The 72,089-nt window shown below is 44.3% G+C and overlaps 2 protein-coding genes across 4 annotated transcripts; one reads left to right on the top strand and one right to left on the bottom strand.

Moving 5' to 3' along the window:
* Positions 1–16,035: 16,035 nt before the first annotated feature.
* LOC121538299 (probable pleckstrin homology domain-containing family N member 1) lies at positions 16,036–39,750 on the top strand. Of its 3 annotated transcripts, none has more exons than XM_041846175.2 (16): positions 16,036–16,222; positions 18,246–18,336; positions 18,742–18,903; positions 20,189–20,269; positions 22,346–22,436; positions 26,213–26,349; positions 28,337–28,483; positions 30,908–30,988; positions 31,855–31,930; positions 32,821–32,966; positions 33,056–33,229; positions 35,190–35,426; positions 36,062–36,235; positions 36,790–37,026; positions 37,655–37,715; positions 38,713–39,750. In XM_041846175.2, exons 1-16 carry the CDS (start codon positions 16,149–16,151, stop codon positions 38,898–38,900), a joined length of 2,157 nt encoding a protein of 718 aa, XP_041702109.2. In that variant the 5' UTR covers positions 16,036–16,148; the 3' UTR covers positions 38,901–39,750. The 3 variants fall into 3 exon arrangements, with proteins under 3 accessions (XP_041702109.2, XP_041702110.2, XP_041702108.2); XM_041846176.2 differs by having other exon boundaries at positions 28,334–28,483; positions 36,793–37,026; XM_041846174.2 differs by having other exon boundaries at positions 28,334–28,483.
* A 3,303-nt stretch (positions 39,751–43,053) lies between these two features.
* On the bottom strand, positions 43,054–56,753 carry perm1 (PPARGC1 and ESRR induced regulator, muscle 1). Its single transcript, XM_041846177.2, has 4 exons — positions 56,674–56,753; positions 52,036–56,169; positions 49,003–49,119; positions 43,054–43,311 (listed from the first exon to the last, which is right to left on the bottom strand). The coding sequence occupies exons 2-4, from the start codon at positions 56,132–56,134 to the stop codon at positions 43,205–43,207; spliced, it is 4,323 nt and encodes a 1,440-aa protein (XP_041702111.1). The 5' UTR covers positions 56,135–56,169; positions 56,674–56,753; the 3' UTR covers positions 43,054–43,204.
* Between the last annotated feature and the right edge of the window lie 15,336 nt (positions 56,754–72,089).

Below are 72,089 nucleotides of genomic sequence, written 5' to 3'. Positions count from 1 at the left end.
TGCAACTGGATCCTGGACTTCCTGATGGGCCGCCCCCAGATGGTGAAGGTAGGCAACAACACTCTGACCCTCAACACGAGGGCCTCTCAGGGGTGTATGCTTAGTCCACTCCTGTACTCCCTGTTCACCCACTACAGCATGGCTGCACACAACTCCAACACCATCATTAAGTTTGCTGAGGACACGACGGTGGTTGGCCTGATCACCGACGACGATAAGACAGCATATAGGGAGGAAGTCAGTGACCTGGCAGTATGGTGCCAGGACAACAACCTCTCCCTCAACGTCAGCAAGACAAAGGAGCTGATCATGGACTACAGGAAATGGCGGGCCGAGCATGCCCCCCATCCACATCGACAGGGTTGTAGTGGAGCGGGTCGAGAGCTTCAAGTTCCTCGTTGTCTACATCACTAAGGAATTATCATGGTCCACACACACCAAAACAGTCGTGAAGAAGGTACGACAACGCGTCTTCCCCCTCAAGAGACTGAAATATTTGGCATGGGCCCTCAGATCCTCCAAAGGTTCTAAAGCTGCACCATTGAGAGTATCTTGACTGGCTGAATCACAGCTTGGTATGGCAACTTCTTGGCATCCAAACGCAAGGCCCTACAGAGGGTAGTGCGTACGGCACAGTACATCACTTGGGCCGAGCTCGCTACCATCCAGGACCTCTATACCAGGCGGTGTCAGAGGAAGGCCCTAAAAATGTTCAAACACTCCAAGTCATAGACTGTTCTCTCTGCTACCTCACGGCAGGGGTACCGATGCACCAAGTCTGGAACCAACAGGACCCTGAACAGCTTATACCCCCAAGCCATAAGACTGCTAAATAGTTAGTCCGGGTATCTATTGGTTAACTATTTAACTATCTGCATTGACACTTTTTGACTCATCACTACACTGCTACTACTGTTTACTATCTATCCTGTTGCCTAGTCACTTTATCCCTACCTATATGTACATATATACCTCAATTACCTCGTACCCCTGCACATTGACTCAGTACTTGTACCCCGTGTATATAGCCAAGTTATCATTACTCACTGTGTATTTATTCCTTGTGTAGTTATAGTTGAAGTCGGAAGTTTACATACACCTTAGCCAAATATATTTAAACTCAGTTTTTCACAATTCCTGACATTTAATCCTAGTAAAAATTCCCTGTCTTAAGTCAGTTAGGATCACCACTTTATTTTAAGAATGTGAAATGTCAGAATAATAGTAGAGAGAATGATTTATTTAAGCTTTTATTTCTTTCATTACATTCCCAGTGGGTCAGAAGTGTACATACACTCAATTAGTATTTGGTAGCATTGCCTTTAAATTGTTTTACTTGGGTCAAATGTTTCGGGTAGCTTTCCACAAGCTTCCCACAATAAGTTTGGTGAATTTTGGCCCATTCCTCCTGATAGAGCTGGTGTAACTGTGTCAGGTTTGTAGGCCTCCTTGCTCGCACACGCTTTTTCAGTTCTGCCCACACATTTTCAATAGGATTGAGGTCAGGGCTTTGTGATGGCCACTCCAATACCTTGATTTTGTTGTCCTTAAACCATTTTGCCACAACTTTGGAAGTATGCTTGGGGTCATTTGTCACGGATTCTGCCGAGGCTGCTCCCCCTCCTGGTACGAGCAGGCGTCGGCGGTCGCCGTCCCCGGAGTACTAGCTGCCACCGATCTATGTTTCTGTGTGTGATTGCCTTTGTCTGTCTGTCACACCTGTGTCCTATTGTGTTTCATCACCTGTCCTATAAGTTCCGTCTTTTTTCTTGGTAGGATTGTGTGTTGTTGTTCGCCTGTCTTTGTGCTGCGTGTTTTGCTTCTTGTTGGTTTTTCTTGTGTTTTACGCTTGTTGCGTAAATGCTCGCCTCTTATTGTTGGAGGTCGTTTGTTTACCGTTTCCTTTTGGAATTGTTGAGTAAACTCTGTTGGACTGAGCCTCGGTGTCCTGCGCCTGACTTCCACCACACATACACCTCACCTCATGACAGAACAACACACCATCTCCATGGAGTCAGCAGGAACAGCGGCGATACCCGATTCCCTGGAGGACCGGATTAATTACCAGGACGCCATGATCCGGCTTTCGGGAGTCGCCATGGGCCGAGGTGTCCAACAGACTGCGCCCGGTTGATGAATCGGGAGGTGCCCACGCCTTCTCACACCATCCCAGCACCAACGGCCAGTCCTCCTCTCTCCAGCACCGGAACCCAGTGGCATTCGGCTCTCGCTCCCGAGGGCATATGGCGGTTCTGCAGCCGGGTGTCAGGGCTTTCTCCTACAGGTAGAACTTTACCTTGCCACCATACACCCGGCGCCCTCGGGATACGGGCGTCTCCGCCCTCATCTCCTGTCTCTCCGGAAAGCGTTGGAGTGGGCCACGCCGAATGGAGGAATAGACGCCGCCACCATCACCTACGCGGAGTTTTCCCGCCGCTTCAGGACTGTCTTCGATCATCCACCTGAGGGAAAGCGCGGGAGAGCGTCCTATTCCACCTCCGACAGGGGGAAGAGGAGCGCACAGGAGTTCGCACTGGAGTTCCGGACACTAGCAGCGGATGCGGGATGGAATGAGAGGGGGCCCTCATTGACCACTATCGGTGTAGCCTACGAGAGGACGTTCGTCGTGAGATGGCCTGCAGGGACACCAACCTGTCGTTCGACCAGCTGGTGGACATCTCCATCAGTCTAGAGCACCCTGCTGGCTACCCGGGCGTCCCGAGTGGGGGTCGTCCATTCCATCCTCCAGCACCTCCGAGCCTATTCCCTGGAGCTCGGGGGTGCTGGCGCTTAGAAGAGGAGGAGGGAGAACCCGAGGAGGGCCAACCCCTGCACCAACTGTGGCCGTGGAGGACACACCACGGCCAGGTGCTGGGGAGGGTCTTCTGAGAGAGGGGACAACAGGTCACGCACTGGGGAGTCATTCCAGGTGAGTAGGCGCCCCACTTACCCAGAGCTCTCTGTTGGTCACATGAGTATTCCTGTGCGTTTTCCACAGGTGGCACCTCATTCCCAGCATAAGGCGCTAGTAGATTCAGGCGCAGCTGGGAACTTTATTGATCGTAAATTTTGTGCTAGGTTAGGAATTCCCCTTCGGCGGTAGAAGTTCCATTCCCTGTCCATGCATTAGACAGCCCGGCCGTTGGGGTCGGGTCTTATCAGGGATGTCACAGCACCGCTGGCGATGACTACGCAGGGGGTCATGAGGGAGATCATTCAGTTCTATCTGATTGACTCTCCTGCGTACCCAGTGGTGTTGGGGCTTCCCTGGTTGAGTACCACGATCCTACCATAGCGTGGCAACAGAGGGCTCTTATGGAGTGGTCTGCCCAGTGTGTAGGGAGATGTCTAGGTGTTTCCATAGGGGGCGACCTCGGTGAGAGTCGAACCAAGTGCCCGCACTGCGCATTCCCCAGTATGAGGATTTAGCACTGGTATTTAGTAAATCGAGGGCAGCAAGGCTACCTCCTCATAGACAGGGGGGACTGTGCGATAAATATCCAGACTGGAGCAGCTCTTCCCAGAGTCATGTGTTCCCCTGTCTCAAGAGGAGACAGCGGCTATGGAGACATACATAGCTGAGTCCTTGGCACAGGGATACATACGGCCCTCTACTTCCCCAGTCTCCTCGAGTTTCTTCTTTGTGAAGAAGAAGGACGGGATTGCGCCCGTGTATTGATTATCGTAGTCTCAATCAGATTACAGTTAAATACAGCACCCACTGCCACTGATTACGACGATGACGGAATCATTACGCGGAGCGCGATTCTTCACAAAGTTAGATCTCAGGAGCGCGTACAATCTGGTGCGCATTAAGGGGATGAATGGAAGACAGCATTTAGTACCACCTTCGGGTCATTCCGAGTATCTCGTCATGCCATACGGGTTAATGAATGCTCCTTCAGTCTTCCAATCCTTTGTTGACGAGATTTTCCAGGACATGCATGGGCAGGGTGTCGTAGTTTACATCGACGACATCCTGGTGTACTCTTCTACACGAGCCGAGCATGTAGCCCAGGTGCGCCGAGTATTGAGACGACTGTTGGAGCATGACTTGTATGTCAAGGCAGAGAAATGCCTGTTCTTCCAGGAGTCCGTCTCCTTTTTGGGTTATCGTTTGTCCGCGTCTGGCGTGGAGATAGAGGTAGATCGGGTATCGGCTGTGCGTAATTGGCAAACTCCAACCACCGTAAAAGAGGTGCAGCGGTTCTTGGGTTTTGCTAATTACTACCGGAGGTTTATCCGGGGGCTTTGGACAGGTTGCAGTTCCCATTACGTCCCTGCTAAAGGGGGGTCCGGTGCGCTTGCAGTGGTCAGCTGAGGCGGACAGGGCATTTGTCAAGCTGAAGAACCTGTTCGCCTCGGCCCCGGTGCTGGCGCATCCGGATCCCCTCTTTGCCTTTCCAAGTAGAGGTGGACCGTCCGAGACCGGTATTGGGGCAGTCCTGTCACAACGGTCCGGCACACCACCTAAGCTCCGCCCCTGTGCATTCTACTCTAAGAAGCTCAGCTCGGCGGAGCGCAATTATGACGTTGGGGACAGGGAGCTGTTAGCTGTAGTCCAGGCCCTAAAGGTGTGGAGGCATTGGCTTGAGGGGGCTCCAACACCCTTTCCTCATTCTGACTGATCACCGTAACCTGGGTACATCCGGGCAGCTAGGAGATTGAACCCTCGTCAGGCTAGGTGGAACATGTTCCTGACCCGGTTTGTTTTTAAGATCACATACATCCCTGGGTCCCAGAACGGTAAGGCAGACGCCCTGTCCCGGCAGTATGACACAGAGGAGAGGTCCATTGAGCCTATTTCCATACTGCCGAGTCTTGTCTGGTGGCTCCGGTAGTATGGGAGGTCGATGCGGAAATCGAGCGGGCGCTGCGTGCCGACCCTACTCCCCCGAGTGTCCTGTGGGGCGGACGACGTTCCGCTCGAGGTTCGTGATCGGCTTATTTCTTGGGCTCATACATCACCCTCCTCTGGACATCCTGGTATTGGTCGGACGGTGCACTGCCTTAGCGTAAAATACTGGTGGCCAACGTTAGCCAGGGATGTGAGGGTTTATGTCTCCTCCTGCTCGGTATGTGCCCAGTGTAAGGCACCTAGACATTTGCCCAGAGGTAAGTTACATCCTCTGCCCGTTCCACAACGACCATGGTCCCACCTCTCGGTAGATTTTGTGACCGATCTACCCCCTTCCCAGGGTAATACCACCATTTTGGTCGTTGTGGATCGGTTTTCTAAGGCCTGTCGTCTCCTCCCACTGCCGGGTCTCCCTACTGCCCTACAGACCGCCGAGGCCCTCTTTACCCACGTGTTCCGGCACTATGGGGTCCCCGAGGATATTGTGTCCGACCGAGGTCCCCAGTTCACCTCCAGAGTCTGGGGGGGAACCTTTCATGGAACGCCTGGGGGTCTCGGTTAGCCTTACCTCGGGGTACCACCCAGAGAGCAATGGGCAGGTTGAACGTGTGAACCAGGATGTGGGTAGGTTTTTGAGGTCCTATTGCCGGGACCGGCCGGAGGAGTGGTCGAGGTATATCCCCTGGGCAGAGATGGCCCAGAACTCTCTCCGCCACTCCTCCACCGGATTAACACCTTTCCAGTGTATTTTAGGGTATCAGCCGGTCCTGGCACCGTGGCACGAGCCAGACCGAAGGCCCCTGCGGTGGACAGTGGATTCGGCGCTCGGAGGAGACGTGGGACGCTGCCCATGTCCATCTGCAGCGTGCCATCCGTCAACAAAAGGCGAGCGCCGATCGCCACCGCAGTGAGGGGCCCGGTGTACGCACCGGGAGATCGGAGTCTGGCTCTCGACTCGAAACCTGCCCCTCCGCCTGCCCTGCCGGAAGCTGGGTCGGCGGTTTGTGGGGCCCTTTAAAGTCCTGAGAAGGTTGAACGAGGTGTGTTACAGGTTACAACTGCCTATAGAGTACAAAAATATTAACCCCTCGTTCCATGTGTCTCTTCTCAGGCCGGTGGTAGCTGGTCCACTCCAGGATAATGAGATAGGAGAGACCCCTCCGCCCCCTTTGGACATCGAGGGGCCCCGGCGTACAGAGTCCGGACCATCTTGGACTCGAGGCGCCGGATGAGTGGTCTCCAGTATCTCGTGGAGTGGGAGGGTACGGTCCGGAGGAACGGTGCTGGGTGCCCAGGAGGGACATCCTCGATCCATCCCTCCTGACTGATTTCCACCGTGGGCATCCCACGCGCCCGGGTCCGCGTCCTCCTGGCCGTCCCCGAGGCCGGGTCGGCGCACGGCTGGAGCCGCGCGTCAAGGGGGTACTGTCACGGATTCTGCCGAGGCTGCTCCCCCTCCTGGTACGAGCAGGCGTCGGCGGTCGCCGTCCCCGGAGTACTAGCTGCCACCGATCTATGTTTCTGTGTGTGATTGCCTTTGTCTGTCTGTCACACCTGTGTCCTATTGTGTTTCATCACCTGTCCTATAAGTTCCGTCTTTTTTCTTGGTAGGATTGTGTGTTGTTGTTCGCCTGTCTTTGTGCTGCGTGTTTTGCTTCTTGTTGGTTTTTCTTGTGTTTTACGCTTGTTGCGTAAATGCTCGCCTCTTATTGTTGGAGGTCGTTTGTTTACCGTTTCCTTTTGGAATTGTTGAGTAAACTCTGTTGGACTGAGCCTCGGTGTCCTGCGCCTGACTTCCACCACACATACACCTCACCTCATGACATCATTGTCCATTTGGAAGACCCATTTGCGACCAAGCTTTAACTTCCTGACTGATGTCTTGAGATGTTGCTTCAATATATCCACATAATTTTCCTTCCTCATGATGCCATCTATTTTGTGAAGTGCACCAGTCCCTCCTGCAGCAAAGCACCCCCACAGCATGCTTCACGGTTGGGATGGTGTTCTTCGGCTTGCAAGCCCCCCCCAATTTTTCTCCAAACAGAACAATGGTCATTATGGCAAAACAGTTCTATTTTTGTTTCATCAGACCAGAGGACATTTCTCCAAAAGTAAGATATTTGTCCCCATTTGCAATTGCAAACCGTAGTCTGGCTTTTTTATGGCGGTTTTGGAGCAGTGGCTTCTTCCTTGCTGAGCGTACTTTCAGGTTATGTCGATATAGGACTCGTTTTACTGTGGATATAGATACTTTTGTACCTGTTTCCTCCAGCATCTTCACAAGGTCCATTGATGTTGTTCTGGGATTGATTTGCACTTTTAGCACCAAAGTACGTTAATCTCTAGGAGACAGAACGCATCTCCTTCCTGAGCGGTATGATGGCTGCGTGGTCCCATGGTGTTTATACTTGCGTACTATTGTTTTTACAGATGAACGTGGTACCTTCAGGCATTTGGAAATTGCTCCCAAGGATGAACCAGACTTGTGGAGGTCTACAATTTGTTTTCTGAGGTCTTGGCTGATTTCTTTTGGTTTTCCCATGATGTCAAGCAAAGAGGCACTGAGTTTGAAGGTAGGCCTTGAAATACATCCACAGGTACACCTCCAATTGACTCAAATGATGTCAATTAGCCTATCAGAAGCTTCTAAAGCCATGACATCATTTTTTGAATTTTACAAGCTGTTTAAAGGCACCGTCAATTTAGTGTATGTAAACTTCTGACCCACTGGAATTGTGATACAGTGAATTATAAGTGAGATAATCTGTCTGTAAACAATTGTTGGACAAATTACTTGTGTCATGCACAAAGTAGTTGTCCTAACCGACTTGCCAAAACTATAGTTTGTTAACAAGACATTTGTGGAGTGGTTGAAAAACGAGTTTTTTATGACTCCAACCTAAGTGTATTTAAACTTCCGACTTCAACTGTATGTTTCTATTATTTCAATTTTTTCTTTCTGCATTGTTGGGAAGGGTAAGTAAGCATTTCACTGTTAGTCTAAACCTGTTGTTTATAAAGCATGTGACAAATAAAATTAGATTAGATTAATCGGCAGAGAGGTTTGGACCTCTTTGTTATTGGTCTATTAACCCATTTTTACAGCATGTTGATGTCACCATGGAAAGCTGAAACTCCTGCCCATGCAAATCTGCTGATTAGAAGGTCTGTGTAGATTGTATTTTCAACCAGCAACTATCAGGAAGTAACACATTTCATCAGCTGTTGCACAATATCATATAAAACACAGTAAGAACTGAATCTTGACTGCACCGGGCCTTTAAAGCTTGGTAACTGGTTTTGTGAGTTTCCTACTGAATCTGCCTGTTTAGCCTGGCTAACTGGCTGAGTAAGATTGCTAACACAAACACAGTGATGAAGGCTAACATGCAGGGTTTGGGTCAAGACCATCCCCCCCAAAAAAAGTCCATGGTGCACGCAGGTTCCCTTGGCAAACGTGTTCAATTCTCATGGGTGACCATACCCCGACTATGTTACAGGACCTTACAGGAGCTCTGGTCAGTTCAAAAGCTGCCCTAGCTCAACCTGGTTGTTGTGCACTCCATCACCGGCTAAGGGAGGCAACTTGAAGGGAGAGGGTGGCCTGGTCGGTGAGCAATCCCTACCAATTCCTGCCTTTTTTTGAGTAGCTCTGTGCTGGCAGCGGGCTTGGCTAGTGCTAGCCCGCGGGGATAATGCCAGGTAGCTGGCTAATAGCTTAGCAGTTACCTGAAGCTTTTGACGGTGTACATAGAGCTCAGACACTTTCTCCCGTTATTGGCAGGCCAGCACATGCTGGTGAGGACCAACAGCGGGACAGTGGTGCCATACATCAACAGACAGGGAGGGGTGCGGTTTCGCCTCGTCTTATCCTTGACTCGCTCCCTACAGCTGTGGAGCGGTGCGCACTTTCCCTCTCTCTGGGCGAAGAGTCTCCCCGGGCGCCTCAACACACGTGCAGATCTGCTATCCAGGGAGGGCCCCCATTCTCTGGGGTCTCCGAGATATGGGAAATGTTCGGTGGGGCCAACATAGATCTTTACGTATCGTGAGAAAAAGCGCATTATCAGCTGTTTTTCTCGATAATGGACCTGAGTGCTCTGTTGGGAATGGATGTTCTCGTGAACCATTGGACTCGGACCCTCCTTTACATGTTTCCACTTGTGGACCTGATTCAGCCCACGCTGGAGAGGGTGCGTCTGGAGGACTTGTTGTTGATCCTTGTGGCTCATTGTTGGCCAAAACTACCTTGTTTCGCTGATATCGTTTGCCTTTTAGGCGGGTGACCGTGCCATACACCTGTGGTGTATATGGTAGCTATTTCAGTGTGTCATGTGGGATTTGATGGTGCACTCCATCCAGGGGCTCTTCCCCTGGTGGTGCGGTTTTTAAAAGGTGTGTGCTGTCTCAGGCCAGTTTTGAATCCTATTGCGCCCACTTAGGATTTGGCTTTGGTTTTTGATGTGCTGTTGAGGCCCCCTTTGAACCGATGGAGCCTGGATCTGAAGATCCTCTCCTACAAGACCACCCTGCTATTGGCTTTGGCCTAGGATAAATGCGTTGGAGATCTCCATGCGTTATCCATTCACCCCTCCTGTATGAAGTTCGCCCTTGGCGACTCTAAGGTGGCTTTGTGTCCTAATGCAGCCTTCACCCCTAAGGTCATGACTATATCCTAGAGTTGCCTCCACAGTTTGCTTCTGAGGAGCAGTGCAGGTTACATGCCCTGTGTCCGGTACGAGCGTTACGCATGTACTTTGAACGGAACAGGGGTTTCCATTTGTGTGACTAACCTTTTCTCTGTTTTGCTAATTTGACTAGTAGTAGAGCGCTTTCTAAGCAGCTTCTCTCCCACTGGACTTTTGAGGCTATTTCTCTGGCATATGACAGCAAAAGGCAGGAATCACCTTACGGTGCATACGCCCACTCCACCAGGGGTCTGGTGGCGTCTTGGGCGTTGTTGAAAGGGTTGCCTGTAGGAGATATTTGTGCTGTGGCGGGTTGGGCATCACCACACACTTTTGTGAGGTTTTATCGCTTGGATGTCACTGTCCCCAGTGTAGCACACAGTGTACTTACGGCTGGGGCAGGAGAGGGTCATTATGCAGCGCGCATATTGCGCAATACCCGGGTACCACAGGTTTTCCTGTAAGGTTGGAACTCTGGGTGGTCTGCCGTGGGCCATTTCATTTGATGTCCGCTGGGGTCAACTTGGGGCATGATTTCATATCCCCATAGTTGTGTTGTACCTCATTTCCCTCCTTCAGGGAACAGTAGCTATAGTCACAACTGTACGTTCAGGAGAACTGAAAGGGGAAAATATGTTTGCGCGTGACCGTCCATTCATTGGTGAGAAATGTATGTCAGTGTGTCCCAGTGAGAAGTTGCTTTTTTCTTCCATTTTTGATTCAAGCTGTATATAAATAATCCATGGAGTGAGGCCAGTAGAATAGTCTCACGTGATATGCATGATTTGGTTCTGGGTGCCAAAATTAACTGGAGTAGATTAGCCAATTTAATAATATGTTTACTACCACAAGCCCTATGGAACATTTATTGTGTAGGCAGGAGGAGGCTGACCTATGGGAAATAAATTATTATTCTCTTCAACAGGCTAGAAACTCAGTAAGCCTAGAGCTACTCATGTAAGGCATCCACTTGGCTGGGAAAAACATTTTATCAGGAAGAAACTCATTCAGAAACAAAAAGACCACGTCCATTAAACGTGGAGGTCGAAAATGAATTGCTTGTTATTCTTACAGGGTGATGATGGGGTATGTAAATATAATGTATTTCCTCTTCCTGTTGATCATGATGACACGTAATCAAAGGACAGAGTTATGCAAATCCGGCATTGTTGGGAATAAAGAGGTGGTGTCTCATTCAGGGCCCACTGAAAAAATCTCGATCCAAGGATGATATAACCTACTTTCATCTTGAAAGAGGTTATGAAATTAAATAGGTAATTCATCTTAACAAACTTAATTTAAATGTTTGTTCTTACCCCTATAGAAATGGGAAAATAAATGTTCACAACTATATTCCTCTAGGCTACTATTTTGGTGAAAGCCTAGTTTTAGGCTACAATTTTTTAAATTGAGATATCCAAGGCTAGAAAAAGCTGTTAGGTCTACCCCAATCTACAAAAAAATATGTAGGCTAGGCCAATTTATCAGGTTATGGATTGCTTTCTCGCACTAGGCAATTTTCTATTATTTACAGAAATGGCCTTGGCCTTTTCAACAGAAATCCCATCGAAACTCGACAGAGACCGACCAGAATGACGGCTGAGAAAACTTTTCCAAACTGTTAGTAATGTGCAGTTTGCGAACGATTCGTTCTTTTTTTAAACTATTATTTTTACTGACTCAAGATAATTGATCGCATGGTGCAATGTTATGATGGACTCAGTTTTGTAGAACCAAAACATACACAGCCTCTGCTCAACAAATTCAAACTAGAGAACGAATCGTTTGGGGGGAGTGCAGTTCGCGAACAACATTGTGCTCTTCACCCTCACGGTAGTCATTTAAGCGAGGCATTCCGCCAAGAGTCGTTCACAATCTAGTACGGTTGTGGCCACAACTAGACCTTGTTTCAAATGTATCAAGAAATGATCTTATTTGTATGCCTAGCAATCAACAAATGTACATTGTTTAAAACACACGTTTACATGTCTCAGTCACAAATGACAGCTCCAATAAGCCCCCTATGATGAACGAGATGTGAACGAGAGGCTTGTAGAATCATGACTCATTCTAGTTTAAGTTCATCATTCGCCGGAATGGGGTCCTGCACACTCTGGCCATTACTGACTCAAATGAACAAAATGAGTCGAACGATTCGTTCTTTTGAGTGAATGAGTCGAAATGATCTGAGTCAGTAAAAAGAGTAAGTAAAACTTCCCATCACTACAAACTGTTTATTTTCCTAAGAAGCTGCTTCCGCTACTTCCTTCAGGGATAGGCATGTGTGACTGGAGCCTTGAGTGTAGGTAAATCACCATTTTGTGTGCAGTTGCAGACAAGCGAGCAAATACATTTTTCCATGACACCCTATGATAGACTCATCTTTCACACATAGACAATACACAGTCAATAATTCACTTCTGATTATGCTATATACCCTCCAGGTTCGTGGCATCTTATTTGGGGAGGATGGGCTCGTGGTAATGGCTGGAGCGGAATTAGTAGAATAGTATCAAATACATCAAACACATGGTTTGATGTCATTCCATTCGCTCTGTTCCAGCCATTATTATGAGCTGTCCTCCCCTCAGCAGCCTCCTGTGCCACCAACTCACCTTTATATTGTCTACTCCCGGGGTTGTAATGTCTGGCAACACTTTTACAACCCCCACTCTCTCAGTTTTACAACTTCTCTGTGACATGCACTATATTTACAAAAGTATGTGGACACCCCTTCAATTTAGTGGATTCGGCTATTTCAGCCACACATGTTGCTGACAGGTGTATAAAATTGAGCACACAGCCATGCAATCTCCATAGACAAACATTGAAAGTAGAATGGCCTTACTGAAGAGCTCAGTGACTTTCAATGTGGCACCGTCATAGGATACCACCTTTCCAACAAGTCAGTTCCTCAAATTTCTACCCTGCTAGAGCTGCCACGGTCAAGTGCTGTTGTTGTGAAGTGGAAACGTCTAGGAGCAACAACGGCTCAGCCACAAAGTAGTAGGCCACACAAGCTCACAGAACGGAACCGCCGAGTGCTGAAGCGCGTAGCGCGTAAAAGTTGTCTGTCCTCGGTTGCAACACTCACTACCGAGTTCCAAACTGCCTCTGGAAGCAACGTCAGCACAATAACTGTTCTTTGGGAGCTTCATGAAATGGGTTTCCAGGGCCGAACTGCCACACACAAGCCTAAGATCACCATGCACAATGCCAAACGTCGGCTGGAGTGGTGTAAAGCTCACCGCCATTGGACTCTGGAGCAGTGGAAACGTGTTCTCTGGAGTGATGAATAATGCTTCACCATCTGGCAGTCCGATGGATTCATCTGGTTTTGGCAGATGCCAGTAGAACGCTTCCTGCCCCAATGCATAGTGCCAACTGTACAGTTTGGTGGAGGATAAATAATGGTCTGGGGCTGTTTTTCATGGTTCGGGCTATGTCCCTTAGTTCCAGTGAAGGGAAATCTTAATGCTTCAGCATACAATGACATTCTAGACAATTCTGTGCTCCTAACTTTGTGGCAACAGTTTGGGGAAGGCCCTTTCCTGTTTCAGCATGACAATTCCCCCATGCACAAAGCGAGGTCCATACAGAAATGGTTTGTCGCGATCGGCATGGAAGAACTTGACTGGCCTGCACAGAGCCCTGACCTCAATCCCATCGAACACCTTTGGGATGAATTGGAATGCCGACTGCGAGCCAGGCCTAATCGCCCAACATCAGTGCCCGACCTCACTAATGCTCTTGTGGCTGAATGGAAGCAAGTCCCTGCAACAATGTTCCAACATCTAGTGGAAAGCCTTCCCAAAAGAGTGAAGGCTGTTATAGCAGCAAAGGAAGGACCAACTGCATATTAATGCCAATGATTTTGGAATGAGATGTTTGAAGAGCAGGTGTCCACATACTTTTGGCCATGAAGTGTACCATGGCTGCTTGATTAAATTACTCCGCTTGAGCAACACAAAACTTTATTTAAAAAATGAATAATAATAATCACCTTTATTTAACCAGGTAGGCCAGTTGAGAACAAGTTCTCATTTACAACTGCGACCTGGCCAAGATAAAGCAAAGCAGTGCGATAAAAACAACAACAACACAGAGTTGCACATGGTAAATGTGGCTTTTCATATAGGCTTTAGATTGCTCTCTTAAAGACTGGAGCGTCTCCCAGTGTGTTTAACTAGGATGATGACGGTTTAGTGCCTTGGGTGGATTGGTTTACACATTCCGGTTCAGCAGGTTGGGATGATCTGTCAGTTTATTGGAAATGTGTTTATTTCATATAATGTGGCCAGGACGTTTAAAGTCCAGCCATAGACATAACCTGGGATTAAGGGCTTGGGATGAGGGATGTGCCACAGGCAATCATTAGTTTGTGACTCATTCTTTGACCAGAAACAAGCACTGTCTGTCTATTAAGACAAATGTTGTGTTTGGGTTTCATTTTGAATGGACATTTTAGTTTTTTAGGTGTGCCCTCTCTGCTCGTAATAACCTCTAATGATGCTTTTAAGAAATGGTGAAAACACTTGCAGTGCTCCTAGTCCTAAAGTAACTAGGCCTAGGTCATAATTAAGCAATAAGGCCCGAGGAGGTGTGGTATATGGCCAATATACCACGGCTAAGGGCTGTACCAACGGAGTGCCTGGATACAGCCCTTAGCCGTGGTATATTGGACATACAGTATACCACAAACCCTGAGGTGCCTTATTGCTATTATAAACTGGTTACCAAACGTAATTAGAACAGTAAAAATAAATGTTTTGTCATACCCATGCTATACGGTTTGATAAACCACGGCTTTTAGCCAATCAGCATTCAGGGCTCGAACCACCCGGTTTATAATAAGTATTTTAATATGACATATTGGCCTATCTACATGGTGTATTTCTTTTGTTTGATTTTTCATCTGCTGCTCCCGATGACAATGAAACACCGAGAGGAATTCATCTGACTTAAAAAAATAAAAAAATATATATATATCTATTAGCAGTGTTACTATAACACTATACTATATAATCCTTGGTCATAACACTTAATATCCATAATCAAACAGGATATTATCTGTCTACTGTCTTCTTTTAGGTCAACAGGAGCTTGTGTATTTCGAATGCCCTCCTGCTGAAACTGTAGATTTAATTTCAATATTATCAATTGTCAAATTGTAGCCTAAAAAAAGAGATGCATGGACACAAACAAAGGGAAATGGAGGATTTCAAATCCTCCGACAGAAACATGCAGGTAAGACATTTTGATGTCTATATAGTATCAGAAAAAGCAGATTCTGAGGTTTCCAAAACACTTAACTTTGCAAAACAAAACACTCAAAATGTAAGAGATTAGCTCTATTTCCAAATATCACTTCTTACACGAATAACAGCTGTTCCATGCGCACATGGCAGAATTCAGTATATCCCAGGTTACTAAGCAAAGACTAGTAACACAATAAAACCCAAAATATGCTATTTTGTTATTTTGAATACATTTTCTTAGTTCCATAATGTTTCTTAAAACCTGCCAAAACGATGTGGATTTCTTTGTGATGGATTTAACTCTTGAATTGTGGTGTTTTTAGTGTTTTCTTGTTTTTACAGATAGGCTACAGTAACATAAATGTGTTCTTAATTTTTCTTATTTGTATTCTAATGTTACCCAAGATCTTCATAAACACAACCAAATGATTATTTTTACGATGGCATATATGAAATGTATTTATTAGACTGTTAGAATGTTGAAGTCAAAATGATGGATGACTCAAAACTAGTGTTAAACAGTGTACACAAATTTAGAGACACATAGGTAGAATACAGCAATGACATAACATTCTAGTGGTCTGCTATGCATGGACAATATCTTATTTTCATCAAATGTAATGTAATATACACATTTCAGTTCATTTTGGGTTAAAGTGATGTTCTCATATTACTGAAAAAATATAGTTTTTCCCACACTGTAAGCTGTTGATTTATATCGAACAACCACAAGAGACTGACCTCTCTGTTTCAATATCACATCCGTTATCATTACTTAAGTTTCAGAATGACATTGTTGTTCTCAAAGTATGTGGGGCAATAATAAATACTCCTTTGGGCCACAGGCTCAGACATGCCCCAGTCTGGAAGGTCACTCCTCTCCCCTCTGATTGACACCACCATCAACCACCATCAATTCAGAGTAACCTGTCTTTTCATGATAGCCTTCAAATATTGAAATGAGGCCCATTTGGCTGGTGGAAGGAGTGAAATGGCACACTTCGCTCTGCCCCCATTTCTTTTTTGTGGAATGGCTTTAACAGAGGGATCCCACGCAGGGTGTGAAATACATACACGTATAAACACACACACACACACACACACGCCCTGACACAACTCAAAGCCCCGCCCCCTGCGCACACACACTCTCACTAACACATACCCACACTGGTCTGCCTATACAACCCTCACCCTGCCCTTTTCTCCCTCAGTATCTGCCTGACTTCAGTAAGCACACTGCCTCCTCACCGTCTGCTTTGGATTACACAGTCACCATCACAGAGGGAATATAATACAGGACATCTATAGAGGAGCGGACAGCCCCAACAACAGTAGAGCAACATGGGGAGCAGCATGTCATGTGTTCCCCAACACAACTTCAGGTTCTCCAGCAAGAGTTTCATACGCAGGAACAGGTAAGGGAGGGCAATCCCTCACAAAACAGGTAGAGTCTAAATGTCATACATGTCTGGCTCGTCTGTTGTGGTGTGGAATTCGAGATGGAGGGAATTCCTGGTATTTCACAGCGTTTGAGCTGTGAGGTTTAAATGGAGGTTGTGAGGTTTATGGGATCAGAGTCAGGATCACATAGGGGGTACATGAGAGCATATGAGCAGTGGTATATTTCCAACTGTGTGATACAGTTACCGTTTTCCTCTTATTTGCATCTCCCCGTTAAACTGTCATTTCGGTTCTTGTCAGATAATCTGGTTCCCTTCTCTTATCAGTATCTGACCCGCATTAGAATATAATATAATATAATATAATGGTTTGGATAGAATAGAATAGAATAGTTAGGATAGAATAGAATAGAATCACTGCCGGGACATGAACCAACAATATCCTAGACATTAAATAATTATTTTGGATGGTTCGAAGTTGATTAGTATTGCTGAAAGCTTATGCTACTTTAATGTACTATCAGAGTCATGAAATTAATCAACTTTATGATCCTCAGAGAAATGCTTTTACTTATAGCCACTTAGCAAAGCGATGGCCATGATGGTACAACTGTTATGAATTGCTACTTTACCACATGGTTGACCATTCTGGGGGCAGGCTCTATCTGTGGTAATCCATAGGGTTCTGCCAAGTAGGTTTATGTTCAAATAAAAACAGAGGGCCTCTTTAAAAACGTGCGCACACTTGCGAGTACACACACACACACACACACAAACACACACAGGTGAATTGGTTGTTCGCTTGGAACAATAACTTCCATGTTCTCACTTCCTCTGTGTCCTGCTCTCTCTCTCTCTCTCTCTGTGTAGTGAAAGGGACAGGTTCTGTTCAGTTATTCCCTGTAGAGCGAGAGAATGTGAATGCCAATCTAGTGACACAGAGAATGCTAGGTTCACAGCTATCAGTCTTAGTCTACAATCAGCAATTTGAGTTTACATTTCTGGATCGTGTTAGACAGTCCAGACAGTATTCACAATATATTGTTCTGGCCATTTGATTAATTGTTCAGTAGTCTTATGGCTTGGGGGTAGAAGCGGCTAAGGAGCCTTTTGGACCTAGACTTGGCGCTCCGTTACCACTTGCCGTACGGTAGCAGAGAGAACAGTCTATGACTTGGGTGACTGGAGTCTTTGACAATTTTTGGGGCTTTCCTCTGACACCACCTAGTATATAGGTCCTGGATGGCAGGAAGCTTGGCCCCGGTGATGTACTGGGCCGTATGCACTACCCTCTGTAGCGCCTTACGGTCAGATGCCGAGCAGTTGCCATACCAGGCGGTGATGCAACCAGTCAGGATGCTCTCGATGGTGCAGCTGTATAACTTTTTGAGGATCTGGGGACCCATGCCAAATCCTTTCAGTCTCCTGAGGGGGGAAAGGTGTTGTCGTGCCCTCTTCACGACTGTCAGTCATCACATTCTGATCCAAGCTAGATTATCACCAGCTCAGACGAAGTCTTTGTTGTTATGCTAATGTTATTCAGATTGGCCACAGGGAGATAGAGAGAGAAACTCAAGGGAGAAAAGTTGACTCCCTCTGTTATCAATGCCCCAGAACGGTTTCATTATAAAGCTGTGACACTAATGATAACAGATGGGGTTCAGGCTTGACAAAGGAGGACATTGAAGCCTTTATTTCCCTATTCATGCTCTGCCTGTCTGAGACATAAGCTCTGATTGTTCTGCTCATTTAAATGGGTGACATTGAAGGAAACTGACAAAGGGGGTTCCTGGTCAAATGTGTCCAGATTTACAACACGAAACCAGGCAGTCACTTTACACTCCACACACTTTCAAACGGAAAACCAGACAAGGAAACTCTTCAGAAAGGAACACATTCATCTTGAACTCATCGTTTACATCTGCCATTGAGAAGCCAGCAGGTAGTGCAGCAAACAGATAGGCTAGTTAGGCTACATACCTGCATGGTAGAGTGAGTTGTAATGCATGCTTCTCTTCCCCCCTTCCCTCCCGAGCAGCAGCCGCTTGTTCCGTAATAAGTATCCCCAGGAAGGACAGGAGAAGTCCAACAGCATCATCAATATTCTCTGCACTGTCACTCCCAGGAAGGTATGGAATGTTGGAAAACTCTCTCTCTCTCTCCCTCTTCCTCCCTTTCTCCATCCGCCTCTCCCACTCTCTCTCTCCCGCTTCCATTCTCTCTCTCTAAACCATGATAAACGACATGGACATATTTAATGAACACACAAAAATATTTGATGACAAATTGTCTCATCTCAACCAAATCAGACAAACACAATTACTACGTTGATACATGTTTGTATAATCTTAGAAAAAAGAGGCTATACTCTTTTGTCCCTGTACCTTTGGAAGCAAAAAAAGGGTTATCTTACAGGGACAACTGAATAACCTTTTTTCTAAGAATTAACAACCAAACTTCTTCAGCCCCAATTTAAGTTAGTTTGTTGTGCACAACGGGCTAATGTTCACTAACATGTGATTGGCTGCTTGCAGGAGATGACCCATAAGGATCTGCAGAAGATCGAGAACATTAAGTGGGAACCACCGTTCCCTTACGACCCGGCCAGTGGTTGGAAGAAGAGTAGCATCAATGTCAAGAACTACGGCAGGATGGTCCACAGCTCTAAAGTCCGCTTCCGCTTTCTCCACTGCCAGGTGAGACACAACTAGACACACAGACACGCACACACACAGAGACATGCGCGCACACACACATACACACATACAGAGAGATGCAAGCACACACACACACACGCACACACCCTCTCACGGCACTGCAACACCTCTAAATGATGAAACAACGATAAAGCACAATAAACATATACCTCCACACAGTCATTGTGGGTAATGAGGTCTTTAAACAAGTCTCAACCCCACAGTGAAACAGTGTTTTAGTCACCCCCGACGGGAGGAAAACCAAACAAACAGTTGGAGGGGACAGGATGTAGTCCTAGCTCTGCGGCCTTGTGAAACGCTTAGCTAATGCTTAGCTAACGTTGACGTGGTGACCGACGGTGATAAATAAAAAGATGGTTCAGCATAGGGGACCGCAGGCCACGTTTGAACATGCTGGGCACTGAAGGAATTGGGAAACAACTCCCTGAGACAACCTCAGGGCTGATCTGAGAACAGGTATACTGGAAAATACCGGGCCCAACCGTGGGAATCGCTATCTGTCACAGATGCAATCACGCTGTCAAAGAGAGAGAGATAGAGAGACAAAAAAGGAGTGAAAGAATGGAGTGTTAGAATGGAGTGTCATAGGGGAAAGAACACATTGTTTGGTAACTCAATACAACGCAGAGCGTAAATCGAGGAGGAATTATTGCTTCACTATTTTTGTTGAAAAAGATGTCAAATGGCAAGAAGTGATTGTAAATCACAAGTGGCTCTTTGAGAAATCCCATAAATCCTCAGAATACCACAAGTCCTCATAATACCACACGCCCTCCTAATACAACAAGTCCTTATTATCAAAGTCCAGCACAACACTTCCTATTGGTGTAAAATTACTCACAGTCATTTCAACATTGACACAGCATTATAGGACCATTAAGAAGAAGACCAGCCCGTTTGAAACACAGGATGTTGTTGACAGGAAGCTGATTTGGAGATTGATTCATCATGACATTATGAACGTCCCAAATGGCACTATATTCCCTTTAGTGTACTAATTTTGACCAATAGAGCACTTTATAGGGAATCGGGTGCTATTTAGGACGTTCATAATATCATGATGAATCTATCTCCAAATCATTATTTGGTAATACTGCGTCATAACACCAATCCCTTTGATCATCAGAGAAAAAGAGTGCAGAGGTCTGGGTAGAAACAAAGACTATGTTGCCCCTTAGGACCACCATAATAGACAGAGAGAGGCATATCACTTCCTGACACACACACACACACACTCCCACTCTCTCTTGCTCTCTCTCCTCAGGATGTGCATGACTGCTACCTGGACCTCTTCCAGACACACCTTCATTTTGTCTCCAACAACACCACTGGACTCACCTACCAGGTGAGGCTTTCCAGCTATCTGTTCTTCAAAGTCTGCTATTATGTTATTTACAGTGGCTTGCGAAAGTATTCACCCCCCTTGGCATTTTTCCTATTTTGTTGCCTTACAACCTGGAACTAAAATGTATTTTTTGGGGGTTTGTATCATTTGATATACACAACATGCCTACCACTTTGAAGATGCTACATATTTTTTCTTGTGAAACAAACAAGAAATAAGACAAAAAACAAAACTTGAGCGTGCATAACTATTCACCCCCCCAAAGTCAATACTTTGTAGAGCTACCTTTTGCAGCAATTACAGCTGCAAGTCTCTAGGGGTATGTCTCTATGAGCTTGGAACATCTAGCCACTGGGATTTTTGCCCATTTTTCAAGGCAAAACTGCTCCAGCACCTTCAAGTTGGATGGGTTCCGCTGGTGTACAGCAATCATTAAGTCATACCACAGATTCTCAATTGGACTGAGGTCTGGGCTTTGACTAGGCCATTCCAAGACATTTCAATGTTTCCCCTTAAACCACTCAAGTGTTACTTTAGCAGTATGCTTAGGGTCATTGTCCTGCTGGAAGGTGAACCTCCGTCCCAGTCTCAAATCTCTGGAAGACTGAAACAGGTTTCCCTCAAGAATTTCCCTGTATTTAGCGGCATCCTTCAATTCTGACCAGTTTCCCAGTCCCTGTCGATGAATAACATCCCCACAGCATGATGCTGCCACCACCATGTTTCACTGTTGGGATGGTGTTCTCGGGGTGATGAGGTGTTGGGTTTGCACCAGACATAGCGTTTTCCTTGATGGCCAAAAAGCTCAATTTTGTTCTCATCTGACCAGCATACCTTCTTCCATATGTTTGGGGAGTCTCCCACATGCCCTTTGGCGAACACCAAACGTGTTTGCTTATTTTTTTCTTTAAGGAATGGCTTTTTTCTGGCCACTCTTCCGTAAAGCCCAGCTCTGTGGAGTGTACGGCGTAAAGTGGTCCTATGGACAGATACTCCAATCTCCACTGTTGAGCTTTGCAGCTCCTTCAGGGTTATCTTTGGTCTCTTTGTTGCCTCTCTGATTAATGCCCTCCTTGCCTGGTCCGTGAGTTTTGGTGGGCGGCCCTCTCTTGGCAGGTTTGTTGTGGTGCCATATTCTTTCCATTTTTTTATAATGGATTTAATGGTGCTCCGTTAGATGTTCAAAGTTTTGGATATTTTTTTATAACCCAACCCTGATCTGCACTTCTCCACAACTTCATCCCTGACCTGTTTGGAGAGCTCCTTGGTCTTCATGGTGCCGCTTGCTTGGTGGTGCCCCTTGCTTAGTGGCGTTGCAGACTCTGGGGCCTTTCAGAACAGGTGAATGTATACTGAGATCATGTGACACTTAGAGTCCACACAGGTGGACTTTATTTAACAAATTATGTGACTTCTAAAGGTAATTGGTTGCACCAGATCTTATTTAGGGGCTTCATAGCAAAGGGGATGAATACATATGCACGCACCATTTTTCCGTTATACATTTTTTTGACTTTTATGAAACAAGTTATTTTTTTCATTTCACTTCACCAATTTGGACTATTTTGTGTATGTCCATTACATTAAATCCAAATAAAAATAAATGTTTTTACTGGAGCAGTAATGGATATTAGACATTATGATGACAAATGTAAGGCCTCAGACAATCATACATGCACCTGGCTGGCCTTAGTTTTACGCCAGTTAATAGTGATATTTGCCTACGTAGAAATTGAAATAGAAATACCTTGTATCTCCAAAGTTGAAACTGAAAAACAACCACATTTGACCATTGATGGTCATAAAATCAAGAAAATTCAGAAGCTATTTTGAATAAATGTTCTTAGTCCTAGAGTCATGAAATGTTCAGAGTCTATAATAGGGGAGTAACAGCTTTCAATTAATGTAAAAACATACTATTTGTCAACAATTTAGTTATGAGATATTATCTATGCTTGAAAAACAGTGAATCCCATCCTTTTTTAAAAGTCTATTTCTATGGTCACGACAATGAAACTGTATGGTTAAATGGAATGATTGAATTACTAAGATTTTACTTGTGTTTTGTGCGTGCAGGGGACTCTTCCTCTGAAAGAGCTCACCATCTGCAACCTGCAGCAGAACTGTAACCACAGCCAACTCCAGGAATTTGCCTTCCAGATCAACGGTTAGTTGGCCTTTTACTTGAAAGGGGAAAACAATCACTCCTTGTGGTAGTAGTGGCATTCATAAATAGGACAGCATGGAGCGCTGAGATGTTGAAATCGCTTGTTTCATGTTTTCTATTGACTATAGCCAATCAGTCTGTGTTGAGTTGGCATTGGATGGTCTTGTGTTTATAGTTGTTTATGATTCACAGGCTAACTTCAAGCCGCTCTGTAACTCAGTTGTGTGGTAGGCGAGGTTCTATTCTCAACAACTGAAACAAAGAAAATCTAGTTCAGGAATTTGTATAAGTAGTGACTAAATGTACCTCTTCTTTCAACCAATCTCAAAGCTACTTGGGATCTGTGCGCATAACTTGACTGTCAGGTAACTCTTGTATTGCTGTCAAAAACTCAAAATTAAGTGCATGGTTCTCAAGTTTTGTTTCTTTCTCAGCAAAGACATACATAACCCATATTCATGTTCACAATCCCAAACTGCAACCACACACTATTTTCAAATGGTGGTGTTTCCTATATTCCGACATTCCGGTGACTCAAAAGTGCTGTGACCTCTTTCACCTCCACACAACCCCAAGACTAACTAGAGTCGCCCCTCTCAGCCCTCAGTCAGGGGGCCAAGCCGCTCTTGAAGGCCCCTCTTGTTGTGCGACAGGTGCTCCTGAACTCACTCAGCTGTCGAGGCAGAAAGGCCAGTGCCCGCTCTGAGCCCTGTCAAGACATATAATCTATTGCACATTCCAGGGGCATCCTACTTAATGCCTGCTAGTTTTGTCCCTTAGGATCTGGGCTCATATCCACAAAGTGTCTCAGAGTAGGAGTGCTGATCTATGATCAGTTTTACCTTTTAGATATGAATAAATAAGATTATATGGACAGATCCTAGATCAGCACTCCTACTCTGAGAGGCTTTGTGGATATGGGCCCAGATCTCTAAATGTTCCTGGACTTCATTATCAACCTGACTGTATGTTTGATAATGATGATATAAATTTGTTGTAAGATGAATTTAAGCATGGTTGACAGATCTATTTGTGCCTTAGCCAGCTTCTCTGTCGTCCATTCTATGGCATGACAATTATTATCAGAGGAGTCTGCTAAAGCACAGACATACCTGGCAACCGGGCTAGAATTGGAATGTATTTAGGATTTAAATGTGTTTGATGATGGGATCTTGGTCATTTCTCGGCATTCAAGATGACACACATTGTGAGTAAAAGTCATTGACTTGTAAAGTCAGCTCAAGTCATGGAGAATTTGAACTCTCTTTATTTGTATTTCTTTATCATTCACAATATGTTTTTGAAATGGAAGTGATCTCCTCTATCAAATGTTTTCTTTGCTACCCATGGCCAAAATATACATCACATTCATAGATATTTCCCAGCGCAAACTGATTTAATAAAGCATTGTACTTAAGATGTTTTCCCTGTTCTGAGAGAGACTTTATTTACGTAGAGGGAGGCTGTAGTACACTTGACTGGAAACAAACGTAGAGTTAGCATGACAAAACTCTGAGTCAAGTGAGAGATTGTGCGCAGTGATACCTCTGAATAAAAATTGCTTCACTGATGAATCAGCTTCACTGTTAGCTCCCACCAGGAGTTGACTTAGCATGACATACTAGGAACACGTACGCTCCCGAATACTGCCGTAGAAAATCCCGGAAAGTTCATGCAAAGGTTAAGTTAGTGTCATGTTGTGCTAACTTTTTTCATAACATTTTTGTAATTGTATTCTGATAGAGATATATTTGAAATGAGAGGAGGATGAGACAGATGAGAGGGCATCACAGCCATGAAAAGAGTAGCGGAGGGGGAAGAAAGTGGGAGCCGGACACCCCTGCCTCTAGGGCGAATGGGCTCAGAAGTCCAGAGTCGACAGCACTACCACTAGTCCAGACTCCCATAAGCCAGTTAAGGTGGACAGGTCAGAACAATAGGCCTCGGCTCCTGAAATATTTAACAACCCGACAAGCCTTGGTTGGGTTTTAACTTTTGCTGTCCTCACTTGAACCATGTGAAAATGCCTCCTTCAAGGTCTAAAATGAAGGCTGGAACAAATAGAAAGAAAATCTACAAATGAGAGCAGCATGGCCGCAGATTAGAGAAGCAGTCAGCTGGCAAGGCAAGCATTCCGGACAATGACAAAGGCGTGGGGCTGGAATGAAAGAGGCTATCTCGCCTGTTATCTCTGGTATGTGTAGGGCTGATAAAGGGAGATTCCAGCTCTATTCACCTCAGGTCCTGTAGGCTATATTCCTGTTGGGAAGGAAGGCAGTCCAGAGGGAGGTGGGTTTGCTTCCCCACTAGGTGAGCTGTTATGAGGCCAAAGAGAGCAGGGCCCATATGTATCAAGTGTCTCAGAGTAGAAGGGCTGATTTAGGATCAGTTTGGCCTTTTAGATCACAATGGATAAGATGACATGGACATGGGGGACCTGATCCTAGATCAGCAGTCCTGCTCTGAGACACTTAATGAATACCGGCCCAGGTCGCAAGCTCTCTCCTGTAATGGTTTACATGTAAGTCATACCTAATTCACACATGATTTACGGTATGTTTCCTGTAAAAACAGTCCTATTTTTACCACATTGTGCCATCTGGTTTGCTTAATATAAGGAATTTTAAATTATTTATACTTGCACTTTTACTTTTGATACTTAAGTATATATATATATAAAATACATTTACTTTTGATACTTAAGTATATTTAAAACCAAATACTTTTAGACTTTTACTCAAGTAGTATTTTACTGGGTGACTTTCACTTTTACTTGAGTCATTTTCTATTAAGGTATCTTTACTTTTACTCAAGTATGACAAATGGATACTTTTTCCACCACGGTGGCTGTGCCATGCAAATGAAATCAATAGTTTGTTATTTTGTTCATTAAACAGATAAGACACACTTACATAATTCCGCATGGGCACATCTGGAAAAGAGAGGCTGTGTGTAGCTCAAGAAGCTCATTCATATTAACCCATCGTTCGTTGGCTAAATATTAGGCCTAATACTGCAGTAAATGGATCATCACCAGCCAATGTGATCACACCATCGTACGCTCTCTCTGATTCAGAGGGGTTGGGTTAAATACGGAAGACACATTTCAGTTGAATGCATTCAGTTGTACAACTGACTAGGTATCCCCCTTTCCCTTTCCCTCCTTTCAAACTACCCAGTTATTTTGGTTGAAGACAGATAAACTACAAATGGCTAGTAGGCTAAGTTAGGAACAAATGCATATTAACCCATCATGTATTAGCTAAATATAAGGGCCTTTAAATATTTACCTGTCAAAGTCAAGAAAAAATATGAAATGGCAGTGTGCGTTCATCCAGGCCAAATGCCAATGCATTTCTGTGACAATAGACAGAGCTACATACACTTAAATGGAGAGAATAAATGCATTAAAATCATTTCTGTGAGGCTTTGTCTGTAAAAAGTTGGCGACATGCTGAAGTTGGTGTTTTTGTCTTGGTTTGAAAGGGATATCAGTGGTTTCACCCCTAACTAAACCTGGATTGACGCTACAGAGGATCTTCTGGGGAAGTTTGACAGAATGTGTAATTAACATGACGGAGAGCTCTACCTATCGACAGTGTTTTCACAATACTTTTGTGAAATAGTGGGAAAACCAAAAGTCTGATTTACTAGTGACGACAAGCTGTCATTGGCATAATGTACAGCCTTCTATTTGTAAATGGATAGGGTAGGGCTTTAGCAGGAAGCGCTGGTGGCCCTCTCCCCTCTGACCGCATGACCTTTGACCCCTGCAGGTGTCAGCCTGAACCCCATCATCGTCTACTGCTCCAACCAGGAGGAGATGGACATGTGGTTCGGCCTGCTCAAAGAACACATCGAGATCAACGGAGGCTCCCCCATCGCACCTATCGAGACCTACACCAGGGTTAAGGTAAGGAAATAATACTATGTTTCATTTATATGGCAGTGCAGATGATGGAAATGGAGGAAAGGAGACCAGTTAAGGAGGCCAATGTAGGAGCTACACTCTGGGATGATCCCGATGGTAAAACAGCAATCCATCAACAGGATGTGTTGAGTCATGTAGGTCATGGCTGTCTCTTCCTGAGGGCATGATCCATTTCCAGGGAGCGGTCATGACTGTGACCGCACCACAACCACATCACTAGACTCACATCTGCACTGGGTATGGCTACACCAACAGGTGTGGAAAAGGCTGATCACACACATTCAATAGTGGATGAAATATACAGTGCCTTGCAAAAGTATTCATTCCCCTTGGCGTTTTTCCTATTTTGTTGCATTACAACATGTAATTTAAATAGATTTTTATTTGGATTTCATGTAATGGACATACACAAAGTAGTCCAAATTGGTGAAGTGAAATGAAGAAGAAAATAAAAAATTATAAAAAATAAATAACGGAAAAGTGGTGCGTGCATATTTATTCACCCCCTTTGCTATGAAGCCCCTAAATAAGATCAGGTGCAACCAATTACCTTTAGAAGTCACATAATTAGTTAAATAAAGTCCACCTGTGTGCAATCTAAGTGTCACATGATCTGTCACCTGATCTCAGTATATATACACCTGTGCTGAAAAGCCCCAGAGTCTGCAACACCACTAAGCAAGGGGCATCACCAAGCAAGCGGCACCATGAAGACCAAGGAGCTCTCCAAACAGGTCAGGGACAAAGTTGTGGAGAAGTACAGATCAGGGTTGGGTTATAAAAAAATATCTGAGACTTTGAACATCCCACGGAGCACCATTAAATCCATTATTAAAAAATTGAAAGACTATGGCACTACAAACATATGGAAGAAGGTACGCTGGTCAGATGAGACAAAAATTTTGCTTTTTGGCCATCAAGGAAAACGCTATGTCTGGCGCAAACCCAACACCTCTCATCACCCCGAGAACACCATCCCCACAGTGAAACATGGTGGTGGCAGCATCATGCTGTGGGGATGTTTTTCATCGACAGGAACTGGGAAACTGGTCAGAATTGAAGGAATGATGGATGTCGCTAAATACAGGGAAATTCTAGAGGGAAACCTGTTTCAGTCTTCCAGAGATTTGAGACTGGGACGGAGGTTCACCTTCCAGCAGGACAATGACCCTAAGCATACTGCTAAAGCAACACTAAGGGGAAACATTGAAATGTCTTGGAATGGCCTAGTCAAAGCCCAGACATCAATCCAATTGTGAATCTGTGGTATGACTTAAAGATTGCTGTACACCAGCGGAACCCATCCAACTTGAAGGAGCTGGAGCAATTTTGCCTTGAAGAATGGGCAGAAATCCCAGTGGCTAGATGTGCCAAGCTTATAGAGACATACCCCAAGAGACTTGCAGCTGTAATTGCTGCAAAAGGTGGCTCTACAAAGTATTGACTTTGGGGGGCTGTGAATAGTTATGCACGCTCAAGTTTTCTGTTTTTTTGTCTTATTTGTTGTTTGTTTCACAATAAAAAATATTTTGCATCTTCAAAGTCGTAGGCATGTTGTGTAAATCAAATGATACAAACCCCCCAAAAATCAATTTTAATTCCAGGTTGTAAGGCAACAAAATAGGGGGGTGCCAAAGGGGGTGAATACTTTCGTAAGTACAAGGGCCTCTACACTAGCAAAGAAAAAAAGCATTAATGCTACATTGCTCCTATATCACTTCCAATGGTGACAGCTAGTGTAGGAACAATTGTTGTTTCGTTATACAGTTTTCTCGCCCAGGAAGTATAATATTATGTAAGTATGATTGTGTCACTTTCAGAGAATGAAAAGCCCCATCATAATAGCAATAATAGCTCATACTGTGGAGAAGTTCTGTATGTGTTTAATGTTTATTTCTCGTAACTGGTGGGGTGAAGTAGATTATTTCCATGCCTCGCTAATGTAAACATGTCTACCTGTTTCCAGCAGAACGTAAAGGAGAGCACGGAGTGGAGAGAGGACCTGAGGAACTCAATCAGTAAAGACCCCATCTATGAGTGGGAGGGTTCTCAGCGTGAGAGTCTGGGGCCCATCACGTTCGTGACCAAAGTCCGTCTGCAGCACCTCCCCTGCCAGGTACAACACCCACCTATGCTCACCTTTCTGTGGTTTATGATGTGTCTATGACGCATTGTAACCTGTTACTGAAACATTATATCTTGTCAGTGAAACATAATATACCTGTCAGTGAAACACTATAACCTGACAGTGAAACATTATGTGACGAGTACTGAGGATACGAAGAGGCAGGACGCAGATGCAGGAATCAACAATGTAAAGGTTTACTTAACACTGAGCAAGAGAACAACAAAGAGCGAGTACACGACATGACACTAACAATCACACACAACACAACACTTAACAGTCCAGGGCTATATAGGGGTGGTGATGAGATGATGAGCTGCAGGTGCACTGGAGGTGATTAGGGTGCGTTGGGTTTCCATTCTGGTATTGCCGAGGTGGTGCGCTTAGACCGGTGGCTCAGTAGACCGGCAAATCAGAGTGGAGCAACGGGAGGAGACGTGACACATTATAACCGGTCAGTGAAACAATATAACCTGACAGTGAAACATTATAACCTGTCACTGAAAATTATACCTTGTCACTGAATCATTATAAACATGACTGATTATTGATTTTAGAGACGGCAGGTGGCTTAGTGGGTAAGAGCGTTGTGCCAGTAACCGAAAGGTCGCTGGTTCTAATCCCCGAGCCGACTAGGTGAAAAATCTGTCGATGTGCCCTTGAGCAAGGCACTTAACCCTATTTGCTCCTGTAAGTCGCTCTGGATAAGAGCGTCTGCTAAAAAAAAAAAAAAAAAAAAGAGACACTTTTTGATATTCAAATATCACTAAAACGAAGAAGCCTGTATGTACAATCCACATTGCGCATAAACAGAGAAGACACATTTAAGAAAGATGAATAAGAGAGAGTGTTTTCATGGTCTTGACTGTTGCTATCTTGTTTTGTGAAACCAGACAATTTATGGAATTGTCCATTAGACAGTTATGACTCCCACCTGTTGTCAGACAGATAGCGGTGATCTGAGAATGAGGAGTAAACATAACATTATCAATCAATAACATTTACCTCAGAGCCCACTAACACTCTCTCTCTCTCTCTCTCTCACTTTCACTCTCACTCTCACTCTCACTCTCACTCTCACTCTCACTCTCACACACACACACTTACTCTTTCGCAACTTCACCATGACCTCAGCACAACGTAAGGAGTGAGCATTGTTGTCTGCTGGGACTCTATTCCTTGAGGGAGTGTATGGGCAGAACACTAGTCTACTACAGTTACCACAGCACTTACTCCCTAGCTCTCATACTTTCCTACAAGACGTGATGTTACTCTGCTAACCGATCGGGACAGTAACCAAAGAAATACATGATGCTGACTAGGCTTAATCCTATAAAACAACATTGCTCATGTAGCCTGTGGGTGATTCTGCCAATTAACGTTTGGTGGGAAAGGGCGGTAGCCTGATTGAATTATTTGGATGGGAGATTGAAGGGCTTGTAAACTGGGTGTGTGAAAGGCAGTTGCTTAGCTCACGCAGCAACTTGACTCACCTCACAGCTGGAATGTCAGCTGTCTTTCCAGACACGCCCTCAGCAGGGCAGAGAAACACTCTCACGGGCATGCAAGTGCGTGCGTGCCACACATACACACACACATACACACACACACAGGTTTGGGTAGGTTACTTTCTAAATGTAATCTGTTAGTTACTAGTTACCTGTCAAACTCAGTAACTTAATCGGATTACATTCCTCTTAAGAGGCATTCAAAGAAGATAAAAAAAGAATATTACCAATTGAACGACATCTATTGCAGGATAAATCAATGTTAGAGTTTACATAGCTGGCCATAAATGGATGTTGCATTTTACTTTAGGGGTTGATTATGTCGGCTTCTTCCAACCCATTGCTTTCTACTACAGATAATAATACGTCTAGGCTCTATCTTTACATTAAAAACCAAAGTCTGTCAGATTCCCAGTCATTCCAATTAGAGGAGTATTTTTGTCTGTAATAAAGCCCTTTTGTGGTGAAAAACTCATTCTGATTGGCTGGGCCTGGCTCCCCAGTGGGTGGGCCTGGCTGCCAAGTGGGTGGGCCTATGCCCTCCAAGGCCCACCCATGGCTGCGCCCCTGCCCAGTCATGTGAAATCCATAGATTAGGGCCTAATGAATTTATTTAAATTGACTGATTTCCTTATATGAACTGTAACTCAGTAAAATCTTTGAAATTGTTGCATGTTGTGTTTATATTTTTGTTCAGTATATTTCGATGTAAGGGCCTTCTATATTTGACACAGAAAGCCCAGTAGAACTATGTAACTGATTGCATCTGAAGTGAGCACACATGACACTCTTCAATTAGGTACTCTTACACTGAACACAAGATACATTGACAGGACATAGACATTTGAATTAATTAGCTAATATTGAATGTAGTGAGAGTTGATTGTTTCTATTGTGTCAACTACAGGAGCAGAGTGACAGACTACTGGTGATGTACCCAGCCACTCTGATCATCCTATCAGAAGAGAGCCACGGCCTTTTCTACAAGGTACCTTTAAAACGTCCCATTGAACCATACAGATGTAGGATCTTAATTTGAGCCAGTTTGCTACAGCAAGAAAATAATCCTGCAGCAACAGGAAATGTCAATTATTATGTGGATTATAATTAATGGGCATTTTTGTAGGGGCTGACATTTTTTATTAGGGCAAATCAAGTCTGACATTTTAAATGGAAATGACAAACTAGAAGCCTTTTAAAACCTCAAATAATAATAATAATAATAATAATAATAATAATAATAATAATAATAATAATAATAATAATATAATATGCCATTTAGCAGACGCTTTTATCCAAACGACTTACAGTCATGTGCGCATACATTTTTACGTATGGGTGGTCCCGGGGATCGAACCCACTACCCTGGCGTTACAAGCGGCATGCTCTACCAAGTTCACATTCCCTGCTGTGCAGAAAGATTCTCAGCAACAAAAGAGTGATCAAATTAAGATCATAAATCTTTAGATGTAGACACTTAAATAGCCTGGTCCCAGATCTGTTTGTGCTATCAAGTCAAATCCTTGTCATGCCAATTAGTGGCACGGAGTTGGCATTATAGCACAAACAGACTGGCATTCAGGCTAACTCTTATTTACATTATGTACTATACAGTAAATATACTGCTCTGATCTGAGTCTCACCCCAAGAGCTCATATACAGTAAGTGACTCATTGCCTATGACACCTTGATTATGCTTGAGGACCTTAATTTGTCATGTTTGCAGTCCTCTCCCTCTGATCTGTCTTTGTGTCAGGAGTGTGTGTAATGGTATGTATAACGGTGTGTGTGTGTGTGTGTGTGTGTGTGTGTGTGTGTGTGTGTGTGTGTGTGTGTGTGTGTGTGTGATTGCAGGGGAAACTTCCACTTAACATGGTCACTGTGACCACACCCTGCCAGGACGTCAAGCCCAACACCTTCATGATCGAAGGTAAATTGACCACTGTCGCCCACTTATTGTCCAAGCCTCCGTTCAAATACGACATATGTATTTGACACAGGTCTATTATGACGTATAGAAACTTTCCAAATGTCGACAAAACAAAAAACGCTTTTATGCGCAAATATTGATATGATATATGTTTAAGCAAAAGGCAGTTTATTAAACATATTCCTCTCCGTCTAGCGTCGTTGGTTTTGTACTTCCTCTCCTGTATGGTTTCACCAACAATAACCATCATATCGAAGTAAACTTGGAGTCACGCGATGACAGTGTGTGGTCCTCCCACTACGACTCGTCTGACATGTTGTGTGGTCCTCCCACTACGAAAGCATGCAGTTTATTAGGCTACAGATGAAATAAATTCAGATGAATTTAACAGGGTGGTGAAAGTGCAAGGTGATGAGCTTGATGCTCCTTTCCAATCAATATCGAGGGTCTTATTCTGGTGACATGATCATCGTCTGCTGTTTGACAAATAAAAATAATCTCACTCATTTGTCCATAATAATGTCACCATGTAGGCTATGTGTGCGCTCTAGCCAATGTCACGCCGTTGACTAGAGCGCACATGCCAATACCAGAGTGGGCATACTTGCTATATCGAAACATATTTTATGAGAAAACCATCAGTAGAGTTGAAAATTCGATGGAAACCCACTTAATTAGTAGTTTTTATTCCGTACATGGGAATTTAACCACAAAAGGTATTTTTATGTGCACAACGTCATCACGCACAGCCTTTTGTCGGCAACAAATCAATTTGATGGAAACATCTCTGGTGGGAAAATGTGTATGAAAATGTGTCGCCAATTGAATGTAAATCTAGCATGCACATTTCAATGAGTGACCTTACCCATTGTTTGGCCCTGCTTTCACAGGCAAGATGATAAACCCTATCGTGGTGTCCTGTCCGGATAAGAGGGAGTTCTGCGACTGGATCCAGCACTTCAAAGCCTTCGATGTCCCTGTGCTCAGCCCCCCGCCCCCCGTTTATGACATAATCTACACCCCCACGCCGAGAGAGGTGAGACATTAGATTAGAACAATAAGGGCCTTAACTGTGTCCATTCCCTTGTCAGTTCTTAACATGTTGTGTTGTATTTTTCCCACTAGGCTCCAGAGTTTGATAGGTGGAGTGGGAACAGCCAGAGCCGGAGTGAGTCTCTGAGGCTGGGGCAGTCTGCTGGGAGTGAGTCACGGGGATCTGGGTCCGGGTCCCACCACCTCCAGTTCCCCCCTAGACATGAGGACAACCCTCTGTCCCCAGGTTACACAGAACCACTATGTGTAAGTGTGCACTTGAATACTTTCTACCAGGCCTGGATCAAATACATATGTCAGATACATTCAAATACCAAAATAAATTAAATTAAGTACACGTCAAAGTATTTCAAATGTATTTGAGCCAGTTCTGCTTTCTACGAAGGAACTAGGGTGAAATTGAATGTGTACTACTTCCATGTGAACTAGCCCACTCAAAGGTAATTTATTTACCTTTACACTAAGACGTGGGGCGTTGTAAGGCTCTGCCCTGTGGTGGTCATTTTTACGTAGCTGGTATATATAGTATCTGATATCCACAGGACTCCATATCATTAAAGCGCTTGTTTGTTTTGGTGGAGTTGAGCTGAGCATCAGGAGCACTTTTCTTTTCCAAATGTGAATTATTAACCAAGGTCTAGAGACTGTGCAACCCAAGCCAATGCTGAAGTCCTTAATCCTCTCAAACGAAATCATTCGTCGTGTTTTCCTGCTCCGAAATAACACCATTAAGATAACTTTAACCATGAGAAATGAGGGGCACTTACACGCTGCCTCAGCAATCAACAGGTTACCTGATAACGGAAAGTGCTTCAGATTGAACAGAACTATCAAGACCTTGAGTTGACTTCCTAAAGAGAGAATGACCCTACAGACTGGTCGGTCATCCAATTAGCTTATACTGGGAAAGGCTCTGTGCCCACAAGACATGTGGTTCTTGGTGTGTGTGTGTGTGTGTGTGTGTAGAGTTTAGTTTACAAACATTTATTTAAGTGTCACTGCACAATGATAGTCTTTTTATTTTTTTTCCCACATTGTGGACAGACCACTCAAATTGAGTTGAGACACTAAAACATGGTACAGGAGTCATCTATAATACATTGCATCATCTATACACATATATGCAAAAACAAAAAACAGTCGATAAAAGGACAATTAGGCACTTATAAAGAAATGTCTCCATTGGAGGATAAGGTGGCAGGATTTGGCGCAGGCATATACATTATTGTTACCTGATAAAATGTCACATAATTTATTATTTTCAGACTGTTAACATTTTCCTTTTGGCTGGATAGCTGAAGAAAAATATCATCCCTAATGTCGTTGTATAACCCACAGTAAAGCAAGGCATGCGCTTCAGTTTCAATGTAACCATCATTACAAAAACGACATACACGTTTACCTACAACCTGGTCTCAGAGAATTTCTTATTATTCTGTATGTAAATTTGAGACACTCCATTTAGTATGAAATGGTACGTTTCGTATGGTATGTATTAATTTGTGGATGTCCATCACCCATTTCGTATGATATGTTACGAATTACAATTCATATTATATGTTAAGAATTTGCATAACATAAAATATGTTACGAATTCGCAAAACATAAAATATGTTACGAATTTCCGAAACATACAATATGTTACGAATTTGCTAAATGTATGATATGTTACGAATTCTAGCTAGGTATCTAGGTGGCTAACGGTAGCTAGCTGGCTAACGTTAGCTAGCCTAGGGATTAGGATTAGGGTTAAGGTTAGGGTTAAGTTTAGGAGTTAGGTTAAGGTTATGGTTATGGTTAGGGGAAGGGTTATCTAACATGCTAAGTAGTTGCAAAGTAGCTAAAACGTAGTAAGTACTTGAAATGTTGCTAAAATGCTAAAGTTGTCCGTGATGAGATTCGAACTTACAACCTTTAGGTTGCTAGACATTCGCTAACATGCTAAGTAGTTGCAAAGTAGCTAAAAAGTATTAAGGAACAATAGCATCATATGAGGTTTGCCAGATTGCGAGTTTCTTTGAATAGCACACGTTGGGCCGGTTTCCCGGATCTGTATTAAGCCTACTCCTTGATTCAAAAGTTTGCGCAATTGAGAAAGTCTTGAGGATTGAGTAGTAGGAGCGGTGTTTATTCGTATCACCCTGGCTTGTTGCGATGTCACTGAGCATACTTGACCTTTGCCCTCTGTCTATGTGTGTCCTTACAGTACAACTCCATTCGGCCCTCCTCCACCGAGACGGCTCGGCTGGGCAGCGGCAGTAACAGCGTGTCGTCCCACGCCGCCAGGCCCGAGCGTGACCTCCGACCTTTGTCACAGCGCTGCTCCTACCTCCCCCCAGAGGGGCCGGTGGTGCTGTCCCCCGTGTACAACACCCCCTACTCAGGCCTGCACCGTGACCATGCCAGCACCCCGCAATGCCTGGAGAAAGCCCCCCTCGTCAAGGTACTAACTTCAGCCTGGCGGCTAACTTGATTATGGAATATTCCCTCTGGGACTTTGCTTTGCATTTTACATTTTAGTCATTTAGCAGACACTCTTATCCAGAGCAACTTACAGAAGCAATCAGAGTTACAGAAGCAATCAGAGTTAAGTTCCTTGCTCAAGGGCACATGGACAGATTTTCCACCTAGTCAGTACATCATGGGTGCTAGAACTAAAATAGACTAGTACCACAAAGCAACAGGTCTGTGAGTTAAAGAAGTATATGGTAGTACCTCTTTAGCTTAATTCAGACGATGTGTCTTCAGGGAGATATTACATCATAAGTGCTGGACATGAAATAACTTTCCGTAACACACAGACAGTTGTGACGCTAGTAGACTACACCCCCACTCCCCCACCCCTTTTCCTTTCGCCCCTCTGTAGCTCATGTCTGAGATTAGAGCCATCTCTCCGCTTGGTAACCCTACTCCAAATCCCAGCGCTAAGTGCGGCTTAAATGATTAGCTTCTGCTAGCCTCGGAGCGTGAGAGAGTGAGAAAAGAGAATGGCCATTCATGCACAGTGCTGCAAGGAACAGCTGACTGACTGAGGCTCGGAAGAATAATAATAACCCCTGGAAATCCCTGTGTGATTAGTCAAACAGCTGGAGCACCCCTCAGACGTCCCCGAAGTACGCATCGCTGTCCGCCCCCCAGCGCCACTCAGACATGTGCGCCCCCTGGCAGCCCCTGTCGCCCCTGTACGACGAACCCTGCACCCCTGACACCTACGCCCAGGAGGAGGAGAGCCGGCCCAGGCAGCAGCCAACGGTAAGTCGGTCACGATACTGGATCTATATGTCTCAGTTTACACCACAACCGCACTCCCCACCAACTCACACACACATACTGTACACACACATATTACATATGCACACATGAACTGTACAAAAAATAAAAAGTACACACAATCAGCTACATGTGCATATAGACGCAGGCACACGCAATGCACGCATACAGGGAAGCGTTTGACCAATGGGTGACGCAGGCAATGGACAGAGGCTAAGGCCTGCATGCTGTTGATGACTAATTGATTATTTCTGATGCATAATGAAGTGGACTGCTGAGAGATGAAACTCCTTGTCACTAGCAACGTCCTGTCCATATACATGGCCTGTATTTTAGAGAAATATGATTTAATCGATTGAATGGAAGTTTCCTGTCTAGGTGTGTCTAGATTTTAAACACCATATTGACACGTGTGTGGTTAAGGTCCATTTCTCGTCATTGGCTATATATGCAAGACTGTCATTGGACAGGCACTTCAATTCCAATTACTACTACTAACTGCTGGCTTTATAATGCTCTCTCCCTTTGATTCTCAGCAGCAGTGTTGGAGAGGACCACCACAGAAGCAGCAGGACCCTCATCTCCTACCCTCCTCCTTCCAGCTGCGCATCCCTCCCCTGGGCAAGCGCTGCCGGAGGAGTCTGGTGCACTGCCAGGGTCTGGAGATGGAGGGCCCTCAGGGGCCAACGGACCAGAGAGCTGAGGCAGACCAGAGAGCTGAGGCTGTCCCCAGATTAAGGCTACTGCCTGCACCCAAAGCAGTGCAAGAGGAGGTGAGAAACAGACACTCAATGCTTTATTGTTACGGGTCAATATGTTTTACAGATGTAGGATCTTCATTTCATCACTCTTCTGTTGCTGAGAAATGCAAACGTGTAGTGTATTTAAGGTTGAAAAAGGTATCTAAAGTTTGATTTGCACTAACAAAAAATTTATCAACACCTGCAAAAGATGTCCATTAATTATAACCAACATAATAATTCACATGTCCTGTTGCTGCAGGATTATTTTCCTGCTGTTGGAAACTGGCTCAAATTAAGATCCTACATCTGTCCAGTGTAGACTTGTAAATGCAATATTTAACATTGTATGTATGGTACGGACATAGGCCAGAATTAAACCTAAACCTATTTGTAGCACTTGAGCCGACACCTGCAGCCTTTACCTTGAATGCAGTCTCCGCAAATGCAAGTGCATTGCCTTTAAAAGGCGCATTGTCAACAGCGCTGTAAGACTTGAATCCCAGCCATAGTTAATGCATTATGTCTCAATCATATTTACCGTATTTAGAATACTTTTGAATAATCTACATTTGTTGTACTCTATAATAATAATCTCTAAAGTACTATTTGTTGTTCTTGTACATGTGAAACAACTTTCTATCCTCTCATCTTTTGACAGAAGCTCTTCCCATCGATGGCTGCTGTGAACACCCCCCAGATGCTGTATGGTTACTCACCAGGTAAGAATGTCAAGCATGCTCATGTAAACTAACACACCGCACATCACATTGCAACAACATTCCTCACCTTGTACAGCTAGGACCAGAAAATGATACACTTTAAGATGTGACACAAAGAGAAAATGTTATGTTTTTAAAACTGAAAGGGCAAAGAAGTTGGTTACCTTTAACTTACTCCGTACTTAGCGTTTCTGTCATGCACACCATTTCAAACCCGTCTATTATATTGTCACGTCGTCATTCGCACACTAAAATCCCACTTAGTTGGTAACGATCTACTTCAAAAACCTCAATGACACAGAGGTCTGTTCATAGGGGGACTGGAGTTTTACCCTTTCTAAGAGAAACAGGGCACATTTGCACATGCAGTATAATATACTATATAAAACATTAGAATATTGGACTGTCACTGTCAACATGCAGTTTGAAAGAAAAGTGAAGGAAAAGTGCAGGAAATGCGCAGATGTGCCAATGAAATGGAGCTTAGGCCAGCTTTAAATGCCATGTGTGCAGGTGTCTCATGGGGGGGAAAGCCCAGTGAAAGAGAACACTGTTCCAGACAGGGTTACTGCTAGCCATGATTGACAACACACAACTGGGCTAGGACCGCTCGCTCTAGCTCATATCTATGGGTCCTTTTATCTCATATAAAAACAGGACGGGATTTAAAGAGGTTATCTCGGTATCTCCAAATATAAACCCACTATAAAATTGGCTATAACTCAGGACATTCCAGGTGATCATTTCAAGTCGTATGTCTTTGCACAATTCTGAGGAAAAAACAGAGGACAAACGTGGGTGCTGTTGTATAGGCATGCAACAGGACTGGTTTTACAGTACAGTAACATTGTATGTAGCAGTTCACACACACCATGAGAGAGTTATACATTGGACCTGGTCCAAAACTGGTTGCCCAATCTGGGCGAGGTCTTGTATCCTTCTTCTTCTACTCTTCTAAAACTAAAATCTGGGAATCGTGTCTCTCTCGCCCCCACAGATCACCACTCATACCTTGAACCATCCGAGCCAGATGACCAGGAAATGGACTATGACAACATTTGGGAGTACGACTGCAATACCGAGATAATTCAACCCATGTCTGGAATTTCGCCACACTGGACAGGATTAGACGTTGGGGCCAGAGGCCTGGGTGCCATGGCAACCCACCAGCAGAGATGGTTATAAAACCAAACAATGGGCCGGCACTCGTCTGGACGTGTGCAAACAACAGATCCCTATCAGAGAGCCATTCAGTGACCCAGAGTGGAAGCTCACTACTGCATATCATGGTTGCGCCCCAAATGGCACCCTATTCCCGATATAGTGGGCTCTGTTTAAAACTAGTTCACTATATAGGGAATAGGGTGCCATTTGAGACACAGGCCATATCATCCACAAAGCTTGTGAATAATGTATTTGTTAGATAGTCAAAATAATGCTTTAAGTGGCCATGAGATAAAAGGTACGTCTTTGCATTAATGCTGCGATACTGTGTACTGTATGTACATGCAGATAAACATGATTCAGCAAAAACACTTTCCCACACAACAGTATAAAAACTTGGGAAACTGAGCCTACCACTGTTAATGTAGCATTAAAAAAGTGCAAAATGTACATAGTTTCAATCCCTGAGCGCTTGAACATGTTATTTTTTTTTTACTACTGTATCTTTGCACTGCATTGGGCTTCATTTCAATGTTGAGTTTTTTTGTTGTATTTTTAATGGGCATTTTCTATAACGCCGTCCTCTTTACATGCTTTTATATTGTTCACTTTTTGATTAATATATTATATCATTATTATATTTTATCATCATAGACAACATGTCTTTGGTTGTAAGCTGTAAAAAGCATTCCAGCAAACTTAATAATAGCAACACATCTGTATTATTTATTTAATGTTCTGAAATAACAAGGCAAACATTGATGGCTTGAATGGAGTTGTGCTACTGCTGCAAAATGTTGCTTGTCTTTGTGGCTTGTTTCTCATACTTTTAGGTATTTATTTATAATATAAAAAATACATCAATATTTTGTATTCTTGTCTAAAGTTTTTAATATAAACTAGTATTGATATTATTTTCATTATTATACTGTGATTATTTTCATTGATGTTTAGTAGTAAGTAATTATGACCTAAAACAAACTAAGACATTATATAAATAGGTAAAACTTTATAACACATTTCCTGCATAAGTATGAATAAACTATTTATAAATAGTGTACATCTATATTTATATAGATGTATAAGCATTACAAGTAAAAAGCATTTAACATTTATAATCATTTATAAAACATTTTTTACATGTATTAACATGAATATTCATTTATAATGGTTGGAAGTCATTATAAAGTGTTCCCTGACAGTTAATCTCTTGCGGACAGACCATGTAAACATAAATAGTATTGACCTATTACCCTAGACTTTAGTTATGAGTTAACCGAGATGACCTGACAGTAGAGTACTACTGTACAACAGACAACTTCCTTTGAACTAATAGAAGCTAATAAATCAGATAGTGTAAAGTAAGATTAACTAATATCAAACGTACTGAGAGGAATGCAGTACAGGCATTTGAAGAAATGTGTATTATTCAGTCAAAACAAATACTTTTTTACTAGTCAGTGAACTGTTCTTGATTTTGAAAAAAATATTTAACTTTGGTAAAACGAGCACATGCCTGTAGACTGGTGTTATTTCACCCAGGATCTTCAATCTGTGACGCTCCTCTCGTTCTCTCTCATGGCCCAACCTCGCCGTCTGCTGGTGAAAGACAGACATCTCTACAATTGTGTTGGAACCCCACGTCTATGGAGTGCCTATCTGTTGCAAATTACCCAGTAGGAGTTCAATGTATTATGTGTGTTTGGGATTGCAATTTTTAAGAGTAAAAAACAGCTTTATATAGGTTTATAATCAGGCTGTATTGATAGTATTGTGGAGGTAGTTTATACATGGTAATATTGCGCCCTCTACTGTACAAAATCTGACAGAAAATAGGAGACTGTCAACTCAGAATTGCCATATATTTGAAACGTAATACATCCACAGTTAACAGAACAAACCGTACAATGACAGAAAGTCATCTAATAGAGGTTATCAATATAAAACAGCCTTGATTATGTATAAACAAAAAACAATGGTACATATTTGTAGTCCCCTAAATAAATCTGGTTACTGGCCCAATGCTCTAACCGCTAGGCTACCTGTCGCCCCATTTAGTAGATACACATTTGTTTTGTACTGGGGTATGTGATGATTTCACATAGTAAAATACTTTGAAGTTGATTGAATAATCAAACATAGCTATATTATTATATTCATTATTTGTCATTCAATTCCAAAACTTACACACTATATTATTACTATATTCATGTCCTCATCCGAACACATTGATAGTGTGTATCTCTTAGTGCACATTCCACTGGCATCTCATGTCTCTTCTCTACATTATGGTACCTTCATTATAAAATATAAATATATCTGTCTCTTTTTGTACACTCATAAATATCATACATCTCTTGCCCAAGGATTTTGTCATTTAAACACTTGTTATGGGTTATATTTATCCAAATTACATTAACTGACCTCAAATACATTCTCTTTAAATGGCATACATACAGGAATATTATCATACACACTATCTTGACCATTTCAGTGTATTGGACAATTTTTTTATTGCTAACTTGATATTAATAAGTCATAGTGCAAACATTTCAGGCGCAGCAAAACATAGCTTTTATCCCTCTATTATTTTTAAAAATATCTATATTTTTACAAGAGGACACCACAGATTTCACATGCAGTCAAAGAATGGTCCATGCTATCTGGGAGCCTTGGGACGTCCCTACACCATTGAAGTTGACATTTAAAATGGTTAAGGTAGGGGTTAGGGTTAGGTTAAATAGACTTGGTTTCTCAAATGACTGCATCGCCTGGTTCACCAACTACTTCTCAGATAGAGTTCAATGTGTCAAATCGGAGAGCCTGTTGTCTGGACCTATGGCAGTCTCTATGGGGGTGGCACAGGGTTCAATTCTCGGGTCGACTCTTTTCTCTGTGTATATCAATGATGTCGCTCTTGCTGCTGGTGACTCTCAGATCCACCTCTACGCAGACGACACCATTTTGTATACATCTGGCCCTTCACTGGACACTGTGTTAACAAACCTCCAAACGAGATTCAATGCCATACAACACTCCTTCCGTAGCCTCCAACTGCTCTTAAACACTAGTAAAACTAAATGCATGGTCTTCAATCGAACGCTGCTGGCACCCACCCACCCGACTAGAATCACTATTCTCGGCGGGTCTGACCTAGAGTATGTGGACAATTACAAATACCTAGGTGTCTGGTTAGACTGTAAACTCTCCTTCCAGACTCACATTAAGCATCTCCAATCCAAAGTTAAATCTAGAATCGTCTTCCTATTTCGCAACAAAGCCTCCTTCACTCATGCTGCCAAACATGCCCTCGTAAAACTGACTATCTTACCGATCCTTGACTTCGGCGATGTCATTTACAAAATAGCCTCCAACACTCTACTCAGCAAATTGGATGTAGTCTATCACAGTGAGATCCGTTTTGTCACCAAAGCCCCATATACTACGCACCACTGTGACCTATACGCTCTTGTTGGCTGGTCCTCACTACATATTCGTCGCCAAACCCACTGGCTCCAGGTCATCTATAAATCACTGCTAGGCAAATCCCCGCCTTATCTTAGCTCATTGGTCACCATAGCAACACCCACCCATAGTATGCGCTCCAGCAGGTATATCTCACTGGTCATCCCCAAAGCCAACACCTCCTTTGGCCGCCATTCCTTCCGGTTCTCTGCTGCCAATGACTGGAACGAACTGCAAAAATCTCTGAAGCTGGAGACTCTTATCTCCCTCACTAACTTTAAGCATCAGTTGTCAGAGCACCTTACCGATCACTGCACATGTACACAGCCCATCTGAAATTAGCCCACCCAACTACCTGATCCCATATTGTTATTTATTTTGCTCATTTGCACCCCAGTATCTCTATTTGCACATCATCTCTTGCACATCTATCATTCCAGTGTTAATACTAAATTGTAATTATTTTGCACTATGGCCTATTTATTGCCTTACTTCCATAACCTGCTACATTTGCACACACTGTATATATATTTTCTGTTGTATTTTTGACTTTATGTTTTGTTTTACCCCATATGGAACTCTGTGTTGTTTTTATCGCACTGCTTTGCTTTATCTTGGCCAGGTCGCAGTTGTAAATGAGAACTTGTTCTCAACTGGCTTACCTGGTTAAATAAAGGTTAAATTAAAATAAAAAATAATATATATATGGTAAGGGTTAAGGTTAGGGTAGGGTGGGGACATCCCAAGGAACCCGGATAGGACTGACCGTCAAAGCACCCCAGATGTATTCTGTTTCCATGGGAGAAAGTGGTAAAGTTAGGAATGACATACTGTAGCTGTGCATGCTGACTGTTCCTGTATCAGATGGAGGGTGCTTGACGTAACGGCTTCTCTCCAGTTGCCTCTTCCCTGCCTCTTCTCCGCAGGTATCGGATGGCAGACAGCGCACTTATGTTGGCCAGGAGAACTGCAATTTTCCGCGGGAAAAAATATCACATGAGCCAATACCATGATTGCATCATTCTTGACTATACAAATAATGACATCTTATTATTATTGAATTGAACGTTTGTATAATAATGTAATCATATAATAAACTCATAAGAACAAATAGACTGCTCACATAAATATTTTACCAATACACTAGACTAGAATATAATAATATTCTTCAGAATGTATCAATAACATTGGCTTTAAAGGTCAACTGCTCCTTAGAACAAACGTATCTTGTTTAAAACGGCATGTGGCATCGATATAAGTCCGAAACATTAATTATAGTGTCAAAATTGACTACAAAGTATAATTAGGATAATTTTGGTCATAAATTCAGTCTCGTCCAAAACAGAGTTTTGTGAGTTCACCACAACTTACTGAAGGGTTGGGATCATGCCCAGTTGCCCAGTGCCCACTACCACAAGAGAAGCAGCTGTGATTGTCCTCTATCAGCTACACATGCTCTATCCAATCATAGCAGCCAGAACCTCCAGACAGTGAAACAGACTTGCCCATTACGCAGCGCCTCAAACTTGTTGTTGAAAACACTTGGCCCTAAGCCGTTTATGGAGTGGCCACTTGCTGATGTGTTTGATAGTGATCACTCGAGTCTGCCACTTTTTGGGGGGCAAAATGAGAATTGAAATGATTAGAGTGCACTTGTAACTGCAGGGAGCCCTAGCCTTTTGGGAGCCCTAAGCGAGATTTGGTTGGGGGGCCCCCCACCAAGCGGGCAACATGTTGATGTGCCCCCCCCCCTCTTTTGACGGCGGAGCGAAAAATTACATTTTGCCATTGGGCAGAGATACATTTTTGTAGTTTTAAAGCAAGTTTTCTACAGTTCTACACATTTCTCCATGGGGTGGAGAGAAATTGTTGCAAATTTACAACACATTTCATGCAATTCTATTCATTTTGCCATGGGGCAGAGATACATTTTTGCAGTTTTAAAGCTAATTTCCTGCAATTCTACCCATTTTGCCATGGGGCAGAGAAAAGTTTGCAATTTTATAAAAAAATTCTTGCAATTCTACTCATTTTGCTATGGGGCAAAGACAAATTGTTGCAGTTTTAAAGGTAATTTCCTGCAATTATACACATTTTGCAATGACTTATGCCATGTTAATGATATCTGAGTAAGAGTGACAAAAAAAATATGGGGGCCCCCTGCATGCCCGGTCGGTATTCGGCCATGATTACAACAAGTAAAAAAAACACTGCCTAGACTAACTTACCAATGAAAAAAGTGTTAGCTGGCATGGCTAATTGAGTGACTGTCAGTGACTGTCACGCCCTGACTCAGGGGACGCTTATATGTTGAGTCAGGGTGTGTATATTCCTTGTTGTGCTTTTTCTATGTGGCTTGTCTAGTATGTTTAGTTCTATGTTGGCCGGTGTGGTTCCCAATCAGAGGCAGCTGTCGCTCGTTGTCTCTGATTGGGGACCATACTTAGGCAGCCTATTGGCACTGTCTAGTTGTGGGATCTTGTTCCGTGTAAGGTATGTTGTGTGTGTGCTACCTTGGACTTCACGTTTCGTTTCCTTTGTTGTTTTCGTCATGTGTTTATCAGTTCAATAAACATGAACGCATATCACGCTGCGCCTTGGTCTGACCCGTCCTTCAACGAACATGACAGAAGATCCCACCAAACGAGGACCAAGCAGAGTGCCCAGGCGGAGCGGATGGCCATGTCACAGGTGGCCAATTTGTGGTCATGGGAGGAGATATTTGCGGGGAAAGGACCATGGCTAAGTTAGATGCCCAGGCAGGAGAGGAGCAACGGCAACACGGAGGAGGCCGGTCGAGGAGGAAGCCCGAGAAGCAGCCCCAATAAAGAATTTTTGGTTGGCGGAGCCTAGGGTTAGAGCAGAGCCAACTCCCCATACTCACGCGAAGAGGCGTATGACTGGGCAAGCTCCGTGTTATGCGGAGCTACGTACTGTGTCGCCAGTGCGCCGGCACAGTCCTGTACGTCCTGTGCTTGCACCACGCACGTGCCGTGCGAAGATGGGCATCCAGCCAGGACGGGGTGTGCTGGCTCAACGCTCCTGGTCTCCAGTACGCCTCCTTGGTCCCGCATATCCTGCGCCAGTTCTACGAACTGTATTGCCAGTGCGCGTGCACAGCCCAGTGCATCCTGTGCCAGCACCCCGCACGTGTAGTGCGAAAGTGGGCAGCCAGCCAGGACGGGTTGTGCCAGCTCTCCGCTCTAGACCTCCAGTCCGCCTCCACAGTCCGGCCCGGCCTGTTCCTGCTCCTCGCACCAAGCCAGTGGTGCGCGTCGCCAGCCCGGCCTGGCCTGTTCCTGCTCCTCGCACCAAGCCAGTGGTGCGCGTCGCCAGCCCGGCCCGGCCTGTTCCTGCTCCTCGCACCAAGCCAGTGGTGCGCGTCGCCAGCCCGGCCCGGCCTGTTCCTGCTCCTCGCACCAAGCCAGTGGTGCGCGTCGCCAGTCCGGCCCGGCCTGTTCTTGCTCCTCGCACCAAGCCAGTGGTGCGCGTCGCCAGCCCGGCCCGGCCTGTTCCTGCTCCTCGCGCCAAGCCAGTGGTGTGCGTCGCCAGCCCGGCCCGGCCCGGCCTGTTCCTGCTCCTCGCGCCAAGCCAGTGGTGCGCGTCGCCAGTCTGGCCCGGCCCGTTCCTGCCCCTCGCACCAAGCCAGTGGTGCGTGTTCCTAGTCAGGTCCGGCCCGTGCCTGCTCCTCGCACCAGACCAGTGGTGCGTTTGTCCGGCACGGCCCGTGCCCGGTCCACCGGTGCCGGGTCCAGTCCAGTTCCGGTCAGCTGCTCCACTCCGGAGCCAGAGCAGTCCGCTCCACCGGTGCCTGTTCCAGTTCCGGTCAGCTGCTCCACTCCGGAGCCAGAGCAGTCCGCTTCACCGGGGTCAAGTCCAGCTCCGGTCAGCGGCTCCACTCCGGAGCCAGAGCAGTCCGCTCCACCGGTGCCTGATCCAGCTCCGGTCAGCGGCTCCACTCCGGAGCCAGAGCAGTCCGCTCCACCGGTGCCCCGTCCAGCTCCGGTCAGCGGCTCCAGTCCAGACCATGACGTCAGCCCCTCTCCAGGTTCGGGGTCTCCCACACCAGGGTCCAGACAGGGCCTGGCGTATCGTGGAAGGAAGGAGAGGGGAAGCAGCGCGCCGAGGTCCAGACCAGACCAGGGGCGCAACAGGGAGGCGGAGAGTGAAAGGTCTTCACGCCCTGAGCCGGATCCGTGTAAGGTATGTTGTGTGTGTGCTACCTTGGACTTCACGTTTCGTTTCCTTTGTTGTTTTCGTTGTGTGTTTATCAGTTCAATAAACATGTACACTTATCACCTTGGTCTGACCCGTCCTTCAACAAACGTGACAGTGACTGACAAAACATTAGAAAAACTGCTGATGCACAACCAAATGTCGAACTTGCACCTTGTGTATTCTACTATTCTAACTCCCAACAATAAGTTGAGACCCTTGACTGAGTTCCTACATTTTTTTGTATTTGGTTTTTTATTTCAAAAATTTTTTTGGGTCAGGGCCCCCTAGCAGGCTTATGCCTGGAGCCGGCCCTGCCCAACTGCAACTTGTCAATATTCCAAAACCCATTTGTGAGCATCTCGTGTCCCCTCGACCTGTTTTGTAACATGATTCCCTATGAAACACTGACCATGTTTGCATGTGCACAGTATTCCGTATAGTAGGTAAAATCCCGCTTAAGGTCTTATTCGGGATAAGCACCTTTGATATCCCGCTCATGAGTATCCCTGTACCATGAATAAACTGAATATTCCTCATTTAAGTTCATATGGGCTAGTAACTGAAATATGGACACTGACTGTAGGCCTATAACCTCTCACATGTAGCATAATATAATATTAACTCCTGTAGAATTATGCATTTCGTGCAGTAAAATTATACACCAAATGTTAATTTTGTCTCAGGAACAGGAGTGGCATCTCTTGAGAAAATGCTAATGTACAAGTAATGTGTTATCTTTGACACTATTATGCAAGCAGACAGTATTTCAACCACATAAAATATGCACCCAAGAGGAACTGAAGTCTTATCAGAAACGTGTTTCGTTGTTTTCTCAGCTTTTCATTTCCTTAAAACCGGTCAAACTGATGACATTTGGACAGGACCCATCTTTCCACTGTTTTGGGGTTATTGTGTTTTCTCCCCTTTCTTCCCTAAAGGAAACAGACAACTTTACAGGTGTTAACTAGATTATTAATGCATTCATGTAAGACATTATTCTTTTGAGCACTACTTTATTTCGTCTTCTGGGGAAACAAGTTAGGCTATGACAGAAGAGAAGCTGCATACACAACACCCATGATATGCAAAACTGAGCCTGCACAGACAGCAAAAACAACAGTAAACGGGATAAGATGTTTAGAGGAGACTGGGACGGTTGTAAAACAGGATAGTTGTAAGACTCTCAATATCTCCAATCAGGAACAAGCTAAAATCATGTGACTCACTGTGCACATGCTCAGTTTAGTCCTCAACCCTCATGTGAAGAAGCAAGACCCTGTGATAAACCCTGCTGATTTTTTTATTTATTTTTAAATCAGATTTTGGGGTAAGAAAGTAATTTTTTGGGCCCAATTGTTTTTGGTGATGGTATTACCTGCTTTGTAGTTAGATTAACCAAACGTATTTCATGTTTGAAACCAGTTTGTCTAGATATATTTGATGTAAGTTAGCAATGCTAAACTTTGAACATGTAGTTACAGTTGAAGCTAGCTAATGGCTGCAAGGGTCAGCGTTAGTTGTAACAAACCTAATGAGGTCTGGGTGGAGTGCTGGGAATGAAAATTATGGGCCCACCAAGCCTGTACCCCAGGACTACCATAGTGTCAAAACTGTGACTCTGATTGAGTGAACATGTCCAACATTCCCACACACACACACCACCGCTCTATCTCTCTCAAATTCACTCACTCACACACACACACACACACACACACACACACACACACACACACACACACACACACACACACACACACACACACACACACACACACACACACACACACACACACACACACACACACACACACACACACACACACACACACATAGTCTTTTATAACTAACCCTGTGGGGACACAAAATTCATTCCCATTCAAAATCCTATTTTCCCTAACCCCTAACCCTAAACCTAACCCCATCTCCTAACCCTAACCCTAAACCTAATTCTAACCCTAACACTAACCCACACAGGTGACTACCTCATGAAGCTGGTTGAGAGAATGCAAAACGTGTGCAAAGCTGTCATCAAGGCAAAGGGTGGCTAGTTTGAAGAATCTCAAATATAAAATATATTTTTATTTGTTTAACACTTTTTTGGTTACTACATGATTCCATATGTGTTATTTCATAGTTTTGATGTCTTCAGTATTATTCTACAATGTAGAAAATAGTAAAAAATAAAGAAAAACCCTTGAATGAGTAGGTGTGGCCAAACTTTTGACTGGTAGAGTATATGTATGGTCAAGGTCACTGACGACACACATAGCTGTTCTACGAGTGGTCTGAGGCAATCGTTAAATAACAAGCATTTTCAAGTGCAACTTTAGACAGCTAGGAGATTTAACAATGCTCATACAAAGGTTCTAACGATGGACTTAGCATTAAGATGCTTTTGGGAAACCAGGCCCAGGTCTATAGAATTTGCTCATGTACGTACCAGCCTTCCAGGCATCTCCAGCTTGTGGGTTAGCGGACTTCAACACCCAGGAGGCGAATGCGATGCAGACTAAACACATGTCTGACTGTCTGAGAGGTACAAGGGAGGCATCTAACCCTACAAAGGACACAGTATGTTGCTGTGTAAATAGTCAAACAAAATCTATCACTTTCAAGATTGAACATTCTCTACTGTACTACCCTTTTCATATTATTGTGCCAACGCCAACCGTACTGTGCTGGCTTGGATATTTTCTTTTTACACCGTCCTCTCCAGCACGGCTCCAGCAACTTTGGTGGATGCGTAATGAGGCCAGCACAGTACAAGTTGGCTCGGTTCAGTAGATTGAAAAAGGTATTTGTCTCATACAAGTATAACAGAATAGATGGAAAAGACCTATGCAATAGTAAAGATGACACACAGGTAAAACTGTTGGTCTGAGAGTACTTTGGAGTACTTTGGAGTACTTTGTGTGCTCTTTGGCTCCAAAATGAAAATATAAGATCAGTGGGGAGGTGGCATTGTTCAGCTGTCTTGTGAGTACAATTGTCCCCATGGAGCACAGAGGAAATGGGCTTACTGTGATAATGCATGATCACGCGGGGAATATGTCCAGGGTGACATCAGTGTGATTATCATTGATCTAAAATCCCATACCTGCTCCAGACAGACCAGGCCTCATTACATTAGGCAGGAAACTTCCAGTTTTTTTACACTGTCCCCTGATCAGGTTCCAGCCACAGTGGTACCTGGACTAATTCCAAACAATCTACAGTGTGACACTGGGACAGCTCTGTGGCACCCAGGTGTTTTTGTTCACCTATAAAGGATATGTGTTTTGCTAACTTCCCTTTAAGGCCAATGTATGGGTGAATAATTGTTGATCAGCATGTTAAAGACATTGTGCTATGTACAGAACCAGTCAATAGTTTGGACACACCTAGTCATTCAAGGGTTTTTATTTATTTTTACTATTTTTTGCAGTGTAGAATAATAGTGAAGACATGAAAACTATGAAGTAACACATATGGAATCATGTAGTAACCAAAAAAGTGTTGAACAAATCAAAATATATTTTAGATTTTAGATTCTTCAAATAGCCACCCTTTGCCTTGATGACAGCTTTATACACTCTTGGCATTCTCGCAACCAGCTTCACCTGGAATGCTTTTCCAACGGTCTTGAAGTAGTTCCAACATATGCTGAGAACTTGTTGGCTGCTTTTCCTTCACTCTCCCGTCCGACTCATCCCAAACCATCTCAATTGGGTTGAGGTCGGGGGATTGTGGAGGCCAGGTCATCTGACGCAGCACTCCATCACTCTCCTTCTTGGTAAAATAGCCCTTACACAGCCTGGAGGTGTGTTGGGTCATTGTCCTGTTGAAAAATCAAATGATAGTCCCACTAAACCCAAACCAGATGGGATGGCGTATCGCTGCAGAATACTGTGGTAGCCAAGCTGGTTAAGTGTGCCTTGAATTCTAAATAAATCACAGACAGTGTCACCAGCAAAGCACCCCCACACCATAACACCTCCTCCTCTATGCTTTACGGTGGGAACTACACATGCAGAGATCATCCATGCACCCACACCGCGTCTCACAGAGACACGCAGATTTGAACCCAAAATCTCAAATTTGGACTCCAGACCAAAGGATATATTTCCACCGGTCTAATGTCCATTGCTCGTGTTTCTTGGCCCAAGCAGGTCTCTTCTTATTATTGGTGTCCTTTAGTAGTGGTTTATTTGCAGCAATTAAACCATGAAGGCCTGATTCACACAGTCCCCTCTGAACAGTTGATGTTGAGATGTGTCTGTTACTTGAACTCTGTGAAGCATTTATTTGGACTGCAATTTATGAGGCTGGTAACTCTAATGAACTTATCCTCTGCAGCAGAGGTATCTCTGGGTCTTCCTTTCCTGTGGCAGTCCTCATGAGAGCCAGTTTCATCATGGCGCTTGATGGTTTTTGAGACTGCACTTGAAGAAACTTTAAAAGTTCTTGAAATGTTCAGTATTGACTGACCTTCATGTCTTAAAGTAATGATGGACTGTCATTTCTCGTTGCTTATTTGAGCTGTTCTAATATGGACTTGGTCTTTTACCAAATAGGGCTATCTTCTGTATACCCCCCCTACCTTGTCACAACACAACTGATTGGCTCAAACGCATTAAGAAATCAATAAATTCCACAAATTAATTTTTAAGAAGGCACACCTGTTAATCGAAATGCCAAGAGAGAATGCCAAGAGTGTGCAAAGCTGTCATCAAGGCAAAGGGTGGCTAGTTTGAAGAATCTCAAATATAAAATATATTTTGATTTGTTTAACACTTTTTTGGTTACTACATGATTCCATATTTGTTATATCATAGTTTTGATGTCTTCACTATTATTCTACAATGTAGAAAATAGTAAAAATAAAGAAAAACCCTTGAATGAGTAGGTGTGGCCAAACCTTTGACTGGTAGTGTATATGTATGGTCAAGGTCACTGTTCCGTCTTAGAGCTGCTTGCTGGATGGAATGGTGCTCTTTTGGCTACCGTTGTGGGACTATTTATACTTCCCATTTGATGGCAAACATGTGAATAACGCTTGGCACTGGGCAGCTTGAGAGGACACAGACAGTGAGTGAAGAAGAGTTATCACGTCCAACCATTCCTCTGGCACTTGGCTTAGCACTACTACGTGCGTCTAGTCAGTGTTCATTGACAGCTGGGTTGAGGGAGCCCACTAAGATTACAATAGTTAGTAATGGATTATGACTAAGGTCTTCATCTAACGTGATTGTCATCAACTATTAGATTGCACTACCTCTTGCCAGCTTGCAAAATTTGACATGGTAAGTACATTTTCTGGTTGTAAAAAAACACATCATTTTACAACCAGTATACATCTTGGCCATGATGTCAAGAAATATGTCAGTTTTCCCAGCTGGGTTAGATCTTTAAAAAATAATAAATACTTGAAGACTCCAAGTGCTGAATGTGCATAATAATGTGTATGAGATCATAATAGAGAAAATGGTCTTACTGGGATTAGCAGCGGCCATCTGCAGATCTGGATATCTCCTCTTCTGTTCGGCCAGCTGCCTGAAGATCCTGCCCTCTAGGTTGTACAGCAATTGATCAGGAAAAGGCTTGTCTTGGATGCCCAGTGCGTTGATGGGTCTAATGGTTCTGCGGAATGAACTCTTGATCTCATCCACAGAAACCAGCGACCAGGAGTGAGATCTCTGACTTTGGCTGGTGGAGCCAGTGAAGCTGACCTTCCGCAGGGAGAAATAGTTTTTCCAGAAGAAGTTCTCACTCAGTCCCTCGTCTGTGAAAAAGTCCTCATATATGTCCGGAGCCACTATGACACCTTGGGTCTCACTTGGCTTATGGTTAAACCGCGTGATCACCCGGATCGGACTGCGGTCTTGGTTATCATCCTCATCCGAGTCTACAGACGAGTCACTGGAGAAGAAATGATCATAGGCCTCCGGGAACTGAAGATTCTTGTTGGCCGAACGGCCGCAGGAAAAGATGGGTACCTGCTCATCCTTGTTGTGGCCTGATGCCTCCCTGACAGGGTAGAAGAAGCTTCCTGCATCAAACTCTGAGTAGAAATGCTCATACTCAGGGACTGAATCACTGTTGACATAGTAGGCGGCCATGTTGTCTGTTTCCGATGGACTGGGCTCCGATTTATTTCCTCCAAAGATGTACTGGATGATCTCAGAGAAAGAAATCTGATTGCTTTCTGTTGACACATCCTCCGAAAAAGAAGCTGGAGGTAAAGAATCCATGCCACTGTGTTGCCTCACTAAATGTCCATCATTGCAGGACTCCATTTCTGGTTCTCCTTCCTCTGATATGACAGCAGGTAAGGCCCGACCTTTCAACACCTGGCAAAGGGGTTCAACTTCCAGAGCTAGTAGGTTCTGCACGCTGACATTTTTGCGAATTTTTCTTAAGTACTGTCGGGCACTGCCTGAAAAGATTGGTAGGGGGATGTCACTTGCGGAACTTGGCATTGCTACATTTTCAGGGTATATACCAGCCCCAACGCTAACTGAGTCTGGCTCGCTTTCCCACAAGATACCAATAGAGTTGGGTGACTCATCGCTCGTGATTGGATCAGTGCTTGGATTATCAGCATTTTGATGTTGTGAGAATTCTTTGTCAAAATCAGAAATGGTGGACATGTCGCCACTGGAGCGGTGAGGTTTGTAGTCTTCCAGGTGAGTGAAGTAACCTGAGTCTGCGGCATCGGGGGTGTCGGCTGCCTCACTCTCTGGTGGCTGGGGGAGAACACTGGACTGCTGGGCATTGCTGACCATACGCAGTCGCAAGATGTCATTAATGGTCAGCTTCTCCATCTCATTCCAAAAAGCGGAGATGGCGTACACAGGACGTGTTTCGTCAGGTGCTTTTTTAATCCCGTCACACTCTGCTGTTTTGGCTGTGGTAACAGTGTCCTCTGTTTTGACCTCTATATCAACTTTGAGTTCTGGTGTATCTTGTGACATATCCTGGCTATCATGTTCAGACATTTCCCTCTCCCTCTCACTTGTTGCTTTGCCAATGGAAAGTTTCGCTTCTTGACCATTGAATCTGGTTTTAATATCAGGTGCATCAGAGCTTTCAAATAACGTTACTGGCAAGTCTATAACAGTGTTACGTTTATCTGGCAGTGCTACCATAGATGTTTTGTTAGACTGAAACCCAACAATTTGGCTGCCTTCCATTTGTAAATCAGGGGAATTAGAAAGTCCATTCAGTGAAATATTTGATTGAGTTAATGGAACATTCTCTGGAGCAGATGAATCAGGGTCTTTTTCAGTGACATTATTACTTATGTGAGTATCATTTATTTCATCTGCCTGATTAGAGTTCATAGCACTCTTTGGAATAACAGAGTAACAAGAGACAGTAAAAAGAGGCATCGCTAATACTGGCCTCTCGGTAGTTGCATCCAGAATAATAGTTGACTTAACTGTCTGGTTTCCATATGTTGTTTGACTGATTACATCGTCTGATTTTGAACAGCAGGGCTCATTGAAACTATTGATTTTGCCAGGTAATGGTGTCTTGGTAGGTTTTAGTGTTGTGTTAGTGCTGACCACTTCTGATGCCATAGTCTTATCAAGAGTTGGGATGAGTCCATTTTTTAATTCTTGGTGCATCTTGAGGACTATGTTTTCATGAGCAGGCAGCTGCAATGTGCTTGAAATAATAAGACCACTGCTGACTTTAGAGGTGAATGAGGTGTTATTTCTGAGGGCAGTGTTATGTTCTGTTGATTCTGGTGTATTGAGATCCTCAGATGAGGTGTCCCTGTTTTGAGTCTTTCCATTCACTTCTTGCAGTTGCAGAGGCCCAGACTCTCTTCGATATTTTGCGATGTTGTCTGAGCCAAACTTTCCTTCCTCTGTGACTGGAGGCGACTCACTAGAAGCACAGGTGGACATCGAGACTGGACATTCTTTAAATTCCGTTGATGGCTGTAATTGTAATGCGCTGCTTGGCTGTAAATTTGCTGCGACATTACCATCATAATTAGGTGTTGACAAACCGCTGTCAACAGCTCGACATGGTGCGGATCTTGATCGATCAGTGCCTTCACTGTTTATAGGCAAGCTAGATTTGGCTTGTTTGCACTTAGCCTCCGTACCAAGAGGCTCAGATTTTACTAGCCTCAACTCATTCTTCTCAGTTAGCGTTTGACTTTGACGATCTCTTAGAGGGGGAGTTGGTAAATTGAGGCTCACTTCGTCATGCTCCACTGCAGTTGGCCCAGGTGGCACATTGTTTCTGGCTCTCCCTTGGAGTATTTCTGAGTGTGTGGGTGGACACTGAGAACTGTGCGTTTGGTGAGCTGAGGATTTGATATGCTCACAGCCGGCCTCATTCACGTAAACTGCAGTGTAATCTCTTGATAGTCTTACATGAGCATCCATTTCTATTCCCCGTACATATCTCTCCTTGCCGGAGTCACTATTATTGGCAAAAAACTGCCTCTTGTACCCGTGGCCTGCCTCCATGGGCTCAATACTGACAGTTTTTTTTCTCCTTCTCTTCTTTTTAATGGTGAATGATGGAGACTGATCTGGGCTTCTTACACTCTGCTGTTCTGGGTCTTTCTTTGGTGGTGTGACAGCAAGATATTTGCCTTCTGTTGATTTATCATATGGCATCACTTCAAGGTTTGTAGATGAATCCCTATCAGGGTTAAGGCATGAATCAGAGCTTTTCTTAAGAAGTGGTTTATCTAACATGATATCTCCATGACTCTCGTCACCCACACTTTTGCATACAGCTAACTCTGAGTTCAGCACTTTCCCAGAGGCAGGTGTATTTAATGAGTCGGCTGTCATTTCCAATATCTCTTTGAATAAGTCACGGGATTTACCCTCTCTTTTCTGCCTTCCTGCTTCATTTGCTGGCACCAACAACCAATCCTCCTCTCTGATGGCCAACTCCACATTGGGATTGGTGGATTTGTCTGTCTTGCCCTCAGAGGCATCATTGACTGGGAGCTCAGGGGCCATCTTGGAGTCAGACCTATCTGTTGTGTTGGCATTGTCTGGCTCTGTGGTTTCCATGCCAGTTGCTGCCTTACTGCTGGCAGACAGGGAATTTAACTCTGGGTTGTTTATTGGCAAAGCGCCGTCGTTGGCTCGTGGCCCATCACCACACACCTCTCCCTGCGCCACCTTGCTGCTTTTTCCCACTGTTGCTTGGCTGTGCTCAATAAGCTGTTCAGACTCCGGGAGACTTTTAAGCCTCTCAAAGAACCTATTGACAGACTCCAGGTGCAGATCCTCATCCTCGCTGCACGAGAGGACATTTTCCAAGCTACCGACACCGTACTTGCTGAGGTAATGCTCCACGGGAGAACCCTCGCAATCCGGGGGGCCGTCCATGGGGAAGACAGCCTCCCAAGCATCTGACTTGAGGTCAGCTAGCAGACGCCTGTCTAAGAAAGTGGACCCTCCCGCATCATCAATGTCACTCATGCTGGAGTCACTAATGCTAGAGTCCAATCCAGCCAGCGCGGGGGGGAAGAGGTCACACTCCTCGCACTCCTGAAAGAAGGAGTCCCAGTCACGCTCGGAGACGTGCACACTGTGTTCATAGTCATCCATTGTGAGGAAGGGTTACAAAACAGTTTCACCACTACCTGTGAAATAAATCAACACAGGGCTTTAAATGTCACTGCAAACACAGTGCGACGCCTGAGAAGATAAAGATACTTGTGTCTCAAACTAGTTTGACAAAAAAGTGGGATTCTTAACAGTTCAACTGCAACAAATGACAGATAATGTCAACTCTTGAAAATCTTTGTTTGCCATCAGTTTAGGCTACATGGTGTCTCAACCAAGTATTGGCTACGTTTGTGCATTGCGAAAACTTGTTTGAGGAGAGCAACTAAGACCTGTCTAATGCATGATGATATGCTTTGTGTGTCCTGTGAGCCCCCACCTTATGTGCAATTACCCCTGTCTCGGTGCTGAAACGTAATCATTAACCAAAATAAAAAGATAGTTGGCATGAAATTCATGTATGTCACAGATTCACTAACTCTAATATTACTCCTCATGAAATTACCTTAACTGTTAAAGGACTTCCCCACACATCTGTATCAGAAGGTGTATTGTCCATGTGTGCAGCCATAGGGTCCTACCTGTTAAGCCTCCTGCTGCTGTGCCACTGTCCTATATAGAGTGTTGTGCTCCGGAGTCCCAGCAGTGGCATGGTGTTTTTCTATGTGTCCTCTGACGGCCGTCCGTATGTCGTGAGAGTGCAATGCGTCAGGCCCTATGATTCGTTATAAATAGAGCGGTGCTTCGGTGCCTCTTATCACGTAATACACGCAATGCTCCAGTCTGGCGCTCGCCATCATTCCCAATAGAGGTATAACGTTTCAGCACCTTAAATAGACGCCACACTCACAGTGATCACAAGATCTTGAATGTCTACGTGATATTACTGTAGTTGACCCACTTTGTCACACCTTCTTTATACCAGTTAGACAGCAAGTGGTCTTTCATATAAGTTTATGTTTTTGAGGTTCCTTCCTTCCTTGTAGTAGTGAATTAGACAAATTCATTCTAACATTGGCTGTATGGAACAGCCAGGGCAATACAGAACTGTACCCGGTGTTCCTGCAGTAAAGACTTGCGAGGCAGCTAATGCTCCTGACAATGGCCACACTCCCACGGAAGAGGGTCATCTGTGGCAGTCAGTCAGCTGATACATCGCTGGTATGGTGTGACTGGGCCACAGAGGATCTGAATCTTCCCCTTAGACACACTGGACACCGTGGACAGTCAGAGTGAATGCTAGAAGAGGTTGGAGTGTCGGAGCGGCCATGGAAAAAAATGGAAGCCAGTTCACGTGAGAGTCATCTGACACAGGCCATGTTGCATCCAGAATCTTGCTATCTGATCCCTCCATGCAGGGCCAGCTCTAGCCTTTTGGGGGCCCTAAGCGAGATTTGGTGGCCCCCCTCTTGACAGCGGAGAGAAAAAGGTACTTTTTAAAGTTAATTTTCTGCAATTCTACACATTTCGCCATGGGGCATAGAGAAAATGTTGCAGTTTTAGAGCAAGTTTTCTGCAGTTCTATATATTTTGCCATTGGGCGGTGGTTGGGGGCCATAAGCAACCCTTTATGTCGCTTATGCCTGGAGCCGGCCCTGCCTCCATGTGGGAGATACAGAATCATTTTACAATTATTTCATCTGGATACAAAAAGTGACCGTGCGTGCAAAGTGCAATAAAGTGCTAAATAAAAACTTTGCCCTGTCATTTTTTGTATTCTTTCAAGCATGGCGGTAGATTAGGATGGTTTTTTTTGTATTTTGTCCTCTTTAGCTTTTCCTTTTTATGGTTTGAGTGCGAGCAACAGCTGAACTCTACAATAAATCAGACAAGTCAAAAGAAGTGATCCTGATGATATCGACCATCCTATATCTTCACAACAATCTATAGTTCTTATTCTGTTATTTTACGTGACTTTAACTTAACTTTTGCACATACATTCTGTTTAAACTGTGAGGTCTTTCATTTGGATGCCCCAGGCTTAATCTGAGGTGGGTTTAAGCCTTTGTTTACAGCTATCAGGATGACTTAATGAGGACAATGGGATTATGGGGCCATCCCTGCTGTCAAAATGTCATTGACTCTCACAGATATCAAGATAGCATATAATTTATGACCTCATTATCAACGCTTAACCTGGGCGTAACAGACTGCTGATTTGTCTTGATTGCAATGGAATGTAAAGACAAGGATAGTGACTTTATAAAGAGTTTAGATACATAAAGCAATTTACGCAAGGCGCTTTCAAATTTTTCACCATATTGTCAGCAGAGTAGCTTACGTTTGGAAACGCTTTCATCCACAGGGTTGGCTCACACCAGTTGGATTCCAGTCTTGGAGGAGAGACTGTTGTTAAGCATTCAGAACTTGCATCTAAAAAACATTCAGGATTTGCATCTACACTCCACATTCACAAACTCTATTACTATCCACGGCCACCACAGCTATTATGCATCCTGATTTTCATCACTAAGGCTAATTATGGGAAAACAGCCCACCTAATTAACAAACTGCAGGCTGGGCCGTGTGCCCAAGAAAGCCCTATCAATGCATCTGGTTTCATAAAGAGAGACAAGCCAGGGCCTGTGTGTGACTACTGCACCTGGGGCAAGAGCAGTGGGCTGTTTTGACGTGGGTGGGATTCTGTTGCCATCAACAGGATTAGGCCCTCATAAAGTCAGTTTTGGGGATTAAGATCGGAATCTGTTTGGACTACTTAACAGTGCTAATTGTTTCACCGTGTCAGCTCCGGCAATTCAATGTCGATGAAACAAAGCCTTGTGAACGGAGGCATTCAGAGAGCAGGCAGAGCGACATGATGCTGTTTATACAGAGAGGGTTTGTATGGATATGCCGCACTGGCTTTCATGCCTTGGTTGGTGGCACCTCAAGTACCTCACAGGCGGCACAGTCAGTAACATTTTCCATTATGACCAAGAGGGGGGCTCACTGTATTCTCTGTCTGGAGCATACTATGACATAACAGTTGACAAAAGAGGCTGTTTTAGAAGCTTGGTGGTTGTTTTGACCATTGGACTTGTTACAAATGCCTCACAGGGTGTTTGAGGGATATGTTGTTTGAGGATTAAGTTTGTTCAAGTTGAGCAAGACAACCCAGTGAGCAAGACAACACAGTCCCATTTAAAACACTAAAGCAGTGCCAGAGCAGATTGGTCTTAGCTGCATGGCACAAGTAATAAGGTTAATGTACCCATTCAATTCTTGAAGAATATAAAGGATAAATGCTTTTTGAGTGCAGCTCCTCCTTGTTTTCATTGTCATTTGAGACTTTGTTAACAAGACATGTAGGCCTAGGCTATAGCTCCAAAGAATATGTTTTACTATCATGTCAATCTCAAAGTGTCAATTAACATGCAGTTGAAATTACAGATTGCGCCTTAACAGGATAATTTAATTAGATTTACAGTTTTGAGTGACTTTCTCTTCCTACTGTCTTGAACTCAATAGATTTTAAAAATATTGTTTGACTGTCGGTAGCCTACCTAACCTGGCCTACATACAGTATTTCTGGATTTGTCTGACGGCATAGACCTACTTATCCTCTTGACTCCCGAAGAAAAATAGTTTACACATAAACCCATCAACTGTTTTCAATTCTTCTCGTCTCATCTTGGTTGTAGCTTGATGTAGGCCTAAGATTAGCCCACAGTTTATCCTACCATCGGAGCGAGAGACCGCCTTGCCAGAGGCACAGCTGGGACTGTGCGACATTGATTACCGCAAGCAGACAATCGTAGGATTTGAAGGTCAGGTGCCCGTAGTGCATCCCCGCACGTTGGATCAACCTGCAAACAATGGTTGTGTTCCCCTGCTCAGACATTGCATGCATCAACCGAAGGTTGCATGCCACGTCATCGTCTGTACCTTCAGGCACCAGATTGCTATAACATATGATGTGGTTAGCTAATATGTAAAATACCTATCCAGGCATTGTAAGATCTGGCATGTGTTAGCAATGTCTGAGCAGAGGAACACGACCAAGACATTATTGTCCTTAACTCAAATGCAACTGAAAACCTCAAGGTATCTGTGCGCTTGGCATTTTGGAATGATCATGTCTTAATAACAGACGTAGGCCTAGTCCCCTTTTGAGAAAAGGATGGTTGCTCAACTTAAGTTTCAAGGGGATCTGTGTTTGATTTACGACAGCCGAAATGCCTCTTATTTAAGGTACAGTTAAAAGAACCCTGATATTAATAATTGTCTATACAAATAGTTTGATTAGTTTGGCACATAGACTTATCGTTTCACAGATCTCAGATATCAAATGGGCTGCAATTGCGAATAGGCTACACCCCTATAGGCACAAATTGGTTTTGCTGAGGTAGGCCAAATCAAAGTCGGAACCTTATTTGATATTCAGTTGACAACATGGATCCAATTTAGCCCTAGAGAATAACCAACAGGCTAGGCTACATCAATCTCAACCTATTCATTTTAGGCTATTGTGCGGAATGGGCCTAGATAGGCCTACCATCTAAAGAAAAGTAGGCTACAATACAATAGACTACAAAAAAGTCAAAAACAGGCAGTGGCAGGAAGCCCTTTCAATGCATTAAGTGACCACAAGATGGCAAAGAAGAGCCTTCAAATCTTTAATGGATTCACAGAGATACCAGAGTTTCAGGAGCAATCCAACAGCTGCAGCTGGGTGGGCTGAGTTGATCAGTTGCTTGGAATAAAGGTAGGCTACAACCTGCAATATTTAATGCTGCTCAATGTTCCTGTTATGATTTGTGATGAAATTTGGCTGAAAAACAAAATCATGGTTGTGGCGAGTGGCGCAGTGGTCTAAGGCACTGCATCGCAGTGCTAGCTGTGCCACTAGAGATCCTGGTTTGAATCCAGGCTCTGTCGTAGCCGGCTGTGACCTGGAGACCCATGGGGCGGCGCATAATTGGCCCTGCGTCGTCCAGAGTAGGGGAGGGAATGGCCGGCAGGGATGTAGCTCAGTTGGTAGAGCATGGCGTTTGCAATGCCAGGGTTGTGGGTTCAATTCCCACGGGGGGCCAGTATATAAAATAATGTATGCACTCACTAACTGTAAGTTGCTCTGGATAAGAGCGCCTGCTAAATTACTAAAATGTAAGTTTAACTTCAGAATTCACATGTTCAACATTTCAACCAATATTGATCATAACAGAAAGCAGAAAATGTGACGTTTAATGTTGGGAAATTGGTGTTATTGACTGTTTTTTCTGTTGTAGGCTAATACTTATTTTTCTTGAGAAACTCTCTGGTCTAGGTGTCACCAAGATCTATAGTGAAGATCGCTCTATGAAGCCTACAATGTAGGATAGGCTTAATTGCTATGTAATAAAATGCTCAATGGCTAGGCCACATTCTAGTTCTTGTCTGCCCCACTCAACATTAGTCATGCTAAAAACACCATGGCTTATATATGGACTGGCATTAGACTGGGATATGCTGTATTTTTTGGGGTCTTTGCATCAGGTCAATGGGCCGAATTCTTCATCATTTGACCAGCCTTGAGGCAGTCTGACTTGGAGTCGTACTAAATTATACAATTTTGTACATTTTACCTTTTATGTATACCCTTTGGCTAAAACAGCTGAGCTGGTTGCGAAGCAGGGTGGAACCTGCAGACACCTATACCAAGAACAGAGCACATTGAGCTGAGCATACGCATGTCGCAGCCTGGTCTCATAGACTAGACGCAACATAGTAAACGTAAATCCGGGACACTCAAATTAGTATTAAACTGTATGTAACGATTGGTATGGTTACGTAAGACAAATAATTAGTCCTAGTTCAAACACCGCATCGCCGCACCAAATTAAAAAATACGTCACTTCTCTTTGGAAGAGCGGGGATAGAGTGCCGTCTGAAACAATATAGTGCGCCTCGTCTGACTTTTGATGATAGTTCGGCAGCCTCTGCCGCTCTTTTGGCATGTTGCGGGTGAAGCACGCCTGTTTCATGCAGCGCACCAGAGCTGGTGTGTATTCATTTAGCCGATTCTGTTGCAAAAAGTTTCTTAAACGGAAGCAAACGGAATGAAACAGGGAGGGACATACCTTAATTTGTTCAATAGAAACTCTTGTTTTGCTGTTTGCTTCCGTTTGGTTCTTAAACGGTAAATGCTTTCCGTAATGAATACACCCCAGTTCTTAAACTGTCAGGCGAAATGGAAATAAAGGTTGCTTCTCTACCATACCCACAACGGAAGCACAATCATGGCCTCGGATTTGCAGGTGGAGGACTTCTGTGAGAGGTTGCTGTTATGCCTGAATTCAACCCAGAAATAAATGTGGCATCTGAACTGTGTGTTGCTTAAGGCAAAATAAAAACAGAAAGGGTGATTGGTTGTTTGGGGTGGGTGGGCGTATAATGCGAACGTCTAGCAAACCAAAGGTTGCGTGTTCGAATCTCATCACGGACAACTTTAGCATATTAGCAACTTTGCTACTACTTAACATGTTAGCTAACCCTTCCCATTTAACCTAGCTCCTAACCCTAACCTTAAAGGTCCCGAACAGTGAAAATCATATTTTTCACCAGATTTAATGATATTTGGATGAAACCAGTTCAAAGTTGGGTGACCCAAGCATGAAAAACTACTTTAGCTGGTACATTGATAAAGTTTCATCATAAAGTTACTGGTGTCACTTGTTACTTGGATTCAGGAGGCAGACATTATCAGGGATTTACTTCCGGCATTATACACCGTCACAAAAAACTGGACATTTTATACACAAATGATAGCGTCTTAATATCTTAACTAATTTAAATATGTACCGCCCTAAAACCATCATCGCATGTGCATGTACAGTGCACATTTTGAGCAAAGTTGCTTTATCAATTAGGGACAACATTCAATGGGTCTTGCCAGGAAGCTAATCCTGAAGACGGATGCTGTACCATCATTGACAGTGGATCAGTGGATCTTGCAAGCGCTGGCCATAATGTAAGTATCAGAGTTTGACGAGTCTGACACAGTAGCCAACATTTTTGGGGGATCGGGGGGCGTTAGTTAATGCAACTGTGGCTGCTTTGACTTGTGAACTGTATATTTTCTGTAACACACCTAATAGTCACTATATGGTTTTTGTTCTTCCATCCCTAAACCCCCTACATTGAGTCTGAGAACTGCCAGCACACAGCTGGCACAAAGGAATGTTATCCACAAGGGGTCCTGGGTGGCTCAGCGGCAAAAGCACTGCACCGGAGTTCTGAGGTGCCACTACAGCCTGGGGTTCAATCACAGGCTGTGTCACAACCGGCCGTGACCGGGATCCCCATAGGACCGCACACAATTGGCCCAGTGCCGTCTTGGGTAGGGGAGAGCTTGGCTGATCGTGCTTTAGCGACTCCATGTGACATGGCTGGGCGCCTGCAAGCTGACTCCGGTCGCCAGTCGAGTGGTGTTTCCTCTGACACATTGGTGCGGCTGACATCCGGGTTAAGCGAATCGTGTGATAAGAAGTAGATGGCCAGGCGGGTCAAGACTTGACTTTCGCCTCTCCTGAGCCCATTGAGGAGTTGCAGAGATGAGCCAAGAGACCTAATTCGGGGAGAAAACGGGGTAAAAGAAATACGCTGTGGCCATACCACCCCGAACACGCTTGTTCAGGGTCGGGCCTGGTTAGTACTGGGACGGGAGACCGCCTGGGAATACCAGGTGCCATAAGCAAAACAATGTAATCAATGTAATTCTGTCCACAAAATGAGTTTTGGTGTAAAAAATACAGTAGTATTTGTAATTTACCCCTGAAATCATATTTTGCCATTCCATTATGTGGTTGTTGTCTTACCGTTGATTGATTGAGCTTGTGTCGTTGGGGCTAATCATGATGATTGGGGGGGTATTATTATTATTTCACTTTCCATCTCCTTTCCACTATCATAAAGCTGTAATATGATAGACATTTTAGAAAATTAAACATCTACTCTGTCTGCACAGCTTCCCAGGCAACCACCACAGCAGGAATGCTATGATACAAAATCAGCTTTCCCAATGCAAAGAAGGGGGGATATGCTGTGAAGCCTGGGAAGACAAACCCAACATACTGTAAGTCATAGTTATTAATTTCAAATCTGCATCAATACAAATACAAACATTGAAAAGTTTCACCAAAAAGTGCACGACCAAATATTGCATATTTCAAATTGAGTACTTCAAAAACACCAGAAAACTAATTGTAGAATGAGTAGATCACTACATCAACGAATTGAAAGCATCAGAACACAGAGCAGTAAATAAAAATAAATTAAATTCACTACCCATTTAACAAACATTTCCCTTTTCAAAAGCATTCCAGGCTACGTTGACATGCTCCTGGATCTCCTCTTCAACGAGGTCACCCTTGATCCATCGGCATATGTGGGGAAGTTGTGCGAGTGGTCCATCCCAGGACCCGTCTGCCTGCTCGATTGAAGCGGGTTACATAGGACCCCCTCCTCTCCCGCTTCCCTCCCAATCAATCTCTGTAGTTGGTTGCATTTCCTAAAGCCCAAGTAATTCACTTTTACGTGAAATGATATCACATTGTTACTTTGCATAGTTTTTTTCAAGCATTCGGACGGGAGATGAGTGTTACAAATTGTACGAATCAATGGGGTCCTCCACACTGTAGGGTGGCTGGGTGACTATATTAGGCTTATGGATTATTATTATTTTTTTTCTTATGTCAAATGATGTCTCACCATTATTTCTCACCTTTATTTCTCATGAGTGTCCATGTTGCTCAATATTTCGGTTAGCTGGCCTATACATTTCTGATCAATACATACAATTCTGAACATATTGTAATTTATAATGCTAATGCGGAGGCACCAATAAATTGTCCAGTACACTTATTGTTTGCTGTTTTCATATACATTCCCTTATGTCTAAGCTTCTAAGGTGAAAAAGTTTATCAGTGAACTGTATTCTGTAATTAGTTACAAACAATAGAAATGCAATTGTGTATTGCTGCTGTTTGTCTGATATCCAACAGTCCATGATTAGCTCTGTTGACCATGAGAGCATTTTACTGAGAAAATGGGTTGAGGCATAGTCCCAGTCGGTATTAAATAGAACGTTGCACCCCGCCCTCCTGTGGGGAAAACAACAGGTTACCTTGGTTACCCAATTGGCTCACATTTTTTTCAAATGCAATTTTCTGCTTGTTTTAGTCAATTACAAAACCACATTTAAGAAAAGTACAACATGTCTAAAGATTACTTTTCAACATTGCCTGCTCCCAAGCATTCTCACTACTTAATATTAATATTGTAGGGCTTCCCACATGCCCATTTTTATGACGGCGTTAATGTTAGCCACATGAAGGCTAGCTAGCTACCAACCAGAACATTAAGCTAGCCAAGACCAACAACACACTATAAAGCTACAAGTAGTGAGTGGAGTTACAAACGGACTACACTAAACAAGATAAATGTCTTACCTGTGATGATTGTTTTTCCACACACATAGCTTCGTGTAGCCTACTTGGACACCGGATACCCACAATTTCCCACTCTTCCACCCCGAATAGTCTGAAGCCACAGGGCTTTTCTCACAGGTTCTGTATCCATAGGTGGGAGCATTGCCAACTGTAAATTGGGATTTTTTACCTGGTTAAATGTACATTGAACAACACAGCAGCTTGTGGTGTATTGGAAACGTTATTATTCAGAATAACCAATCATATTAATTCCAAAGAGGGTTATGGTTTGAATGAACAAATAGTAATTGGGTTACTGCCCTTCAAAGAGTGTGATTGGCTAATGAGAGGCAAGGGGGTCACCTGGAAAGGCAGTAGGGTTAGTAGGGCTGAAGCAGAAAAGACGTGATGGCTAGCTATGTTACCTGTGTGAATGTGAAATAAACTTACTCTGTTGTTTTACAAATTAGCAAAGTCTCGGAGTCATCAGTAAAGAACCCAGCAACTAAGATGGAACAACTGGCGACGAGGATGGGATAAACTCTGAGGTCAAATCCTGTTTGCTGACGACCAACCGAGCGAGCTAGCTGCACGGCTAGCTGGAATCTGCGTGAGCGGGCACGGGCTAACGAGAGCCATGGCATTGTTCAGTAGTGAGACAGGTTTGTGCTTCGATGAAGCTAACGAGAGTTTCAGCACATATGAGGAATGGTCTTCACAGTTTTTGGAGGCCAACGAGATAGAGGACAACCGGAGAAGAGCCTTGTTTCTATCAGTTGTGGGTTCAAATACTTTTACACTGCTGAAAGACTTGGTAGCGCCAAAGAAGCCTGGTGAGGCTAGCTTCGAGGAGCTAATGAAAGCTCTGAGAGACATTTATGCACCAAAACGGAACGTGCTAAGCGAGAGGTATGTTTTTCATACTAGGAAACAATTATCAGGAGAGACATTGGCTGAATATATAGCATCACTGAAGGGATTGGTGGCTACATGTGAGTTTGGGGTTGGATTAGAAGAGCAGCTAAGGGACCAGCTAGTGTATGGAGTTGCCTGCAAGGAGCTGCGCAGCAAGCTGCTAAACGCCGCATAAGGTGAGAACTTGACATGGGCTAAAGTGTTGGACATTGTTAATAATTTTGAGTCTACAGCCCGGAGCATGCAGAAATTCCAGCAGATGCCGTCGCAGCCGAGAACGGATAATCTGAACAGGAAAATGGTGGGACATCGACAGGTGCCGAGAGGGACCCAGGGGATGTCGGACCAGAAAGGGGAGATATCGAAGCCCTGTTTACGCTGCTTGGGAACAGGCCATTCACCGCAGATCTGCTGCTACAAGGAGTTCCAGTGCAGAATGTGCCAGAAGATTGGACATTTGGAGCGGGCCTGTTGGGGTAGAGCACCGACAGCAGCAGCAGCGGCTAACAGCGCACTTTCAGAGCAGCGCTCTCAAACAGCGCACCCTAATCAAGTGAAGGGGACACGCTTCTTGATGATGGATCAAGATGGGGTTACAGAACTGCTAATGCTGGCAGGGACCAGCACAGCCAAAAATAACCAATCAGGAAGGGACTTGGGACTTATTACTGTGTGTAGTGATGTAACTGAGTAAAGATAAAGATGGAGGTAGATACTGGGGCACCCATGTCTATTATCTCAGAGAAGCTGTACAACAGCAGGTTTAAGAAGTGTAAACTACAGCCATATGATGTTGTTTTGAGAACATACTCAGCTCAGGCTATTCAGTTGTTGGGAAAACTGGAGGTTAAAGTAGAGTGTGGGGATCAAGTGTTACCACTAACACTATGGGTGTCAAAGAGAAAGGGTCCTACTCTCATGGGGAGAAACTGGATTCAGCACCTCAAACTAGACTGGTCAAGAGTGAAGCATGTGTCAGACCCAGTTGAGCAGCTATGTGAAATACATGCTGAGGTGTTTAGTGGTGAACTGGGTGTGGTAAAGGGAGTTAAAGCAAAAAACAAGTGTCAGAGAAAGCAGTGCCAAAGTTCTGTAAGGCTACAGAACAAGGAGTAATCACACCTATTGATTACAGTGAATGGGCAGCACCTATAGTGTGTGTTCCCAAGACCAACAGGGATGTCAGAGTCTGTCATGACTATAAGGTGTCTGTAAATGTATGGGTAGATGTGGATCAGTATCCCTTACCAAAGACCCAGTACTTGTTTGCTACACTAGCATGGGCTAAACAGTTCACTAAACTAGATCTTACCAGCAGGTGGAGATAGATCAGGAGTCAAAACCTTTCTTGAGTATAAACACGCAGAAGGGTTTGTATCAGATGAACAGATTGCCTTATGGGATATCCAGTGCTCCTGTTATTTTCCAGTGTATCATGGATCAGGTTTACAGGGGTTACCTGGGGTGGTGTGCTTTCTGGACGACATTCTTATCACGGGAAAATCAGCAGAACGTAGAAGCAGTGTTACAGAGGCTGCAGGAGCGGGGTTTAAAAGTAAACAGGGACAAGTGTGCATTTTGTCAGTCAAGTGTCACTTACTTAGGTCACAGGATAGATGAGCAGTGTCTGCACCCGTTGCAAGATAAGACAGAGGCCATAGCTAAGGCTCCAGTGCCAACCAATGCGACAGAGCTCAGAGCATATCTAGCTTTGCTTACCTACTATGGCAAGTTCATGGGGAATCTCTCCACTCTCGCAAAAGCTATGACAGAGCTCTTACAGAAAGATCAACCTTGGGTGTGGTCAGAACAATGTCAGCAGGTATTTGAGAAAACTAAGACGTAGCTGTATTCCTCCTCAGTGTTAGTACATTATGACTCACACTTGCCTGTAATCTTGGCTTGTGATGCCTCACCTTATGGGGTCGGTGCCGTCATCTCTCAAATGATGCCAGACAGTAGTGAAAGATCTATTGCATATGCTTCACGCACACTCAACAAGACAGACGTGAAGTATGCACAAATAGAGGAGGCTCTTGGAATCGTATTTGGGGTGATGAAGTTCCATGATTACCTCTACGGTCGCAAGTTTACACTACTGACAGACCATCAGCCTCTTGAAAAAATACTTGTACCAAAAACAGGAGTACCTGCCTTAGCAGCAGCTAGACTACAGAGGTGGGCGCTGATATTGGCTGTATATCAGTCTGACATACAGTACAAGTCTTCTCAGCAACATGTTAATGCAGATGGGTTGTCTAGGTTCCAAACTACAGAGAGTCATTTTTGGATGTACTACCTATTTCAGCTTAAGACATAGCCAGGGAAACTTCCACGGACTAGGTCCTAGCTAAGGTGAAGCCATTTTTGGTGGCAAAGAGCTGGCAAAGAGCTGCCATATGTATCAGTTTAATAGACATATGCCAAACGCTGCACCAGTGAGTCCTTGCAAATGACCTGAGAAGCCCTGGCAGCGCATTCATATAGATTTCACACAAAAGGGGAAACACCAATTCCTAGTAGTGATAGATGCATACTCGCGCTGGCCAGAAGTAAAGTGTATGGGTAATACTTCAGCTACAGCCACTGTAGAGGTACTTCGGGGGATGTTCTCAACTTATGGGCTCGTAGAGGAGTGTGTTTCAGACAATGGGACGCAGCTGGTGTCAAATGAGATGGAACGAATCTTACAGTTAAATGGTGTTAAACACATCAAGTCAGCTAAGTATCATGCAGCTTCAAATGGAGCAGCACAGAGACTAGTACAGGATCTGAAACAAGATTTAGAGAAAGACAAGTCATCAGGACGGTCGGTACAGCACAGTTTCCTGTTTGCATACAGGAACACCGCTCATGCCGCAATTGGAAAAAGTAGAGTGGAGTTGTTTCTGAAAAGACAGGTTAGAACAAGGTTATCACTGGTTAAACCCAACTTCTCTGCAGAAATGTAGGCTAAACAGCAGGACGAGGTGAACAAGGGTGTGGGCAAGCGGCTTCGCTCTTTTTAGTCAGAACAAGCAGTGCTTGTCAGAGATTACCGAGGAGGAGAGAGAGAGAGAAATGGGTACCCGGGGTGGTGAAAATGGTACTTGGTCCAGTACTTACCTTGTGCAGATTAAGGGAAAACTGTGTAAGAAACATGTTGATCAAATGATTGTGCAACACACTGAAAGACTGAGAATACCTGAATGTGTCAGATTGGAACATCTCTGGTTGGGACTGGGACACTGGAACTGTGCCAGACACACATTCGGAGCCACAGATTGTGCCAGGCCGTGAGCCTGAGCGCCCAGACCATTGTGAAAGGCCTAAGAGGGTGAGAAGGCCTCCTGACAGATTGACCCTGTAAGCAGGAAGTGATTCTGCTACATTGTAAATGGGTTGTAACATTGTTATTGTTAGACAGATGATGTTTAATAAGAATGTTGTTTTTGTGTTAAAAGGAAGTTGAGAATTTCCGGGGAGGAGTATGGTGTATTTGTCACGTTCGTTTAATGACGTGACAGACCAAGGCGCAGCGTGATATACGTACATGTTGATTCAACTAAATAAACACACGACAAAACAATAAACGAAACGAAACGTGAAGTCCTAAGGTAGATACACACCACATACCTTACACGGAACAAGATCCCACAACCCACTAGTGCCAATAGGCTGCCTAAGTATGATCCCCAATCAGAGACAACGAGCTACAGCTGCCTCTGATTGGGAACCACACCGGCCAACATAGATCTATACATAATAGATCGAAACATAGAAAACACACAACAAAGAATATACACACCCTGACTCAACATTTAAGCGTCCCCTGAGTCAGGGCGTGACAGTACCCCCCCCCCAAAGGTGCGGACTCCGACCGCACAACATAAACATAACAGGGTAGGGGCCGGGTGGGCATTCCGCCTCGGAGGCGGATCCGGCTCGGGGCGTGACGACCTCTCACTCTCCGCCTCCCTGTTGTGCCCCTGGTTGCGTTTATATACACTGCTCAAAAAAATAAAGGGAACACTTAAACAAAACAATGTAACTCCAAGTCAATCACACTTCTGTGAAATCAAACTGTCCACTTAGGAAGCAACACTGATTGACAATACATTTCACATGCTGTTGTGCAAATGGAATAGACAACAGGTGGAAATTATAAGCAATTAGCAAGACACCCCCAATAAAGGACTGGTTTTGCAGGTGGTGACCACAGACCACTTCTCAGTTCCTATGCTTCCTGGCTGATGTTTTGGTCACTTTTGAATGCTGGCGGTGCTTTCACTCTAGTGGTAGCATGAGACGGAGTCTACAACCCACACAAGTGGCTCAGGTAGTGCAGCTCATCCAGGATGGCACATCAATGCGAGCTGTGGCAAGAAGGTTTGCTGTGTCTGTCAGCGTAGTGTCCAGAGCATGGAGGTGCTACCAGGAGACAGGCCAGTACATCAGGAGACGTGGAGGAGGCTGTAGGAGGGCAACAACCCAGCAGCAGGACTGCTACCTCCGCCTTTGTGCAAGGAGGAGCAGGAGGAGCACTGCCAGAGCCCTGCAAAATGACCTCCAGCAGGCCACAAATGTGCATGTGTCTGCTCAAACGGTCAGAAACAGACTCCATGAGGGTGGTATGAGGGCCCGACGTCCACAGGTGGGGGTTGTGCTTACAGCCCAACACCGTGCTGTAGAACACCAAGATTGGAAAATTCACCACTGCGCCCTGTGCTCTTCACAGATGAAAGCAGGTTCACACTGAGCACATGTGACAGACGTGACAGAGTCTGGAGACGCCGTGGAGAACGTTCTGCTCCCTGCAACATCCTCCAGCATGACCGGTTTGGCGGTGGGTCAGTCATGGTGTGGGGTGGCATTTCTTTGGGGGGCCGCACAGCCCTCCATGTGCTCGCCAGAGGTAGCCTGACTGCCATTAGGTACCGAGATGAGATCCTCAGACCCCTTGTGAGACCATATGCTGGTGCGGTTGGCCCTGGGTTCCTCCTAATGCAAGACAATGCTAGACCTCATGTGGCTGGAGTGTGTCAGCAGTTCCTGCAAGAGGAAGGCATTGATGCTATGGACTGGCCCGCCCGTTCCCCAGACCTGAATCCAATTGAGCACATCTGGGACATCATGTCTCGCTCCATCCACCAACGCCACGTTGCACCACAGACTGTCCAGGAGTTGGCGGATGCTTTAGTCCAGGTCTGGGAGGAGATCCCTCAGGAGACCATCCGCCACCTCATCAGGAGAATGCCCAGGCATTGTAGGGAGGTCATACAGGCACGTGGAGGCCACACACACTACTGAGCCTCATTTTGACTTGTTTTAAGGACATTACATCAAAGTTGGATCAGCCTGTAGTGTGGTTTTCCACTTTAATTTTGAGGGTGACTCCAAATCCAGACCTCCATGGGTTGATAAATTTGATTTCCATTGATAATTTTTGTGTGATTTTGTTGTCAGCACATTCAACTATGTAAAGAAAAAAGTATTTAATAAGATTATTTCATTCATTCAGATCTAGGATGTGTTATTTTAGTGTTCCCTTTATTCTTTTGAGCAGTGTATTTGTTCAGTATAGTTGATCATTCAGACCACCTGTAATAGGTGACCACAATGTTTGTGTTTGCCAGCGGGTTAATTTAGATTGATAGTGGAGAATGATTAGATGAACGCTAATCAACGTCTTTGTT

Source organism: Coregonus clupeaformis, chromosome 24, assembly GCF_020615455.1.
Source record: "Coregonus clupeaformis isolate EN_2021a chromosome 24, ASM2061545v1, whole genome shotgun sequence".
Classification (NCBI taxonomy): domain Eukaryota; kingdom Metazoa; phylum Chordata; class Actinopteri; order Salmoniformes; family Salmonidae; genus Coregonus; species Coregonus clupeaformis.
This window is presented reverse-complemented; position numbering and strand designations above follow the sequence as displayed.

Excerpts from the sequence above, each read along its gene's own strand:
- LOC121538299 (XM_041846174.2), top strand. The coding sequence starts at position 16,149 with ATGGGGAGCAGCATGTCATGTGTTCCCCAACACAACTTCAGGTTCTCC. Across the intron at positions 20,270-22,345 it reads CCACTGGACTCACCTACCAG|GGGACTCTTCCTCTGAAAGA; the intron begins GTGAGGCTTTCC and ends TTGTGCGTGCAG. Across the intron at positions 31,931-32,820 it reads CAACACCTTCATGATCGAAG|GCAAGATGATAAACCCTATC; the intron begins GTAAATTGACCA and ends CTGCTTTCACAG.
- perm1 (XM_041846177.2), bottom strand. The coding sequence starts at position 56,134 with ATGGATGACTATGAACACAGTGTGCACGTCTCCGAGCGTGACTGGGAC. Across the intron at positions 49,120-52,035 it reads GATGGCCGCTGCTAATCCCA|GGTTAGATGCCTCCCTTGTA; the intron begins GTAAGACCATTT and ends TGTCCTTTGTAG. Across the intron at positions 43,312-49,002 it reads TGGAGATGCCTGGAAGGCTG|TTCTCCTGGCCAACATAAGT; the intron begins GTACGTACATGA and ends GGAAAATTGCAG.